The 72,089-nt window shown below is 39.3% G+C and overlaps 1 protein-coding gene and 1 long non-coding RNA gene across 3 annotated transcripts; both read left to right on the top strand.

The window, feature by feature from the left end:
- The first annotated feature begins 18,646 nt into the window (after positions 1 to 18,646).
- On the top strand, positions 18,647 to 19,806 carry LOC110891612. 2 transcript variants are annotated; one of them, XM_022139294.2, is made up of 4 exons: positions 18,647 to 18,779; positions 18,884 to 18,941; positions 19,198 to 19,206; positions 19,298 to 19,806. In XM_022139294.2, exons 1-4 carry the CDS (start codon positions 18,717 to 18,719, stop codon positions 19,711 to 19,713), a joined length of 546 nt encoding a protein of 181 aa, XP_021994986.1. In that variant the 5' UTR covers positions 18,647 to 18,716; the 3' UTR covers positions 19,714 to 19,806. The 2 variants fall into 2 exon arrangements, with proteins under 2 accessions (XP_021994986.1, XP_021994987.1); XM_022139295.2 differs by lacking the exon at positions 19,198 to 19,206.
- Positions 19,807 to 54,600: 34,794 nt separating this feature from the next.
- Positions 54,601 to 56,261, top strand: LOC110889168. The gene is made up of 4 exons (XR_002563441.2): positions 54,601 to 54,727; positions 54,873 to 54,930; positions 55,222 to 55,356; positions 55,783 to 56,261. It is a non-coding gene; the product is annotated as an uncharacterized LOC110889168 (long non-coding RNA).
- The last annotated feature ends 15,828 nt before the right edge of the window (positions 56,262 to 72,089 follow it).

Raw genomic sequence — 72,089 nt, 5'->3', positions numbered from 1 at the left:
TGTGTTGAATCATATTACATATTTTTTAGTAATCATATTCATATTATGTGTTGTATCATATTACATTAGTAATCACATTGTCTCGTATTACATTAGCAATCTCATTGTATCATATTACACTGTAAATTGTATTGTATTATATTATGGTAAACTAAACACATACCTAACATACCCAAATATAAACGTATTTTATATTTTTTTTGTTCTCTACTTGCAATATGTTAGGTAGAAAATAGCGCAAATTATAGTTTTTTGTCCCCTGATTTGGAGCAAATTATAGTTTTTTGTCCCCTTATTTGGAGAAAATTATGGATTTCAGGCCATTACATGAACTTTCAGTTACTTTGCTTTTCATATTAGATGTCTTGTGGGGTTAAAATTGTAATCCTTAGTAGGATAACCGGATTATTCTTTTATAGGCCACACAGCCATCAAACAACCTAAATGGCCACTGAGTTTAATGAAATAAGGCCTCCTGATATCAAAAAATCATGGGTGAGTGGTATTTTATAACTTATTGTTAAAATATCCACAGTAGAGTTTACAGTGGATGTTATTTTTATTACTTATTGTTAAAAGAGTAGGATCAAATAGAAACCACATTTCGTACAAACTGTAAGAACCATTTAAAAAGTGACACGTAGCATCCATAGAGAAATATGGTAAAATGATAACCTAAATAATATCAATTATGTTGGATTCATTTAAAAAGTGAGACATAGCATCCAATCAATTATAGAGAAATGGTAAAATGATAACCTAAATAATATCAATTATCTTGAATTCTTTATAATTATGCTAACAAACAATTAATTTTGTAAGTGCAGTTCCTGCCGGGTAACTGTCGCTTATCAGTTCTGGTCAACCAAAGCAGAAGTCCAAGTTAAAGTCAACCATAACGAAGAATTCAAGACCACATGAAGACCTGCATTGATCAAGGGGGAGTTGTTAAGGCACTTTGGGTGAAAAGTGCATGCCTTCCAATTGTTAGGGTCTTTATTGTACATGTCTTGAAAATTAGTCCCAAGTTTATCCTAGGGACAACTTGTCCAAGTTTTAGGAGAACTTTTGTCTGAGTTTTATGTGTAGAATTGGTTTGTCCGAGGTTTAGTCCCTAGCCTATATATATGTGTGTATTGTGTAGATTAGGGCAACTCTCATAGCTTGGTGCATCTCTCCCACTCGTTCAGCCTCCTGGTGTGAATTCTAGAGAGAGAGACTATGTGTTAGTGAGAGAAAGCTAGGGTTTAGATCTTTGTGATCTAAACCAGCTTGTAGATGATGTATACTCCTTTGGTTTGTGTAATCTGTGATGTGATGACTGATTCATCAATAAAGAGATTCATCTTCTACATATTTCTATCTTGTTCTTCATATTTTGTTCTTCATGTCTTGAATCAAGTGCAATGTTTGATGTTCGTCATCGATCCGGTGCTTTCACAGTGGTATCAGAGCATGGTTACCGATTCGGAATGGTCTAACCGCCTTCCGAATCACCATTGCTCTTGATTTGATGTTTGTTTCCGCCAAACATCTTGAAGACTTGAAGATTTTGCAGAAAAGTTGAAGAAAATGAAGCTGTTCGTAGTTGTTTTGTTCTCCAAGTTGTTGCAGGTATGAGGTTTGATCCAAAAATTGCTCTGTCCGAGTTTTTCTTAGTGTTAAACTTGTCTGAGTTTTTAAAACTCTGTGTTTGTTGTTTCCGGGGTTTTTGGTGAACTAGTGTGAAGTCACACTAGGGAGATTGTCCAGAGACATGTTTCTGATCTTCACCATGTCCGAGTATCACAATTTTTGATTTCAAAAATCAAGTTCCGAGTTTTGTACGAGGTCTGAGTTTTGATCAGTTAAATCAAGTTCCGAGTATTAAGGAGTTATGTATTCCGAGTTTTCTCGTATCTTCATGTTTTTCAAAGTCCGATCTTTAACCTCTGTCCGATTTTTAAGTGCTTTCTAGTTTGTTGTGAAAGTCGGACATAACCCTTGGTGGATGTTATTTTGTAACTTATTGTTAAAATATGAATTGCTATATTATTAACTAGGTTAGAACCCGTGTGTATTACACGGGTTGAATAAATGTAATTTTATATATTAAATAATAAAAAGTTATATCTTTATGAACCTTGTATATTGTACGGGTTAAATAAATGTAATTTTATATATCAAATATTAAAAAGGTTATATCTTTAAAAACCATGTGCATTACACAGATTAAATAAATGTGATTATGTATACTAAATACTAAAAACGTCGTATCTTTAAAAAAACCCGTGTATAATCAGGTTAAATAAATCTACCAAATAATAAAAAATTACGTCCTTAAAAACCCCGTATATTACACGTGTTGAATAGATTTAAAAAAGAGTTATAGCTTTAAAAACCATATGTATTACACAGATTAAATAAATGTAATTTTGTATATTAAATACTAAAAACGTTGTATCTTTAAAAAACCCGTGTATAGTCAGGTTGAAAAATCTACCAAATAATAAAAGAAATTATATCCTAAATAAATATAATTTTGTATATAAAATACTAAAAACGTCGTATCTTCAAAAAACTCGTATATAGTCGGGTTGAAAAATCTACCAAATAATAAAAAAATTATATCCTTAAAAATCTCTCGTTTGACAGAGTTGAATAAATTTAATTTTGTATACCAAATAATAAAAAAAGTTATATTTTTAATAAATTAGGATAACATTTAATATTAATTTATTATTTATATATTTAATATAATAAGTGGATAAGAGAGGTATTTGTTTTAAAAATATATTAAATTAATAATTTAGATTTGAGAATAATATTTTATTAAAGTACGATAAGATTTAATATTAATTATTATTTATTTATTTAGATAAAAATAAATTTGAGGATACCTTCAATGAATGACACGTGTCCAAAAATCTGTTAGTTAGAAGTTAGATTAGATTATGTAAATGTAACCTATTAATAAATTACAGTTTTTTTGTCCCCTGATTTGGAGCAAATTACGGATTTCAGGCCATCACTTTCAGTTACTTTGCTTTTGATATCCCGATTATAAAACCCTAGGGTAATATTCAACATACGGCAGGCATCAGACAACTTAGATGGCCACAGCTTTATCGTCTGAGTTTAATGAAATCAGGCCTCCTGATATCACAAAATCATCGGTTAGTGATAGTTTTATTTTAAACTTTTTGTTGTGATCAAAAACTGGTTCTGGTTTTATTTCAGTCTTTTGATATTTTCATGACATAGAATCGGTATCATCATGCAGGATGTTGAAGAACGATCGTTGGCTGTTCAAAGGATTTCGGAAGACAATCTCAACTTAGGTAACTGTTAAAGCTACCCATTAGATCAGTTGCAAAGTAATTTGATTTTTGAACCGATTTTGTGGAATTAGTATTTAATATATCTACAAAAAGTTGTAAACTCCATATTTCTTAATTCAAATTCAACTTAGTTTGATGGTTTTATTTCACGCTATTCACTTATTGTATAAAATATTTTTTTTTTTGAACAAGAAATTTGTTTAACGTTCTTGAGTTAGAATACGATCGAATCTTAAATTTCGAAGGCATTTTAGTAATTGATTGAGTCAGCAAGATGTCAAAAGAATCATATTGAATCTGGTTTGGAAACCACAAAAAATATCATATAATTTTTTGGTAAAATTGATCATGACTTCTATCTGCTCTTTTACTTTTTTTTTTTTTTTTTTTCATATCTGCCTTGTAGAGTTGCTGGAAGGTGTTGATCATCATCAATTCAATAAACTGTGGTTGCTTCTTATGAGATCTACGGCAGATTGTCTTTAGTGGATAATGAAAACCGAGCGATGCCATTATAGGTAAAAGATGAGATCTTTGGTGCAGAGATCACAAATTCACATGATTGATGAAGACCTATTAAGGATTGACTCTCTAACTCGCTTGACTTGATGATGAAGGTAAAAATATTAGATAACAAACAACCATCCAAAGCATGTCTTTTCAGATTCGGAAATTGGGAAAACAAGTCCATAGAGTTATTCACCATTATTAAGAAGTTGCAATGTGAATGTAATAGGTTGAACATCCAAAGTGGTCAGAGCCGGAAAATCCCATGTCAGAGGTGGACTTATTTTCAACCCAAAGTCAATGCTCAAAAAGAGTTTTCAAGATACCGAAATCTAAACAAACATAAACAAAATTCACCCCATATATCTTGTTTGCTTATCACCAAAGAATTCAATCATTAACTTTCAGGTCCTATGTGACACTACATAGATTATGATCTCATTCAGAAGCCGTAGACCAGTGGAATTTGATCAGAACTCAATGGTGAAAAGTTTTGTAACGGCATCACGCATTGATAGAGTTGTACAAAAAATTGGGAAATTTAGAGTTACTTGGCCAGTGTGGTGGTGCCGGGCTTTCCAAATCCAGTCCCATGATCCGCAAATCATGAATCACAAAAGTTGCGTCGCTTTTTCTAACCTTTAGTTGATTAACAAGCACACAAATGAATCTTGAAGATTGTTTTTAATATATTTATGACAGATTTCTGAATCTTTGTAGTATAATGTGGAAGTCGTATTTATCTAATCGTTTTAGGCTTGTTATGATAGAATTTTTGAATCTTCAGATTGATAAGGAATTTCCAATTTTCTATTCTCTTTAATGATAATTTTTTACCTTTTAGTTTATTTTTGTAAAGACATTTCCAATTTTTGTTCATATTAGGAAAGCAAAAAATTACTTTGAAAGCCTAGAACAAATTAAATCTGCAATCAAATATTAATTACACTTGCACGTCACTGATTGTTAACAAAATTCATATGGAACGGAAATTAAAGGTTAACACTATTCAAGTAAACAAAGTTTGCAGATGCGGCTTCACAACTGATGTTTGATAACAACTGATGAAAAATTCACCATCTACAACGCATTTTTTTTCACTGCAATTTGCTGCTGAAAAAGAAGAATCTGAACAGGTCTTCAAGTAGTAAGGGAATATGTTTGACTATTGAATTGAAACTAATAAATTTGCTGCCAATGGGCTGAAGTGGACAAAGAATTTTCTTAGTCACAGAAGTCATATAGAAAATAAGATTATCATATTCAATGAGATAAAAAAGCCTTAGGTTTTTGAACCAAAATGCCCAGATGAAGCTAGTCCATCATGTAATCCGATATGCAATTAGTTACAAGAACGGATTTGTTAGTTTGGGCCAAACATGCAGATCGGGTTTACCCACAAGCATGTTTCATCCATTTGGAAAAAGAAAGTTTACATATAGTTACAGCACTAATATATTTTAAAAATGACATTATTCTAAAAATAACCTTATCGACCATTGCGTGTACAAGCTTTACTCACTTCAAATTGAGTATCCGTTTCCTTCATTTTCCTGTAAGGATTGGAAAATATCTATTTTACCCATCCATATGAGTTCGGTCCATTTTGCTCATACCACTTTTATTCAAACTGTATTATTTGATCCATTTGAGTCGTTTTAGGTAAAAACAGAGCCGAAATCGACTTGTTTGCAAGTAAAAGGGTCAAAATTACCATCTTTTTTACAGCGTAAAGTAACTCTTTGGGAGCTAGAAGTCGGGTCAAAGACTTCAAAACATTTGCGATTTAATAATTAATTGACCAACAAATAAAAATTAATTATACATACCATGATTATTTGCTGGAGAGTCTACTTTGAGCTCATCGGCAACGACATCAATGAAGATTAAATCTATATGTAGAAACATCCAATTATGAAGACCAAATCTATACGTAAAAACGTCTAAGTATGAAGACCAAATCTATATGTTTCAAATGGTTCAGCCTACTTACCATGTATGAAACAGGTTAATTGAGAAGTGATCGATCTGGATATGTGCTCGATTGAGAAAATTTATATAAAACAGTAGAATTCAAAATATCATCCAGCATTCATCATGGTAGAATAAGATTTTGTTAAATTCTTACCTGCCACGCGTAGCTGCCTCTGCTTCAATTCCTACAACTCCCAAACCAGAACTAACCAAAAGAATTAAAAGACAAGAAGACGCTATTCCTTATTTACCAAACGGTGACATAATATTTGAAAGGAAATCCATGGAAAAATCTTCAAAGGAAGCATGGGATATGACGAGGTATGACCCGCATCGGTCAACCCGACCCGGTTACAACCTTTTATATTTATATAAATACAAACGTTTATTCTAGAACCTTCCATATCTACATGGAAGGTGCACAACTAAATCTCCAACTTTTCGGGAAGATCGTGTAAATCTCTGATTTATCGGAATACATCCTGGGATAAAGGAAACCCTAATGGAAAACCTATATATAGAGACAAACGTATAAGGTATGATTATCTTGTTCTCATACATCTCCTTCTCCAAAACTTCTCTCATAAACAAATACTTATTCTCACGCCGGAGGGTGGTTACAGGAATAACCCCATTCCTGTAACGAGTCCTAACGGTGTTTCTGTTTTGCAGCCAAGCGTTCGAGTCACTCATCGTTGAAGTCGTGGGTGCTGTTTAGGTCAGTGTTTCTTCATTGGCGCCATCCGTGGGACCTATTTAGCGACAAGAACTTCATGGCAAGTGAGGAGAACATGGCTGGTCAGATGTTGACAAGTAACAATTTGGCACTAGGGGCGGGAACTAGCACCGTTCCACAGCCTTCCCCGACCGTCACGAGGTCGTTAGATCCAGAGTTCGAGGCGGAAGGGCCACCTCCGGGTTTTGACAATATAACCACCGTCTCTTCCCAGACCGCGGTTACAAACCCTTTCCTCTATATGCCCTCACAAACACCACCAAGGAGGTTGGAGGGGACGGGCGGCAACACATTCGCTCCGGGAACAACTGTTTTTTCACAAGCTTCACGTCTCTACTCCACTCCTGTTATCACCTCGGCGAGCCCCAGCATCTTAGTGTCAGAAACCAGTGCGCCTCAATACTATCAGCCGTCGGTTTCTAACCTAATGCCACCGCTATACTCAGCCGCGCTTACGGCGGCGTTATCTACACCACCTCATCAGCCGGTCATCATGCCAACAGGGGTAATGAATGCCCCTGTCACACCAGGAAATCAGATGTATTTCCCGGGATATTGCTATGCGCCCCCTTTCGGGTATTTACCCTCATACGGGGGGTCAGCGTATCCGTTTCAGGGAACAGCGCAAGGAAGCTCTCAATCGCCGTACGCGGCTTACATGCCGCCATGGTGGAATTTTCCAACGCCACAACCAATGTATAACCAAGCGCCAACTGAACCTGTGCACGACAGAGAAAATGCAGTCAGACCCCGGATGACCACTTTGGAAAACTCCAATCTGGTGGCAGGACCTGCCCCGGGGGTGAACGTTCCACCCACGCAACCCGTGAATGTGGAAGAAGACGAACTAACCAAAACATACAAGCCGGTAGACGCGACGTTCCGGTCCAAATTCACTCGCAGGATCCCCGAAGCTCCTATCAGGGAAAAACCTAAAATGCCCCAAACGGTCGGTAAGTACGATGGCCTCACTGACCCAGACGACCATCTCAATTTATTTAAGAGCGCGGGTGAAGTGGCTTGCTGGCCCATGCCCCTATGGTGTAAAATGTTCGTACAAACCCTCGTGGGAGCGGCACGAGTATGGTGGGACAGCCTGCCCACGGGCGAGATATACAGCTTTGAAGATTTGGAGTCAAAGTTTATCTTACAGTTCAGTCAGCAGCGCCGACATACGAAAGATAGGAACGAACTCCTTCATATTCGTCGTCGAGACAATGAGACGGTAGAAAACTTTATCATCAGGTTTAACAAAGAAAGCCTAGCGATACCAGGCGTAACCAACGATCTGGCATGCGGAGCATTCCTCCAAGGAGTTAACGATGATGAACTACTGAGAACACTGCATGGAAGGGACGGGGTACCCCCAACCATAGATGAAATACTGCGAATAGCCAAAGTATATGTTATACAGGAAAAAGCAGTAGCGGCCAGCCACGCGGCCAATAGAAAGAAAGAAGCCCTGAAAAATCAGGAGGAAAAAGATCACCGGGGGTCTAAAAGCAAACATAGGGGAGACCGATATCAGAAGAACGACAAGGACTCGCGATACGACAGACACCGAAGCTCCTATTCAAGGAACGAGACGTCAAAACCTCGGTCTGAATATCCCAATTTAAGCAAAACCCCGGCTGAAATTCTTGCCTCAGAAAATCTCAGGCTTAACCCACCAAAACCATTGAAAGACAACCCGAACAAAGATACGAGTAAGTACTGCGAGTATCACAAGGGGAGCGGGCACGACACTAACGACTGCTTTCAACTTAAAAAACAGATTGAATATTTCGTGAAGTCGGGAAAATTAGCACACCTAGTGCGAGATATCAAGCAAGGCCCGCCTGTGGTCAAGGAGGAGAACGACAAAGCGGCAGCCAAAAGGCCACGCGAATTGAACATGGTTCATGCTGACATAGCAAGGGGGGCGAAGCGGAGTTTCTCTACGCTCGAGCCTTGGATGTTGGCAACAATGACTATAGAACCACGAATGGAGGACTTGCATCTTACCACAGACGCCCTGATCATCTCCGCGGCAGTAGGAGATTACCGCATGAGGCGAATCCTGGTCGACACCGGAAGCTCGGAGGATATCATCTATGAACATTGCTTTAACAGAATGCAACCAGAAGATAAGAAGCTACTAGAATCAGTACACGCCCCTATCAAAGGGTTCACAGGAGAGAAAGTTGATCCCATTGGTCAAATCACCTTCCCAGTAACCTTCGGGCAATCACCCAAAGAAAGAACCATACTACTAACTTTCCTTGTAGTCCGCGCTGAGTCATACCACAATGTGATTATCGGAAGATTCACGCTGGGAAAATTAGACGCCATAGTCTCCACGGCAAGAGGTTTTATGAAGTTCCCAACACCACAAGGCATCGCTACTGTATTTCGCGATAGAATCGGAGAAGTGTTGAATACCAAACGATGTCGCCAAGGGCCCACTGGGGTCACGGGACCAGAAAGATGGGTATTGAGCACGCGCCACCCGGACCAAATGGTCACAATTGGGGACACTTTGTCCCCAGAAGTTAAAAGAGATTTGAAGCAATTGTTAAAAAGAAATGCGGACATCTTCGCTTTCGAACACTCCGATATGACGGGAGTTCCCCGTGACAAAGCGGAACACAAGCTCGCCACATTCCCAGGTGTTAAACCGGTCGCTCAGGGTAAGCGCAGCATGGCCCCGGACCGCCGGGCAACAGTTGTCAAAGAAGTACGCAAGTTAGTGGAAGCTGGAATTCTTAGGGAAACACAATACCATACTTGGGTGTCCAACCCGGTCATGGTGAAGAAACCAGATGGCACATGGCGAATGTGCATCGATTTCAAAGACTTAAACAAGGCGTGCCCAAAAGACGCGTACCCATTGCCCGAGATTGATTTAAAGGTCGACTCCCTGGTACCCTATCGATTTAAGTGTTTCCTAGACGCGTATAAAGGGTACCACCAAATTAAAATGTCCAGGGAAGATGAAGAGAAAACAGCGTTCCATACCGACGTCGGCATCTTCTGTTACACCAAGATGCCTTTCGGGCTACGAAACGCAGGAGCTACCTATCAGAGGCTCATGGACAAGGTGTTCGAGACACAGATCGGGCGAAACTTGGAAGTCTATGTAGACGACCTCGTAATCAAGAGCAGCGAAGAAAAACAGATGCTGGCAGATATAGAGGAAACTTTCCAGCGACTCAGAGAATACAACATAAAGTTAAATCCAAAGAAATGTTCGTTTGGGGTAGAAGAGGGGAAGTTCCTGGGGGTAATAGTCACCCGAGACGGTTTTAAAGCTAACCCAGAAAAAGTAGCCGCCATATCGCGAATGCTTTCTCCCCGAACGCTGAAGGAAGCTCAAGCCCTAAACGGACGACTGGTAGCAATCAACAGGTTCTTAGCGAGGCACGCGGAAAAGTCATTGCCATTCATAAAAACACTAAAAGATTGCCTCAACAAGAAGAATTTCAAATGGACCAGCGGGGCGGAACAGGCTCTGCAGGAAATGAAGCGGTTCATAGAAAAGTTACCTACGCTGACCGCGCCCAGACCCGGTGAAGTACTAAAGATGTATTTAGCAGCAGCTCATACGGCGGTGAGCGCCGTACTCATGGTCGAACGAGAGGGAAAACAAACACCAATATACTACATAAGCCGGGTGCTAGCGGGGCCTGAAACGCGCTATCCTACACTGGAAAAGCTAGTTTTAGCATTAGTACACGCCACGAGGCGATTAAGAAGGTACTTTCAGGCACACCGTGTACAAGTCTTAACCAACTACCCGCTACAGCAGGTTCTGCACAAGCCAGAGGTTTCGGGCAGGTTGGCCAAATGGGCCATTGAGCTAGGGGCTCTAGATATTGAATATCAGAAGCGAACGGCGGTTAAGGGGCAAGTGATCGCTGATTTCATAGCGGAAATACCGGAAGGAGAGGTCGTTACGGACCCAGTCGTCCAAGATACACCAGAGTCCAGCACTGCAAGGCAGACTTGGAAGCTATACACAGATGGATCATCTAGTGGGAAGGGGTCCGGTGCAGGCCTAATGCTGATAAGCCCAGACCAAATCAGGCTAATGTACGCTCTACGTTTTGACTTCGAGTGTTCTAATAATGAAGCGGAATACGAGGCATTATTGGCAGGGTTACGAATGGCAAAATCCATGGGGGCAGCCAGGGTAGACGCATATGTCGACTCGTTGTTGGTTAACAATCAGGTCAACGAAACGTATGAAGCTAAAGACGAGTCAATGGCAAAATACCTGGCGAAAACTAAAGAACTCATGGATTCCTTCGACAAAGTCACGTTAAACCACGTACACAGAGGGAAGAATCAAATAGCAGACGCCCTAAGCAAACTCGCCACCTCAGGCATGGAAAAGGAGGTCAAAATCGAAACGCTACAGGCACCCTCAATCGAACCGCGGAGTATCTCCGCTGTCACAATAGAAGAACCTTGCTGGTATACCCCGATCCTACGCTTTCTCAAAACAGGTGAACTACCCCCCGCCAAGGGCGAGGCACAAAAGATACAAACAAAAGCGCTACAATATGAAGTCAATGATGGTGTCCTGCATCGAAAATCTTACTTGGGTCCGCTGCTGCGATGCGTTTCCCCAGTAGAGGCAAAGTACCTCATCAGCGAGATTCATGAGGGTATATGCGGCATACACGCCGGACCTAGAGCAGTGGTGGCCAAAATTCATAGCGCGGGATATTACTGGCCCGGGATGCACGAAGACGCTGTAACAGAACTGCGAAAATGCCTTAGCTGTCAGAAGTTTGCTCCTCAAACAATTCGGCCCAAAAACAGTCTGGTACCGGTGACATCAGTGTGGCCTTTTCAGAAATGGGCCGTAGATATCGTGGGACCTTTCCCGCCGGCTCCCGGGAAGTTAAAGTACCTAATTGTGGCGGTTGATTACTTCACCAAATGGGTGGAAGCAAAACCTTTGGCTAAGATAACGGCGGAAAACGCCAAAAAGTTTCTCTGGGAACACATCGTATGCAGGTTCGGCTTACCGCTCTACCTGGTAAGTGACAATGGGACACAGTTCACGGATAGAATTTTCCAAGAATGGTGCACCGATCTCCACATCCAGCAGATTTTCACGTCGGTAGCACACCCACAGGGTAACGGACAGGTGGAGCGGACGAACAGGAGTTTGCTAGAGGGCATCAAAAAGCGACTGGGGCACGAGGGAAGCTCGTGGGTGGAAGAATTACCACATGTCCTTTGGGCACATCGAACAATGCCCAAAACTAGCAACAACGAAACCCCATTCAGCCTTACCTACGGAATGGAGGCGATGATACCCGCTGAAGCAGGGTTACCATCATTACGCCGTCTCAACATAAGCATTAACAACGATCAATCGCTGAGAGAAGGCCTAGATTTGTTGGAAGAAAGGCGCGAGGCGGCCGCCATCAGCGAGGCACGATACAAGAAAGCGCTGGAAAAATATTACAACAAACGGGTGGCTAAACTAAGTTTCAAGGCAGGCGATTACGTCATGCGTGACAACGAAGCAAGTCGAATGGAACCTTCAGGAAAACTGGGCCCAAACTGGGAAGGCCCTTATGTCATCCAAGAAGATCTGGGTAAAGGGGCCTATCGCCTATCCCGACTAGATGGCACGCCAGTCCCGCGCAGTTGGAACATCGCCCAGTTGAAGAAATGCTACCTGTAAAACCTTGCTCCTAACAGCAAGAGTTAACTATCTTCTCCAATTCACATTTGTAACCCGTGTCGGGATTTCTTCTGCTTTTCTTTTATTGCTTCATGCAAGTTTAATAAAGATTTAAGTTTATTTGTTACAAAAGTTACCATCGCACGATGAATGCATCAAACGGTAAAAACACAAACAAAACCCTTAAACACGAAATATTTTTCATTTATATAAGTCATAGGGCTAACGATAACAAGCGCTTACGGCGGGTATCTTGGTAATAGATACATACACCGCCTCAAAACAGATAGGCATCATCACATGTACATGACCTATCTCAAAAAACAAAAAACCAAGTACTTGTCCCTGTTTCTAAAAACCAAACATAAGGGAACCAAAATACAGAACATGTTCACAACACCTACTGAGGAAGGCTGGGTGCCATCACCACTGCAGGGGTATGCACCACCACCTCATCACCATCATCATCATCATCCACAACCACAACGGGATGGACGGCCAAATGGTCAGTTGAGCCATCAACCATTGGGGCCACCATACCTGAGCCATCCATCTGCTGCCTCCTCGTCCGACCACCAGAATGGCGCTGGTACGTTAGACGGTATCGCCGTTCAGGGTCCACCGGAATTAGACCAGACAACACATCAGCTGATAGCTGCACTCCGGGATCCACTGGTAGAGGATCCTCAATAACAATGCTCTGACATGCTCGGTTGGCACGAACCGGAGCAGCATTGGGAATGGGTCTTCTCCCCCTAAGCATCGATTTTGTTACCGGGTGTTGCAGCATTAGCAGGCCATCGGCAGCATCAAGAACCCGGAAGATCTCGGAGAGTCTTTGTCTATATCGTTTTCTTTACATCATAAACACACAACCAAAAAAGGAAACGAAAGGTGAATTTATAGCAATAGTTAAAACGTTTTGACAGTGGTGACGTCGGATGTATTAATGAAAAACAATCATCACAAGTCACAGAGCCATATTTTACAAGTCGGCGGTGTCAGAATCATGACATCTGCATTAATTTAGCTGTCAAATCAAAACAGAAATGGGCACTAAACCCAATTCAAACAGTGTCATTAACAAGGCAATAAGAGTACATAACAAGCAACAGAAAGAAAAACGGAGTAGTCATTCTTCTTCAGATTCATCCACGGGGTCCAGCGTCAGACGTAGCGATTCTATTCCATCCTCATTGACTTTATCCATTAAATCGCCATAGCAAGGCAGCGGCTCGGTATACGCCGCCTCAAGGGCGCTCGCCATATCAGTCTGCAACTTACCCTTGACAGCTTGAAAATCCGGCGGCACTCTCTCCAACTGCTGACAATCCATGTAGCCCTTATACACACCGTCATGATGCCCGGATTGGTAAGCAGCGGCGGAGAGACGGTCAATCAGGCTAGTAAAGTGGGACGATTCACGCAGATACTCAAACGCCCCCACAAGCCCATTAGTTATCAACCAATTCCTGTCTCCCCGCATAGCCGCTAGCTGGCTGGTCAAATCATCGATTTCTGCATTGGATTGTGCCAGAGCGTTTTCCACCTCTTTTAACTTAGAGGACGACGATACAGCAAGTTTGTTGTGTTGAGTGACAAGTGAGTCACAATGGTCCTGCAACTCCTTGACTTTTCCTTCACGCTCCTCCAGCTCTCCTTGCATCAGCCGGAGCTTGGTATGGGAAGCTTCTACTTCAGTTGTCAAACTTTGGTACCGCTCCTGAACCTGAGACACAAAATCAGTGTCAACACGAAATTTTTCCAATTGGGCTGATAACTCGAGTCTCACCTTCTGAGCCTCCGCTATAGCCTTACGTTCCAACTCCTCCTGTACATTCTTAGCCTGAGCCAAAACCCGATCTTTTTCCGCCATATCGCGGGCCCATAAGATCCGTTCCTCAGCAAGATGGTTAGTCACCCTCCGCAAATCTTCCTCAGCCTTGTTTTTCTCCGACAAGAATCTTGCCTCTCTTAACCCCACAGTTTGAAGTTGACTTTCTAGGCGATGCTTGTCGTCCCTCAATTCTTGAATAGTCGCTCGGGCCTGATGAAGTTGGGTATTATCATGCATCCACCTGCGACGGATCTCTACCAACCTTCGTGGTAGGTTCACAGAGTCAGATATTGAGGAATTCATCAAATCTTCATTTTTTAAACCCTCAACGTACGCCGCTTCGGCAGGAGGATACGCCCGCTCGACCCAGTGTTGAACCACAGGGGGGAAGATCAGTCTTGATGATTCAACGATTTTCCATTGAGGATGGTAGCGTCTATCTTAAGCATGGGGATCCCAACGAACAGTTGGTATAAATAGGTCGTCAATCAGACGGACACCGTCGTCAGCAATACCGCTGCTTGATCCCCGAGTTTCGCCACCACCCACGCTGGTCACCTCCTGCGCTGCCGACACGGTAGCGGCATCTTTATCCACATCAGCAAAAATGCCCCTGGGCGAGTCAATTACAGGTGTATCAAGACCGCCTGTCCGTAGTGAAGATAGCGGATCAACAGTTACAACTACTGATAATGTAGGAATAGGGAGGGGCATGACACAGCTCACAGCGGCAGTAGCAGAGGCCAAGGACTTCGGGCCCGTAGACATACTAACCTTGGTACCAGGGCACGACAACGCCACGGTCGGCACAAGGGTTGGTATCACAACTCCAGATGACACTCCCACAGAGGTACCTGCACCATAAATGTAGTAGGATGTTAGTAACGTGAACGCTAGTACGCTATAATGGTAGTTAGCAATAGATACCTGGTGAGAAAGCACAAGCAGCCTGTACCGCTTCAAAGGCGCTTAGAGTAGGCGCGACAAAGGTTTTTCTTTTCTTCGAGGCACGACTTGGACTGGTCAGGTCGGCGACCAAGGGAACATCACGCCCAACACTGGACGTTTCCTCCATTACGGGCACACTCCCATGGATTGCTGCGTGTTTCTTCCCGGTAAGCTTTATTCGGGCAGGTTTTTTCTCCACCATCGACACGGCGGTAATCGCCGCACTTGACAACGGAGTAATGTACGCCGTGGGGTCCGCCGGTATAGCGGGCAGAAGAAACTGCTCAAGATGCACCTTTAGCACGTCCGGTTCCCCTTCGTCCAACACGCGGTCGGCAGGCTTCAACGCGAGGTGCCGCGGTGGATCAATAAAGTCGAACATGCCCCACTCCCCTGCGTGACATATGAGGATGATAAAAAAAAACAACAACAAAATCATAAACACTGCAAAACTAGCGAGGTATGATGATGTAAACATACCTGCATCGTCTCTTTGAAATGAGGGATAACGCTTAATATCAGGCCACAATAAACTCATGCCGGCCATCACCAACGCACCTTCTGGGATAATTGTGCACTCAAAGGGGCGGCCACATAGCTTCATGTACAGGGCATTTGATGTGTACGAATCCTCAGGAGGAGCATCGTCTCTCACTTTATCCTTTGGCCCTTTCTCTCTCCAGTGCATCTCCCCAGGGATAACAGTGGCATCAAGATAGAAGAATTTTTTCTTCCAATCTTTGTCCCTTGAGCTGGTGGGAATATCCCTTAAGCACGACGCGTCCGTATCCCTCCGATCGAAAGTAAAGAAAGGGGATTTCCACACAAGCACAAAGAAAGCCCTAAAGACAACCAGTTCTGGGATATGGCCCAGCGCTATACAAGCATACTCAAATTGCCGAAGTTTCACTAAGCCAAGGGGATGTATTTGAGAGATGTGGATACGGTAAAAATCGAGAACTGATTTCAAGAATTTGGTGATGGGTAGCCGGAAATTGCAGAATTTGAAAAAATCACTGAACAAAGTGATTTTACCTCCCTTCAAGGGAAAGGCAGTGTCGGCTTTCGACGGCAAAACAGGGTTCCATTCGGCCCTAATGCCGTAATCATGAACAAGGTTATTGAAGGATGTTACGCCCCACTTACAAAACAGTATGTCGGTAGGGGCGGTAGCGGTGGAAGACGATTCATTCGTTTTCAAAGCCATTGAGTAGAAAGAATAACGAAGGAGTAATTTGGGGGAAGGGATTTGAGCTACTACATAAGGAGTCGTTATTTATACGCAAAGGCAACTTTTCAAATTCAAAAAGATGTACGAACGGACACACGTGTCCACGCGGGGTACAAAACAGCTGTCACCAATATGATGACCCAACTGTCACATCCTGTATTCTCGCCGTCATTTCCCAAAGCCGTTGTAACAATCATCATATGCCAACTTTTTCTTTTTTCTCTTAGTCCGACCTAATGGATTTTTTTTTCCATGAGCTCGGACTGGGGGGACATGACGAGGTATGACCCGCATCGGTCAACCCGACCCGGTTACAACCTTTTATATTTATATAAATACAAACGTTTATTCTAGAACCTTCCATATCTACATGGAAGGTGCACAACTAAATCTCCAACTTTTCGGGAAGATCGTGTAAATCTCTGATTTATCGGAATACATCCTGGGATAAAGGAAACCCTAATGGAAAACCTATATACAGAGACAAACGTATAAGGTATGATTATCTTGTTCTCATACATCTCCTTCTCCAAAACTTCTCTCATAAACAAATACTTATTCTCACGCCGGAGGGTGGTTACAGGAATAACCCCATTCCTGTAACGAGTCCTAATGGTGTTTCTGTTTTGCAGCCAAGCGTTCGAGTCACTCATCGTTGAAGTCGTGGGTGCTGTTTAGGTCAGTGTTTCTTCAGGATACATTGCTAAAAACTTATAAAGGAGATGACAAAGTCAAGAGCGTAAGGTTACAAACTTTAAGATGTGAGTTCGACAACCTACCATTGAAATAAACAGAATCAACTGAAGATTATTATAAATATCCAAAATACGGTCATCTTAGAAAGACATGTGACGTGAAGCTAGAAGATTATTTGCAAAAGGAAGCTAACAAGAAGAAGATATGAAGTCTAGACTAGGGGGAAATGATAAAATATATCTGGTATAATCGACACTTAATATTACTTACGATTATTATTTAGGTTAGGGATTATTGTTAGATACTTATTATAGGTAGTATATGGTAGTTATAAACGGTTAAAGCATCAACTAGTTCTCAAAAGGTTCTCAAAAAGACGCAATGGTTGGGGGCACCATTTCAAGCATGTTATATATCAGTTTTGTAATTCAAATGTGTGTGTGGGTTATAAGTAATCATACACCACCATCAATAAGATTTGTTTTTTCATGTCCATTAGTGTGTTGCTATTTATTCATCCAATCATACCAAGTTACTTCTGTACAAATCTCTCAAATAAGATTATACAATTCCTTTGATTTCCAACAACTACTAACCACACGTCTTGAAATATCGAACTTCACTCCCTCTTTTGATTTAATACAAATGAGATCGTTGTTTAATATGCCTTGCACAATTTGTGTATCTACAATAACTTACATATTTTCCCACATGGCTTTCCAATTCTAAAAAATGAATCCATTGTGGAAGCTTCTATTCTAAACTAATTTCTGATCTTTCTTCTTGCTAAAACTTTCATAAGTTAGAGGCTCATTCGTGCACTACACCTCAAAGGATAATTCCTTGCAATTGAATTATCATGAATAAAAGGTAATCTTCTCTAAACTCCATAATCATATGAGATTGGATTATTGACATCTACAAGGTTTATCTCATTTATTTTTATAAACCTAGCATTGTAGGTTTTACATATCACTTGGTAAATAGCTATTTCATGTTCAATATTATATGGTGATGGCATGCTAGCTTACAATAACATCCGTCTGGGTTTTTTTTGTCTTTCTGTTTTTATGGTGATGGCATCCTGGCTTACAACATAGAGTCATCATTCATTCTTCACTGCTAGCTATTCAAAGAACGCTCATAGAAAATGTATTGCATAATTTTATATAATTTTAGTTAACATTATATTGCTATCGTTGCTGAAATAGTTATCCCTTAGGAATGGACAACTTATTTGTGAAATAATTAAAACCTTAATTTCACAAAAGTATTGAAACTCTTGTTTTGTTTTTATTGAGTCGTGTCTAAATTCATGTGGTGCTTATATACCCACCAACAACCAAAAAAAGCCTGGCTACCGGTACCCAATGACAAAAGATGACTCATACACCCGCAATGGTAGACAACGCTGCCAAGCCCACCATCTGCGGTTCCAAGGAAAACCAGATGCCCAAAGGGCCCACTTAATGGGATTCGAACTTCATACCTGTGATCTTCAACCCCGAATCGTCATACATATAAAAAACATATATATTTGTGGGATGTTTTATTCACCTACATGGTTACATAAACGCAATTACGTGAAGAAAAAAAATAGGACATGGACCATTAGATTTGTAAAAATAAACAAATGGGGATAAAGGGAGGGACAAGAATTAAAACTAATTAAATGGGCTGGAATTGTAAATATCTAGGTGAAAATATTATAAAACCCTACCCCTTGTTCTTCGTTTGTCAAATCTATAATTCCACAGATCGCCGCAGCCGTCAGACTATACCAGATGGCCACTGCTTTAGCGTCTGAGATTGATGAAATTTGGCCTCCCGATATGGGAAAATCATCGGTGAGTGGTATTTATATTTTAAATTCTTGTTATGATCAGAAACCGGTTCTTGTTTTATATCAGCCTTTTTTTTTCCATGACGTAGAATCTGTATTATTATGCAGCCTGTTGAAGAACGATCGTTGACTGCTCATCGGATTTCAGAAGACAATCTCGTTTCAGGTAACAAAACCTTCTAGATCTATCGCAATTTAAGGACGTTTTTGTTTAAATTTTGAGCCGATTTGTGGATCTATACTTTACATTATATTTTTCGGGGATTGTTGCTGTTTTTTCATATCACTCACTATGTAGGATGAATTTTAAAGAAGATAAAAATTTTGATTTTGATTTAATGAATTAGCTTGAAAATGATATAATTTGGTATTTTATGAGGTTGAATATATATATTGGGCTTATTGTTTTATGATATCTGAAGGTACTCCAAGTGTGATATGCCATACAACCCTGATGCTTATATGGTGAAGTGTGTTTTGGTGTCAATTCTGGGATGCGTCACGGGTTTTTTTGTTCATCAGAATCAGATGCGAGAGATATTAGCAACAAAACAAGCCACGGGGGAAACATATCATGGTTGGAAATCTGGAATTCAGCATTAATCGAAGCCCATGCACCAATTAAGAAAAACAGGGTCCTCGGTCTTCCTCGGATCCCAGCAAATTCAGTTATCCGGACCTTCAAAGATAGGAAGCAACGCCAGAGCCAGAGGAACCGTAGGTCTCAGCCCAGCAGCAGCAGAAGTTGGTGGTGGCCTGAGTTGGGGTGGTCGGCGGTTGGTATGGTTATTTCACAGAAGGTCCGTTCTATGGCGAAGAAGTGGTTTTTTAGCAACCATTTTGATTTGCAAAGCACAGAGATTGTCCAAGGAAAGTGTGGTTCAAACTTTACACCAATGAATCATAATGGTTACAACGACGTATTTTCTAAGCTTTAGTTGAATAACAAGTAAATAATTTATTGAAGTTTATTAATGAGTTGTGGTTATCTTTACTTTTTTAATGATAAATTTCTAAATCTTTTGGTTTAATGATGAAAAATGTGTTGATAATGAAAAGTGTTTATTATTTGTTTTCTTTTATGATAGTTTTTACCTTTTGGTTTACTTTTGTTATGGCATTTTTAGTTTTGTTCATTTTAGGGAATATGCCACAGAATAGTAATGAAGTTTTAGAAGTGTTCCAATTAGGTCACTGATAAAATTTATTGTTCCAATTAGATCATTCTACTTTATTTTGGTGTTCTAATGCTAGATATTTTACCTGAATAGCAGGTCATAGTCCCTACATGGCATTTATTTAACTTTTTTAAAAAAAAAACAAGATGACTTTGAATAAAAAAAAGAAATATAATAAATCAAAACAAAATCAAAACCCAAAAGATCAAATATTACAAATCGTTAAAATTTATCCTTAGTTGTTTATCTTCATTTATAACTTTTTAGATATTTTGAAAAAAAAAATCACATTTTTTAAATTTTTTCGCATTTTTTTTAACTTTTCTACAATTTAAAAAAAAAATTAAACCTATTTCGCATTTTTTTCTAATCCATTTGTTATTTATGTGCAATGTCAACAAATTTTTTTAAATAAAAAACCTAAATAAATACCATGTATGATGGATAACCTTCTATTTAGGTAAAATATCTAGGATTGAAACATCAAATGAAACTTGAATGACCTAATTGGAACAAAAAAAATTATGAGTGACCTAATTAGAACACTCTTGAAACTTGGTTACTTTTCTACAAAATTAACCCTTCATTTTACTTTAAAACAAAATATATTTGCAATCTAATATTAATTATAGAGATTATTACATACTAATTGGAAAGCCCACGCATTGCTGCGGATGCGCCTGAACTAAACAGATTTCCACTCACCGAAGTAAAAAAAAAGTGACAAACAAAAAGTGAACCAAATTTCGATGTTAAATATTCAATTTGATTATCAAACAACAGCCAAGTTACACAATTAATATGTCTAGTGAGACCATTAGAAACTATCTATATGGAAAATAGAGAGAGAGTAAACACATTACATAGGCTTTGTAGAAATGACTGATCACCCCAACCTATTGTACATGTATTTGTTAACCTATATAAGAAAAACTGGATAAAAAATGATGATATTAAATATACTATTGTAGACATGAACAATTAGATTTATTAGAGGAAAGAGAATTATATCATATTGCACTATGAATTGAAACATATTACATTACTAATCACCTTGTATCATATTACACTATATTACATTGTATATTGTACCACTATATAAATTAGAAAAAATTAATTACATATCCTTATCTAATAAAGGATTTCAACTAATATCACGTGTCAGCATCAAATCTCTTCTTCCGTTTTTAATTTTATAAGTAAACTAGGTAAGAATCTCTACAGGTTGATAAAAAATATTTTTATAATTAATTATAAAAGTAATTATCTATAATTAAGTAGGAGAGAAGCATCAGAAAACTAAAAAATAGATGTCTCCGATAATGACACCTGTCTCTTATTAAATAGCTAACACAACTGTGGTGACGAAATCTTATTGTGAAAAATGAATTTTGATCTAGTATTTATATATAAAATAACATTTTACTTTGTTTTTTATTTACTTATTGGAAGGTTAGAAACATGTGTATACACGTGGTCGGATCAATAAAATATTAAATAGTTATTATAAATAAGCGAAAAAAATAAAAGAAATAATTAAGAAAAATATTTAAAAAATAAGAGATAAGAATAAGACAAAATAAAGGATAAAGTTTGTGTACTTTAGAAGATAAATTTAAGTATATAGATATAGATAAATAATTTATGAAGATTTTTGATTTATTAATTAAAAAATAATTATCTGTATTAAGTAGGTTAGAAAGGCGAGAAAACTAAAAAATAGATGACAGGTTGTGTAATACTGAACTGGCTAAGATATATAAATTAAAAGTAATACGTCTCGACATAAATCACTAAAAACATCAAGCAATAGACATTTAAGAGAACTTGGCTTAAAGTTTTCTTTTTATCTTCTTAGCATAGTAGCATTTATACTTCGGTTTTGGTGTCTACTTGAATGTTTATGGAAGAAAATTGCACGTAAAAAAATAGGTCAGAACAAATAAATGTGACGTAACTAGTTTTAAATGAATTACTCTAGTGAATAGTAAACAACAAATAAATATGCTTAACAATCATAGGGTTGGTATCTAAAATTCTGGGATGACCCAACCCTTAACTTAGTTCAATAAATATGAAACGATTACCTCCTCATGTCAATATTGCACCATATATATACAAAAATATATGATTTAAGAAAACCTCAATAAACTTTGAGATCGACTACGTCACACCGTGTTCATTTTTGTTTTGCATGTTTCTTCTTCAACATGTTTCAACACCCCATGGTTTATATCATAACTCCAACATCTCAATGTAACCTTCAAACACCACCCATTACATATAGGTGTACCAAAGTGAAATGTTTCTTTATGCATTTACCACTACCAACACGTATTGAGTTATAATTCGCACGCAATATCAAACATCACTCCGTCTTTACATATAATACAACGGACATCGTTGTATAACATGCCAAGCACAATTTGTGTATCTACAATAACTAAGATATTTTCCCATTTGTCTTTCTGTTGGTGCACTTGTGTCTGTACTTTGTCTGTATTCGGTCTGATATAAACGATGTCCTGATTTGTGTTGTAAGTTGACCAAGTCAACCATCCTCCGGTTTGACTTGGACAACAGTTTAAAGATGTTCTGATTCAAAGGATAGCCTCGAAGGATACACCTGATCCTTCCAGGTGATCGAAAGATATGGTTCGACCATGGTTCGACCATTAGACCTCGAAGGATGATCCTTCGAGGTCCATGCTGATCTTTCGTGTGAACTATGATCGATAGATGATCCTTCGGACCATCTATCAGATCCTTCGATCAGACATCAGATGTTTCGGGTATATATATACCCATGCATGTGTTGAGTTTTAGAAGACAGACACACAGACAGAAAGAAACCGAGAGATAGGTTGAGAGCATTCTGTCCAAAACTCACACACACACTTGAGAGTTTATAGAACATTTCTGTAAACATTGAGCTTGTAACCGAACCCTCATTGCATTAATACAAGTTGTGTTAATCGGTGAACTTGTGTGTTTGTTTCTCTACTTGCTACTAACTCGGTTTGCTTGCTAGCTTAGATTCCGCACTCGCTAGTAGGTTTGTATAACAAGGTTTAGGTTCGTAATCCTCCGCGAAAAGGGACCTACAAGTGGTATCAGAGCCTCGCTCTTTACCTTGTTTAAAACCGGGTTTTTACAAGTTTTGGTGTGTTGAAACACTTGGTTTTGCACCTGTTTTTACTTGTTTTCTTGCATTTTCTTTGAGTAAAAACGTGTCTAAACTGACCGGGAGTGTTTAAAGTGGGGTTGGGTAACTTGAAAACTTGTTTTTGAGTAACTTTGTGTTTTCCGGCGAAAGCTCCGGTTAAACTTCCGGTGACTGGTTTGAAGATAAGATTATCCATTTTTGGCATAGTTTATTTCAAATCTTGGTTGGTAAGATTGTTGTCAGCCTGCCATACCCCTTTGCCGAAAGTTGACCTTACCTACCAATCACCTTTTCACCAACCCGTCACATCGGTGTCAGTGTGTCAGTGCACATTCGAAAGATATCCTTCGACATCGAAAGATATCCTTCGTCATCGAAAGACCATCCTTCGATCAGTGACAGCTCGATAGATAAACATCTTTCGAGTAGTCCTACGAAGTTCGAAACATATCTTTCGATCAGGGAATCTTTTCGAAAGATAGTTGTTTTATCTCGAAAGATAAGGATCTTTCAAGTGTGAATCTTTCGAGATTTTGAGTCTTTCGAAGCCAGTGCTCGAAAGTCAACAGTGATCCTTCGAACACTGTTGATCATTCGAACAAGTGTGATCCTTCGGAAGTTAGCTATTCGAAAGATAAGTGTCCGAAAGATAGGGATTTGACTCGAAAGATAAGGATCTTTCAAAAGGGAATCCTTCGAGTTCTTGAATCTTTCGAAATTATTGTTTAAGACTCAACAGTAATCTTTCGAGTACTGTTGATCCTTCGAACAGTAGTTGATCTTTCGATTGTGGTCTGTTTATTGTTAACAAGTTTCTGTGATTTCAGATCTTTCGAACAGGATCGTTCGGCTGTGTGATCTCTCGGATTATTCACTTAGCATTTATTTTGCTTATCTATCATGAATCCAAATTGGTGGAATCCGGCCCCCGACAGCGGTAAATATACAAGTTCAGGAGTTACTCCTTCATGGTGGGGTACACCGGCTCCTGATAGTGGAAAATACACGTGTACAAGTCTATCACCATCATGGGCCGAATCTCCAGTATCTACATCTTCACAAGCAAATGCTTTATCATCAAATCAATGGGCATTAGTAACGGGTCAAACTCCAAGTGTACAAAGTATCTTATTAAGCGAAAGCGAAACAGGAAGCTTGAATCGACCCCCAAAACTGATGAGTTTGAATGAATATCCAGGATGGGCTGAGAGGTTTAAAACATATGTTCTTGGTCAAAATACGGAACTGTGGATACGTTTCACCACAGATTTCGATCAAGCCATAGAGGTTGCTGCTTCAGAGACTGCGTCATTTGCTGATCTTCCCGAAGATAAAAAGAAAACGTATGATCTGGAAAAGAAAGCATACGCCATTCTCACCCAAGCCTTGAGCAAGGATATTTATCACCAGTTTGTCAGCTTCAAGACAACTAAGAAGTTGTGGGACGGTTTGAAAACAAGAGGAGTAGGGAATGAAGCAACACGTCAGTTGCGTCATGATCTGCTCAAGAAAGAATTTGACTGCTTCGCTTGCATGGATAAGGAGTCTCTGGGAGACATGACAAGTCGTTTCTATCACCTGCTTACTGAGTTGAACAATTTTGGAGTTACAACAACTCAAGCAGAGGTGGTAAAGAAGTTTGCTGATGCCTTACCTCCTCAATGGAATAGTTTCTTGGAAATCCTTAAGTATAACGGAGCGTTGACAACTACAAATATTAACGACTTCGTGCAGCTTTTGGAAAACAAGGATCAGGAGGAAACATTGAAGGCGAAGAGAGTTCCATTGCCACAGAATCCAGAAATGTATTATGGAACTTCCAGCTCTTCGTCTGCAAGAACTGGTTCACATGCTCCAATTCAAACGGCGTTTGTCACAAGCACAGATTGTTTTGGCAATCCAATACAAGTTCCTGTTAAGCCACCTCCCACCACAGACATGTATGGAAATCCAATCCAACCACCTCCACCTCCTCCTGCTCAACAACAACGTGCATGTTATGGAGGAACATCATCTGCTGGTCAACAATCAAAGCCAAATACAGTACAGCTCGACACTTCAAGCTTCTCCAAAGTCAGTGTAGAAGTAGCCAAGGAACACATGGAGCTACTTAACACTATAGTGAGCGCGTACTGTGGGTTGATAGAAGGTCAGATTGGTAACATTAATCTGACACAGGAAGACTATCGGCAGATAGATAAAGAAGAGATGGACTTGATGGACATCAAGTGGGCCTTTGCTAGTGCTGTGAGAAGAGCAAAGGATTGGATGGAAAGTACTGGAAGAACCAGCTTGGAAAGTAAGAGAGACACCAAGTATGGGTTCGATAAACAAGCAGTAAGGTGCTTCAACTGTGGTGAACGGGGTCACTTTAAACGTGAATGTGCAAAGCCAGCACAGCATGGAAACCAGAACCCCTTCAGAAACCAGGGCAACCAGCAGAACCAGAACAGGAATAATGAACGTACATTAGTGCCTGTCAACAATCAAGCCAACCGGGCACTTGTAGTTCAGATGGATGAAGGTTGCGACTGGTCAATCCAGTTTGGTGGTGATGCTCCTAATGGTACAGCTTGCTTTGCTCAAGTTGTGAAGAATGTAGTTAACATCAGTGGTGGAGAATCTTCCGCCAGTGGTGGTGAATCTTCTGAGGATGAAGACTCTTCTGGGTACAGCAGGAGTGTTGATGAAGATTCATCTAGGTCAGGCGATGAGAATATGGGTGAGACATCTGGTGTCTCAGTTGATGCTGATATTGATGAACTTTTGGAGGAAGCTGCAGCAGAAACTCAAAGAAGATCTGTTCTGATGGATCAAGCTGCTTGTACTTCGTCTTCTCTCCATTCAGCCTTTATGGCTAATGTCGACAGTTCTTCAAGTCAGGTATGTGTCGATGAACCCATTGCTGTAAACTGTGATAACTGTGATAGCTTGCAGGCTAAATGTGCTGAGTTTGAGGCAAGCATGTCTGAGTTGCAAGCCAAACATGATGCTTTACAAGCTAGTTTGTTTGACTTGCAAGACAAACATGGTTCCTTGAATGATGAGTGGTGTGCATTGCAAAGCAAACACGAGGCTTTGCAAGAAAAATATGATGTGACATTCATCCACAATCAGAAGTTGACTGTGGATCTTTCAAAATGCACAGAAGCCAATATGTTTTATGAAAACCATGAAAAGGAATTTAAGTCAATGATTGAGACATTAAAGAAAGATAAAACTGAATTGACTAAAATGGTTTCCAGAAAACAAACGGACATTAATTTGTACATCTCACGTCTTGAGGCAATGCAAAAAGAAATGGTCTGTGTAAAAACGGAAAGTGAGGCAATCCAACTCAAGCTAGACAGCTATTTGAGCTCTAGCTACGTGTTGGATCACATCATTGACGTTCAGAAAGAAAAGAAGGATGTCACATGCATAGGATACAAAAAATGTCCACCACCAGTCAGACACAATTATGATGCCATGCCTGATGAGGAGGATAGAGTGTTCTTCGAACCATCTGTTCCTCTTGATGTGAAGGAGTTTGCAGCAGGACTCGGATACCAGAAAGAAGTATCCTCAGATTCGGATGTGTCAGCAGATACATCTGTAACTGCTGAACAGAAACAGGATCCTCCAGTTGAGGTTGAGGATGCTGATTCTTCAGATGATGAATCTGATGATGCTGCTCCAGCAAAGTCTGATGCGGTAGTCAAAAGTGAGGACATACCTCTTGAGAATCACATTCTATGTGATCCCCCTGCCACACCCGCTAAGACTGTTGCAACTGAGTCCTCGTCTGAGAAGAAGTCGGAGAGTGTGACCTTGCTGTACACTTTGGTTGGTGATGATAAAATTTACTCAGACAAAGATTTTCCGATTAAGAACGTTAATCAATCCTTAATCGATAAAGTCTTTGAAAATTCGACAAGTAAGTTTTTGGGGAAGAAAGGACCACATGTTACAGTTACACAGTGTCCTCCAATCCCAAAGGCTGAAGTTCGAAAACAATTTGGCAACAAGAAATTACCAGCAATGCCAAAACAGCAAAATCACACCAAGCCCAAAGGAAAGGCACCGGCTCAAGTCCAGAAGAAGCCGAATCAAAAGAAGAAGAAAAATGTTAACTTTGTGAAATCGACGGGAACGGACAAAATTGAAACGTTTGAAAATAAATCTAACTTAGATTTTGTCAAGAGAGCTACTGTTTTGAAAAGAAATGAACAAAACAGTTCACAGCCTAGTACCTCGGGTTCACAAAGTTCAACATCATCGGCTAAGAGAACACATGATTCTTCGAGGTATGTTGAACGAAGATCATGTTTTGAGTGTGGAACCATTGGGCATATAATTCGAAATTGCCCTTATCTTCATAAGCAAAAAGGAAAGATTGATGATCCCCGTGGCAAGACTGACCGTAAGCCATCTGTTTCCACAAAACAAGATCCCCGACTTGTAAAAGAAAGGGAGAAGAAGCAGAAACGCCAACAGGTCAAAAGGATTGAAAAAGCAATTAAAACCGATGTGGTTCAAAAACAATCTGTTTCTGTAAAATCAACAAATTCAAAAACTTCAAACTGTAATGAAGTTAAAATTTTAAAGAATGACACTGATAAAACAAAACAGACATGGAAACCTAAATCGGTTACTGAATCAGGGGGACCATCACAATTTACAAACCATCAAAGACAAGAAGTTATTGTCATTGATGAAAATGGAAGACCCAAGACCACAATGGCTTGGGTCCCACTCTCCAACTAATCTCTGAGTGAGTGTGCAGGAAGTTCCAGGAGGAACTATTGATAGTCTTAGGATTGTTGATAGTGGAATGTCCTTGCACAAGATAGGCGACAGAAGAAATTGTTGCCTTTGATGGAGAGAAAGGAAAGAAAAAGAAAATTTGGATGAATGAAGTTGCAAAATTCGACCAAATGAAGAACGTGTCAAAATTTGGTCATTATGGGTTTTGATCGGGTCCACAGGAACGTATGAAGTGAAATGTGTGTCGATGCCTTGGCGTGGATTGAACATCCGCACACCATTTCTGAAAGAGAAAGTCAAAGACCTTCGCTGGTGAAATGTGGAAGACCAGCCGGACCCGGAGGTTTATGAGCTTGTTGCTGTCAAGAGATTTTTCAGTAGTTGCAAATTCGACCTTGAAGTCCACACCGGGTGGATATCCAGTTGGGAGAGTGCTTAGATTCCTTGCAATGCACGGAACAGTTGCAGGATACGCCTCTAAATTCTTAATCTCTCCTATACTTGTCGATATTTGAGCTACTTTGTGAATTATTATTATCTCGAACAGCACTCTTTGTCCTGACATGTTGATCTCGGATATCACCTCACACGTGATTGTTTCAATATGAAACTCATCAATGTTGTCATGGTCCGCACCGCTTACCGACATGCCAACTCATTTTTCCAAAATTTGTTAAATCTTTTCTGATAAAACTTAATTTTGGTAAACGGCATTAAGGTCAAGCACAAGAGTAAACCAACATTGGAAAGTCATTTTTGTAAATATCTTTGTGTGTTTTAAATTTATCTTAGTTTATTGATTTTAGGGGGAGTAAATCCAAAAATCAGAAAATCCAAAAACATCGAAAAATTTCAAAAACACAAAAACAATAGAAAAACAAAAATGAGTTTCCTGGCGAGCAAAAGAGAAAATGATAGTACATCAGTGGTCTATCCAAACCTCTTTAAACCTTAAATGCAAAACGATAAGCAGCTCTATATAAGATGTATCGGTAGGCTCACAATCATTTTAAAGTGTGCAGGGTGATATAAATCTTAATCGACTGAAGACCAGGTGGGAACCATTCATTGGCATATGGTCTTAGTACCGAAATTTCGTTTGATAGATTGCCGAGGTTCTGAGATATTCGGTCTTTATGCTGCTTATCATCTAGGTATCATGGTTGTATCTTTTACCGAAAAATAACGGGGACGCAAGTCTAGATCTTCCATGATACTATACATACGTGTACATATTGCATACTGCATTCGACCTCAATAAGTGATAAACAATCACATGTCCAAATCAAATAAGTGATAAAAATATCACATTTATCCGGGTGTCAAGTTCGTCTCTCTGCTGTACGAAAGTACTGACCTGTTCACGGACTTGCACCTGTGCCCTCATGCATACGAAAATCAAGTTCCTCATCAATAAGTGATTATATCACATAGGGCTTGTTTTCAATTCAAAATAAGTGAGTATCTCACAATTTATACGGTCAAACAGATGATAATCGGTATACTCACCGGTAAGATGAACTCTCGTGCATACCTTGATACGGGAATGTGTCGTGATGTGGATGAACACCGGTCGGTAAGTATAAATCATAAATTAACGTATCCTCTAAACATGATTACATCTGATAAGTTGAGCTTAAGTGGACAACAATACCGATAATTGTTATAGGATGCTTATCTTAATATTAACTAACTGAACAACAAGAGTGTTTTGGCATGACCGTACACTGATATGATTCTCTTACCCTCGAAACTCGCAAAAAGAATGTTTGTATATATTTATTTATTTACTGCTTAACTTTTATTGTTTTCTTTTAAACAGTTTCGTCGTTTGGTGCATATCAGCACGACATTAGCGGTGATGTCGTTTGATAACACTCAAAGGATTTTAAATTGTTGTCTTTTACTTTCAAAAATACCAAAAAGATTTTAGGAGTGTTTTAATATAAACTTTATAAAAGCCAAAAAGATTTTCTTTTTACTTTATTTTCGATCGTACGATGTTGGAGCTCAAGTCTTCGTTACCTGAAACCTGACTGAAAACCGAACTGACTAAATCTTCATAAACGGTCAAAAATTTGCAGATTTTGAAAGTTAGAATTTAAAATTGATAAATTTATTAAACTTTCAAACTGTCGGACGGTGTTTGATTATGACATGGTCATTCGTGTGTCATTTGTTTATACTATATTCCAAGCAGTTGTTCTCATTATGCGTTTAGATTTCTTGCATGTGCAGATTCTAAAGGCTAGGAGAACATGGTCGATGACAAGCATTGGAATGAAAACACGACGAGAAGGCGCTCAAAAGATGAAGATGTTCGAGTTGCCGCTGGCCATCATCAACACCACAAGGATCTTACTTCATAAAGTTAAAGTATTTCACGAGCATAACTCAAGGGGGAGCTTATGTTAAGGGGGAGTTTGTCAACACACTTCCTACATGATACGGGTAGTTTGTTGATACACTTTCTACTTTCGAGACGTGATGACTTTGAAGATCCTCCGACATTGAAGACTTGTAAGGACGTCAGAGTTTTGGGAACTCGAAGACCAAAGACCGTCGAAGTCCAAGACGAGTCTACATTTATTGGAAGACAAAGACAAAGCTACAGCCAAGGGGGAGTTTGTTGGTGCACTTGTGTCTGTACTTTGTCTGTATTCGGTCTGATATAAACGATGTCCTGATTTGTGTTGTAAGTTGACCAAGTCAACCATCCTCCGGTTTGACTTGGACAACAGTTTAAAGATGTTCTGATTCAAAGGATAGCCTCGAAGGATACACCTGATCCTTCCAGGTGATCGAAAGATATGGTTCGACCATGGTTCGACCATTAGACCTCGAAGGATGATCCTTCGAGGTCCATGCTGATCTTTCGTGTGAACTATGATCGATAGATGATCCTTCGGACCATCTATCAGATCCTTCGATCAGACATCAGATGTTTCGGGTATATATATACCCATGCATGTGTTGAGTTTTAGAAGACAGACACACAGACAGAAAGAAACCGAGAGATAGGTTGAGAGCATTCTGTCCAAAACTCACACACACACTTGAGAGTTTATAGAACATTTCTGTAAACATTGAGCTTGTAACCGAACCCTCATTGCATTAATACAAGTTGTGTTAATCGGTGAACTTGTGTGTTTGTTTCTCTACTTGCTACTAACTCGGTTTGCTTGCTAGCTTGGATTCCGCACTCGCTAGTAGGTTTGTATAACAAGGTTTAGGTTCGTAATCCTCCGCGAAAAGGGACCTACACTTTCCAATTCTAAAACAAATGAATTCATTGTCGAAACTTTCATTCAAGACTAATTACTTGTCTTTTCTTCTTGCAGAAACATTCATAGGTTAGAGGCTCATTTGTGCACTTTCACCTCAATGGATAATTTCTTGCAATTAAATTATCATTGATAAAAGGTATTCCTTTCTAAACTTCGTAATCATATGAGATTGGATTATAGATATGGCTTATAAGGAAGTCAAAATTGCTTGTTCTATGAAGATCTACAAGGTTTATCTCATTTATCTATACATACCAGGCATAGTAGGTTTTAAATATCACTTGGTAAATAGCTATTTTCCTGTTCGATCTTTCATGGCGATGGCATGCTAGCTAGCTTACAATAATATTTAGAGTTTTTTGTCTTTTTGTTTTTATGGCGATGATGTTGGTGCACTTGTGTCTGTACTTTGTCTGTATTCGGTCTGATATAAACGATGTCCTGATTTGTGTTGTAAGTTGACCAAGTCAACCATCCTCCGGTTTGACCTGGACAACAGTTTAAAGATGTTCTGATCGAAGGATAGCCTCGAAGGATACACCTGATCCTTCGAGGTGATCGAAAGATATGGTTCGACCATGGTTCGACCATTAGACCTCGAAGGATGATCCTTCGAGGTCCATGCTGATCTTTCGTGTGAACTATGATCGATAGATGATCCTTCGGACCATCTATCAGATCCTTCGATCAGACATCAGATGTTTCGGGTATATATATACCCATGCATGTGTTGAGTTTGAGGAGATAGACACACAGACAGAAAGAAACCGAGAGATAGGTTGAGAGCATTCTGTCCAAAACTCACACACACACTTGAGAGTTTATAGAACATTTCTGTAAACATTGAGCTTGTAACCGAACCCTCATTGCATTAATACAAGTTGTGTTAATCGGTGAACTTGTGTGTTTGTTTCTCTACTTGCTACTAACTCGGTTTGCTTGCTAGCTTGGATTCCGCACTCGCTAGTAGGTTTGTATAACAAGGTTTAGGTTCGTAATCCTCCGCGAAAAGGGACCTACAAGTGGTATCAGAGCTAAGGCTCTTAACCTTGTTTAAAACCGGGTTTTTACAAGTTTTGGTGTGTTGAAACACTTGGTTTTGCACCTGTTTTTACTTGTTTTCTTGCATTTTCTTTGAGTAAAAACGTGTCTAAACTAACCGGGAGTGTTTAAAGTGGGGTTGGGTAACTTGAAAAATTGTTTTAAGTGATTTTGAATTTTCCGGCTATATTCCGGTTCAAAATTCCGGTGACTGGTGTTGAAGATAAGGTTGTCATTTTTGGCAAACTTTTTTTGGCAAACTTTCAAAGTTGGTGGTGATAGGACAGCCTGCACATACCATCTTGCCGAAAGTTGACCTACCAACCTGTCACCTTTTCACCAACCTTTCACATCAGATCAGTTTGTGTCAGAAGTCTCGAAGGATATCTTTCGATACCGAAAGATCATCTTTCGATCAAGAAAGGGTCGAAAGATTACTATCCTTCGATTCATCTTTCAAAGTTTGAATTATATCCTTCGAGAAAGGAATCTTTTCGAAAGACTAGTGTCCGAAAGATTAGGATCCTTCGTATTGGTGAATCTTTCGAGATCTGTTGTTCGAAAGATAGGGATTTAGCTCGAAAGATAAGGATCTTTCAAAGGAGAATCCTTCGAGCTCTTGAATCTTTCGAAATCATTGTTCGAGAGTCAACAGTAATCTTTCGAGTACTGTTGATCCTTCGAACAAGGTTATATCTTTCGATTGTGGTCTGTTTATAGTTAACAAGTTTCTGTGATTTCAGATCTTTCGACCAGGATCTTTCGGTTGTGTTATCTTTCGGATCATTCTTACTTAGCATTTATTTTGCTTATCTATCATGAATCCGAGTTGGTGGGGAAGTCCGGCTCCAGACAGTGGAAAATACATGAATACTAGTCAATCTCCATCATGGGCCGAATCGCCAGTATCTACATCCTCACAAACAAATGCCACTCCAGCTGGTCAATGGGCGTTTGTTTCAAATCAAACTCCGAGTATTCAAAGTCTTCTTCTAAGCGAAAGTGAAACCGGAAGTTTGAACAGGCCTCCAAAGTTGATGCATCTTAATGAATATCCGGGATGGGTTGATCGTTTCCATACATATATTCTTGGTCAAAATACAGAGTTGTGGTTGCGGTTCACTACGGAATTCGATCAAACTATCGAGGTTGCTGCTTCTTCGACAGCTACATTTGCCGATCTTCCTGAGGATCAAAAGAAGACGTATGACTTAGAAAAGAAAGCATACGCTATTCTCACTCAAGCACTGAGCAAGGATATTTATCATCAGTTCGTCAGTTTCAAGACTACGAAGAAGCTGTGGGATGCATTGAAGACAAGAGGAGTAGGTAATGAAGCCACACGTCAACTACGACGAGATCTACTGAAGAAAGAATTCGATGGCTTCACATGTATGGATAAGGAGTCCTTGGGAGATATGACAAGCCGCTTCTATCATCTACTTACTGAGCTGACCAACTTTGAAGTCACAACGACTCCAACAGAGGTGGTAAAGAAGTTTGCCGATGCATTGCCTCCTCAATGGAATAACTTCCTGGAAATCTTGAAGTACAACGGAACTTTGAAAACTACAAATATCAACGATTTCGTGCAGCTTCTGGAGAACAAGGATCAGGAAGAAACGTTGAAGGCAAAGAGAGTTGCAGTGCCACAGAATCCAGAGATGTATTATGGCACCTCCAATTCTTCATCTGCAAAAGCCGGTTCACATGCTCCACTTCAAACGACGTTTGTCACAAGCACGGATATGTATGGCAATCCAGTGCAAGTTCCTGTAAAGCCGCCTCCAACCACAGATCTGTATGGAAATCCAATACAACCACCTCCTCCTCCTCCTGCTCAACAACCTCAATATGCGTGTTATGGAGGAACATCATCTGCTGCAGGTCAACAATCAAAGTCAAATACAGTACAGCTTGACACTTCAAGTTTTTCTAAAATCAGTGTAGAAGTAGCTAAGGAACACATGGAGCTGCTTAACACTGTAGTGAGCGCGTACTGTGGGTTGATAGAAGGTCAGATTGGAAACATTAATCTGACACAAGAAGATTATAGGCAGATTGATAAGGAAGAGATGGACTTGATGGATATCAAGTGGGCCTTTGCGAGTGCTGTAAGAAGAGCAAAGGATTGGATGGAAAGTACTGGCAGAACCAGCTTGGAAAGCAAGCGAGACACCAAGTATGGGTTCGATAAGCAGGCTGTTAAGTGCTTCAACTGTGGTGAACGGGGCCATTTTAAAAGGGAATGTACAAAGCCAGCACAGCACGGGAATCAAAATCCCTTCAGAAACCGAGGCAACCAGCAGAATCAGAACAGAAACACTGAGCGTTCATTGGTGCCTGCAAATAACCAAACCAACCGAGCACTTGCAGTTCAGGTGGATGAAGGTTGTGACTGGTCAATCCAGTTGGGTGGTGATGCTCCTGATGAAACAGCATGTTTTGCTCAGATTGTGAAGGAGCTAGTTCACACCAGTGGTAGAGAATCTTCTGCCAGTGGTGGTGAATCGTCTGAAGATGAAGACTCTTCTGGTTATAGCAGGAGTACTGATGAAGAATCATCCAATTCTGGTGATGATTATGTGGGTGAGACATCGAATGCAGCAATCGATGCAGATATTGATGGACTCTTGGAGGAAGCTGCAGCAGAAACTCAAAGAAGATCTATTCTGGTGGATCAAGCTGCTTATACTTCGTCTTCTCTCCATTCAGCCTTTATGGCTAATGTCGACGGTTCATCAAGTCAGGTATGTGTCGATGAACCCACTGCTGTTAATTGTGATGAATGTGCTAGGTTGCATGCTAGATGTGCTGATCTGGAGAAAAGTATGTCTGAGTTGCAAGGCAAACATGATGCTTTACAAGCTAATTTGTTTGACTTGCAAGACAAACATACTACTGTGAATGAGAATTTGAGCGACTTGCAAAGTAAGCATGACGCTTTGCAAGAAAAATATGATGTGACCTTTCTCCACAATCAGAAATTGACTGTGGATCTCTCAAAATGCACAGAAGCCAACATGTTTCATGAAAACCATGAAAAAGAATTTAAGTCAATGATTGAAACATTAAAGAAAGATAAAACTGAATTGACAAAAATGGTTTCAAGAAAACAGACGGACATTAATTTGTATATCTCTCGTCTTGAAACAATGCAAAAAGAGATGGCTTGTGTGAAAACCGAAAGTGATGCGATCCAACTCAAGCTAGACAGTTATTTGAGCTCTAGCTATGTGTTAGATCACGTCATTGATGTTCAGAAGGAAAAGAGAGATGTCACATGCATAGGTTACAAGAAGTGTCCACCACCAGTGAGACATAATTATGATGCCATGCCTGATGAAGAGGACAGAGTTTTCTTTGAACCTTCTGTGCCTCTAGATGTTAAGGAGTTTGCTGCAGGACTCGGATACCAAAAGGAAGTATCCTCAGATTCAGATGTGTCAGCAGATACATTTGTGAGTGCTGAACAGAATCAAGATCCTCCAGTTGTGATTGAGGATGCTGATTCGTCTGATGATGAATCTGATGATACTGTCCCAGCAAAGTCTGATGCGGTAGTCAAAAATGAGGACATACCTCTTGAGAATCACATTCTATGTGATCCCCCTGTCAAACCCGCTAAGACTGTTGCAACTGAGTCCTCATCTGCAGGAGAGCCGGAGAGTGTGAATTTGCTGTACACTCTAGTTGGTGATGATAAAATTTACTCAGACAAAGATTTTCCTATTAAGAATGTTAATCAATCCTTAATCTGCAAAGTCTTTGAGAATTCGACGAGTAAGTTCTTGGGAAAGGCAGGACCTAAAGTTACAGTCACACAGTGTCCTCCAATCCCAAAGGCTGAAGTTCGAAAGCAATTTGGCAACAAGAAATTGCCAACAGTGCCAACACAGCAAAATCACACCAAACCCAAAGGTAAAGCACCGGCTCCAGTGCAAAAGAAGCCGAATCAAAAGAAGAAGAAAACTGTTAACTTTGTGAAATCGACGGGAACAGACAAAATTGAAAAGTTTGAAAATCAATCTAACTTAGATTTTGTCAAGAAAGCTATTGTCGAGAAAAGAAATGAACCAAGCAGTTCAAAACCTAGTACCTCGGGTTCACAAAGTTCAACATCATCGGCTAGACGATCACATGATTCTTCGGGGTTTGTAGAACGAAGATCATGTTTTGAGTGTGGAACCATTGGGCATATTATTAGAAACTGCCCATATCTTCATAAACAAAAAGGAAAGGTTGATGATCCCCGTGGCAAAAATGACCGTAAGCCAACTGTTTCCACAAAACAAGATTCCCGACTTGTAAAAGAAAGGGAAAAGAAACAGAAACGCCAACAGGTCAAAAAGATAGAAAAAGCGATTAAAACCGATGCGGTTCAAAAACAATCTGTTGTTGTAAAACCAGACAACTCTAAAACTTCAAATCATCAAGAAGTTAAAATTTTAAAGAAAAACACTGGTGAAACCAAACAGACTTGGAAACCAAAAACGGTTGTTGAATCAGGGGGACCATCACAATTCACCAACCATCAAAGACAAGAAGTTATTGTCATTGATGAAAATGGAAGACCCAAGACCACAATGGCTTGGGTCCCCATCTCCAACTAATTCATTTGAGTTCATGTGCAGGGTGCTTCAGGAGGAACTATCAGTAGTCATTGGATTGTTGATAGTGGGGCATCCAGGCACATGACGGGCGACATGAAGCTTCTCTACGACGTTAAATCTATTAGAGGAGGTTATGTTGCTTTTGCTGGAGATAAAGGTGGATACATAACGGGTGAAGGAATGATATCTAACGGGATTGTCAGCTTTGACAAGATCAATTTTGTGCAACAACTTGATCACAATCTTCTTAGTGTTTCTCAAATCTGTGACAAGAAATTTTCAGTACACTTTGATGCTAATGGATGTTATGTGCTGAAACCCGGCTTCAAAATTCCAAAAGAATGGATTCTCTTGTCGGCTCCAAGGATAAATGATTTGTACGTCCTTGACATGAGCCAGGCTATTACTACGTCTGCACAAGCAACTTGTTTCGTTTCAAAAGCCACAGAAAAGGACACTATCTCTTGGCACAGACGAATGGGTCACATTCACTTACGAAAAATGAATCATTTAGTTTCAAATGAATTGGTGAATGGTGTTCCTCTCAAAAATTTCCATCTTCAAGACATCTGTGTTTCGTGCCAGAAAGGAAAGCAAACAAAGAAGAAGCACCCTACAAAGAAGATCAACACAGTGGCAGTTCCTCTTGAACGTTTGCACATGGATTTGTTCGGTCCTGTCAAGCACAAGAGTATTCGGGGTGAGCAATACTGCCTCGTGGTTACTGATGATTATTCAAGATTTTCTTGGGTTGCGTTCATGGCACACAAGAGTGAAACCTTTGGCATTATCAAAAACTTGATCATTCAGATTGAGAATTTGTATAAGTTGAAGGTTAGGCGGATACGTAGCGACAATGGTACTGAATTTAAGAATCATTCCATGGCGGAGTTCTGCACTTCAAAGGGTATTCTTCATGAGTTTAGTGCAGCTTATACTCCTCAACAGAATGGTGTCGCTGAACGTAAGAACCGCACATTGATCGAGACTGCTAGGACAATGTTAGTGGAGTCACAGCTACCCATTCCATTCTGGACTGAAGCTGTGGCCTCTGCATGTTACACATTGAACAGAGTCCTTACAGTCAAAAGACACAACAAGACCTGCTTTGAGCTTCTTCAAAAACGGAAACCAGATTTGTCTTATCTAGAATCGTTTGGAGCTCCATGCACAATCATCGATCCTAATGGAAAGTTTGGGGCAAGAGCAATTGATGGATACTTTCTTGGGTATGCCACCCCTAACTTACGAGTCTGGAATCTAGAGACTAAAAGGATCGAGGAATGGTCTGAGGTCAGAGTACAAAGGCACACCTTGCCAGTCAAAAATCCGGGTCAACCTTGGATGTTTGAGTACGATGACTTTTTCAATTCGATCAATGTTGAAGCCGCCGAAGAAAATGCTGCGGCTAGGATGTTTTTCGAGAGTGACAATGCAACAGTTTCACCGGTGGTTCGTCCAATTCTTGTTAATCAAGAACCATCTTCTTCGGTGAACAACAATACTCTCAACAATGAGGATTTTCATGATGCAAACGAATTGAACGAATCTTCAGAGGATGATGAATTTCTAGATGCAGATCAAGAAGCTCCTACAACAGCAGTTCATGGTACTTCAGAGGGTACTCCTCCAGTGGATACACATAGAACAGCTGAGACTACTGCATCATCCTCTTCGTCAATTCCGGGTCTTGAATTGGTTGTTGATCTTAATCTTAACAACTTGGGTATAAATGTTCCAGTTCCAGATAATCCAGAAACAAGGATTCATAATACCCATCCTCAACAAAACATCATTGGAAATGTGCAAAGTGGCGTACAAACAAGAAACATGTTGCGAAACAACAACAATGCAGGCTTGTATGCAGCTATTCGAGAATCCGGGCAACAAAACGACTGGTCCTTCGCGTGTTATGTCTCACAAGAAGAACCAAGAACGTGGAAAGAAGCCTTGAAGGATAATGCCTGGGTTGAGGCAATGCAGGAAGAACTGCAACAATTCCAGAAGCTGGGTGTCTGGAAGCTAGTAGAGAAACCTGCTGGATACAAGAAGATTGGTACCCGTTGGGTTTTCAAATGCAAAAAGGATGACCGCGGAGTTGTTATCCGAAACAAAGCTCGTTTAGTCGTTCAAGGTTTTCGTCAGATTGAAGGGATCGACTACAACGAAGTATATGCACCAGTGGCACGTCTCGAAGCAATTCGAATCTTTCTAGCCTATGCGTCTTTCAAAGGATTCAAGGTTTATCAGATGGACGTGAAAAGTGCATTCTTACATGGTGTGGTTGAAGAAGAGGTGTACGTCGAACAGCCTCCAGGTTTTGAAGATCCTATCCATCCCGATCGGGTTTGGTTGCTCAACAAAGCTCTTTATGGTCTTCATCAAGCACCGCGAGCTTGGTATGCAACCTTATCTCACTATCTGCTGGAGAACGGTTTTCGTAGAGGTCTTATCGACTGTACTCTTTTCATCAAGGAACAAGATGGAGATCTTCTTCTGGTACAGGTATACGTTGATGATATTATTTTTGGTTCTACTAATGACGTCTTGTGTAGGGAATTCGAGCGCATCATGCAGGATAAATTCGAGATGAGTGCTATGGGGGAAATGACTTTCTTCTTGGGCCTACAAGTACAACAAACGGAGTCTGGGATATTCATCCATCAGACTAAATATGTTGGTGACATCTTGAGCCGGTTCCAGATGTCTGATGCAACGCCCATTGGTACCCCATTGCCAACTAATCACGGAATTACTCCAGACTTGAAGGGAGAAGCTGTTAGCCCTTCAATCTATCGCGCTATGATCGGATCTCTTATGTACCTCACAGCATCAAGGCCAGACATAATGTACCCAACGTGCCTGCTTGCTAGATATCAAGTTAATCCGAAGGCCTCACATCTTGCTGCTGTTAAAAGGATTTTTCGTTATTTGAAGGCGTACCCTGACACCGGTCTGTGGTACCCTAGGGATAATAACTTTGAATTGGTAGCTTTCAGTGATTCTGATTTTGGCGGATGCAAAATCGACGGTAAATCCACAACGGCTGGATGTCAGTTTTTAGGAAATCGCCTAGTCACATGGCAGTGCAAGAAGCAGACGTGTGTAGCTACATCAACATGCGAAGCTGAATACATTGCTGCCTCAAGTTGTTGCTCCCAAGTTCTTTGGATCCAACAACAAATGCGGGACTACGGTTTTGAATTCCTAACTACTCCTATTTACGTTGATAATTCTGCTGCTTTAGATATCACTAGAAATCCTGTGCAGCATTCAAAGACCAAACACATCGAAATCAAATATCACTTCATACGTGATTGCTTTGAGAAAAGGCTAATCGATGTTGTTAAGGTCCACACCGATGACCAACGTGCCGACTTATTTACCAAAGCTTTTGACAAATCAAGATTTGACTTTTTATTATTGGTAAACGGCATTAAGGTCAAGCAAGAGTAAAACCAACATCGGAAAATCATTTTTGTAAATATCTTTGTGTTTTTAAATTTATCTTAGTTTATTGATTTTAGGGGGAGTAAATCCAAAAATCTGAAAATCCAAAAACATCGAAAAATTTCAAAAACACAAAAACAATAGAAAAACCAAAAATGAGTTTCCTGGAGAGCAAAAGAGAAAATGATAGTACATCAGTGGTCTATCCAAACCTCTTTAAACCTTAAATGAAAAACGATAAGCAGCTCTATATAAGATGTATCGGTAGGCTCACAATCATTTTAAAGTGTGCAGGGTGATATAAATCTTAATCGACTGAAGACCAGGTGGGAACCACTCATTGGCATATGGTCTTAGTACCGAAATTTCGTTTGATAGATTGCCGAGGTTCTGAGATATTCGGTCTTTATGCTGCTTATCATCTGGGTATCATGGTTGTATCTTTTACCGATAAATAACGGGGACGCAAGTCTAGATCTTCCATGATACTATACATACGTGTACATATTGCATACTGCATTCGACCTCAATAAGTGATAAACAATCACATGTCCAAAACAAATAAGTGATAAAATATCACATTTATCCGGGTGTCAAGTTCGTCTCTCTGCTGTACGGAAGTACTGACCTGTTCACGGACTTGCACCTGTGCCCTCATGCATACGAAAATCAAGTTCCTCATCAATAAGTGATTACATCACATAGGACTTGTTTTCAAATCAAAATAAGTGAGTAACTCACAATTTATACGGTCAAACAGATGATAATCGGTATACTCACCGGTAAGATGAACTCTCGTGCATACCTTGATACGGGAATGTGTCGTGATGTGGATGAACACCGGTCGGTAAGTATAAATCATACCTTAACGTATCCTCTAAACATGATTACATCTGATAAGTTGAGCTTAAGTGGACAACAATACCGATAATTGTTATAGGATGCTTATCTTAATATTAACTAACTGAACAACAAGAGTGTTTTGGCATGACCGTACACTGATATGATTCTCTTACCCTCGAAACTCGCAAAAAGAATGTTTGTATATATTTATTTATTTACTGCTTAACTTTTATTGTTTTTCTTTTAAACAGTTTCATCGTTTGGTGCATATCAGCACGACATTAGCGGTGATGTCGTTTGATAACACTCAAAGGATTTTAACTTGTTGTCTTTTAATTTCAAAACACACCTAAAATCTGTGTTTTAATATAAACTTTATAAAAGCCAAAAAGATTTTATTTCTGCTTTATTTTCGATCGTACGATGTTGGAGCTCAAGTTTTCGTTACCTGAAACCTGAATGAAAACCGAACTGACTAAATCTTCATAAACGGTCAAAAATTTGCAGATTTTGAAAGTTAGAATTTAAAATTGATAAATTTATTAAACTTTCAAACTGTCGGACGGTGTTTGATTGTGACATGGTCATTCGTGTGTCATTTGTTTATACTATATTCCAAGCAGTTGTTCTCATTATGCGTTTAGATTTCTTGCATGTGCAGATTCTAAAGGCTAGGAGAACATGGTCGATGACAAGCATTGGAATGAAAACACGACGAGAAGGCGCTCAAAAGATGAAGATGTTCGAGTTGCCGCTGGCTATCATAATCACCTCAAGGATCTTACTTCATAAAGTTAAAGTATTTCACGAGCATAACTCAAGGGGGAGCTTATGTTAAGGGGGAGTTTGTCAACACACTTCCTACATGATACGGGTAGTTTGTTGATACACTTTCTAATTTCGAGACGTGAAGACTTTGAAGATCCTCCGACATTGAAGACTTGTAAGGACGTCAGAGTTTTGGGAACTCGAAGACCAAAGACCGTCGAAGTCCAAGACGAGTCTACCTTTATTGGAAGACAAAGACAAAGCTACAGCCAAGGGGGAGTTTGTTGGTGCACTTGTGTCTGTACTTTGTCTGTATTCGGTCTGATATAAACGATGTCCTGATTTGTGTTGTAAGTTGACCAAGTCAACCATCCTCCGGTTTGACCTGGACAACAGTTTAAAGATGTTCTGATCGAAGGATAGCCTCGAAGGATACACCTGATCCTTCGAGGTGATCGAAAGATATGGTTCGACCATGGTTCGACCATTAGACCTCGAAGGATGATCCTTCGAGGTCCATGCTGATCTTTCGTGTGAACTATGATCGATAGATGATCCTTCGGACCATCTATCAGATCCTTCGATCAGACATCAGATGTTTCGGGTATATATATACCCATGCATGTGTTGAGTTTGAGGAGATAGACACACAGACAGAAAGAAACCGAGAGATAGGTTGAGAGCATTCTGTCCAAAACTCACACACACACTTGAGAGTTTATAGAACATTTCTGTAAACATTGAGCTTGTAACCGAACCCTCATTGCATTAATACAAGTTGTGTTAATCGGTGAACTTGTGTGTTTGTTTCTCTACTTGCTACTAACTCGGTTTGCTTGCTAGCTTGGATTCCGCACTCGCTAGTAGGTTTGTATAACAAGGTTTAGGTTCGTAATCCTCCGCGAAAAGGGACCTACAGATGACAACCTGGCTTACAATATAGTATCATCAATCATTATTCACAGCTAGCTATTCGAAAAATGGTAATAGAAAATGTATTGCATAATGTAGCATTAGATTCGTGCTAATCAAGCTAAATGTGATCTTGTGCAATACCTTTAGCACCTTTTGCACGCAATACTGTGGTTTAGTATATATTTTTATCATTCATACTGTAGGTCCCTCGGAGGATGAGGTCAAACCTTAACCTTGTTATGTGAAACACACTAGCAAGTGCGGAATCCAAGCTAGAGTGCAAACCGAGATGAGACAAGCATAAACACAAGACACACAATATTCACCGATTAACACCACTTGTATTAATACGTATGAAAGGTTCAGTTACAAGCTCAATGTTTACAAATCTATTTTGCAAACTCTCTAAGTGTGTGTGTTCTTGACAGAAGTGTCTCTCAAGTGTTGCTGGTGTCTGAGCTGAAATGAACACACTGCATGGGTTTATATACCCAGCACAAATCATCTGGTCGAAGGATCAGGATTACTGATCGAAACATCATCTTTCGATCATACAGCCATCGAAGGATCCACATATACCTTGAAGGATGGTATATCCTTCGAGGTCCATCTGCATCCATCGAAGGACATCTTTCGAGCTCATCGAAGGATAGAAACGATCCTTCGATGACCCAACCTTCGACACAGACATATTACACTCATATTCTAACTGTTTGTCAGGAGGATGGTTGACTTGGTCAAACTTACAAGACTAACAAAGACATCGTTTTACATCGTGACCGAATACAGACAAAGTACAGACACAAGTGCACCAACAAACTCCCCCTTGGCTGTAGCTTTGTCTCGATCTTGATCATCTTTGATCTTCGTGTCTTTCTTCAAGACTCTGATGTCCTTTTAAGTCTTCAATGTCGGAGGATCTTCAAAGTCTTCACGTCTTGAAAGCAGAAAGTGTATCAACAAACTACCCGTATCATGTAGGAAGTGTGTTGACAAACTCCCCCTTAACATAAGCTCCCCCTTGAGTTATGTTCGCGAAAGACTTGATCTTTATAGCTTGAGATCCTTGTGGTGTTGATGATGGTCAGCGGCAACTCGATCATCTTCATCATTTGAGTGCCTTCACGTCGTGTCTTCATTCCGAAGCTTGTCATCGACCATGTTCTCCTTGCCTTTAGAATCTGCACATGCAAGAAATCTAAACGCGTAATGAGAACAACTGCTTGGAATATAGTTAGTATAAACAAATGACACACGAATGACCATGTCACAATCAAACACCGTCCGACAGTTTGAAAGTTTAATAAATTTGTCAGTTTTAGTGTCTAACTTTCAAAACTTGCAAATTTCGACCGTTTATGAAGATTTAGTCAATTCGGTTTTCGTTCAGGTTTCAGGTAACGAAGACTCGAGATCCAACATCGTACGATCGAAAATAAAATAGAAATAAAATCTTTTTGGTTTTTATAAAGTTTATATTAAAACATACCTAAAATCTTTTTGGTATTTTTAATATTTCGAAATGTAAAGACTGAAAGCAGTAAATAAATATATACAGACATTCTTTTTGCGAGTTTCGAGGGTAAGAGAATCATATCAGTGTACGGTCATGCCAAAACGCTCTTGTTGTTCAGTTAGTTAACATTAAGATAAGCATCCTATAACAATTATCGGTATTGTTGTCCACTTAAGCTCAACTTATCAGATGTAATCATGGCGAGGGGATACGTTAAGGTATGATTTATACTTACCGACCGGTGTTCATCCACATCACGACACATTCCCGTATCAAGGTATGCACGAGGGTTCATCTTACCGGTGAGTATACCGATTATCATCTGTTTGACCGTATATGATGTGAGATTCTCACTTATTTTGATTTGAAAACAAGCCCTATGTGATAGAATCACTTATTGATGAGGAACTTGATTTTCATATGCATGAGGGCACAGGAGCAAGTCCGTGAACAGGTCAGTACTTCCGTACAGCAGAGAGACGAACTTGACTCCCGGATAAATGTGATATTTTATCACTTATTTGATTTGGACATGTGATTGTTGATCACTTATTGAGGTCGTATGCAATATGTACACGTATGTATAGTATCATGGAAGATCTAGACTTGCGTCCCCGTTATTTTTCGGTAAAAGAAACAACCATGGTACCCAGATGATAAGCAGCATAAAGACCGAATATCTCAGAACCTCGGCAATCTATCAAACGAAATTTCGGTACTAAGACCATATGCCAATGAATGGTTCCCACCTGGTCTTCAGTCGATTTAAGATTTATATCACCCTGCACACTTTAAAATGATTGTGAACCTACCGATACATCTTATATAAAGTTGCTTATCGTTTTTCATTTAAGGTTTAAAGAGGTTTGGATAGACCACTGATGTACTATCATTTTCTCTTTTGCTCGCCAGGAAACTCATTTTTGTTTTTCTATTGTTTTTGTGTTTTTGAAATTTTTCGATGTTTTTGGATTTTCAGATTTTGGATTTACTCCCCCTAAAATCAATAAACTAAGATAAGATTTAAAAACACAAAGGTATTTACAAAAATGATTTTCCGATGTTGGTTTTACTCTTGCTTGACCTTAATGCCGTTTACCAATAATAAAAAGTCAAATCTTGATTTGTCAAAAGCTTTGGTAAAAAGGTCGGCACGTTGGTCATCGGTGTGAACCTTAACAACATCGATTAGCCTTTTCTCAAAGCAATCACGTATGAAGTGATATTTGATTTCGATGTGTTTGGTCTTTGAGTGCTGCACAGGATTTCTAGTGATCTGTAATGCAGCAGAATTATCAACGTAAATAGGAGTAGTTAGGAATTTAAAACCGTAGTCGCGTTATTGTTGTTGGATCCAAAGAACTTGGGAGCAACAACTTGAGGCAGCAATGTATTCAGCTTCGCATGTTGATGTAGCAACGCATGTCTGCTTCTTGCACTGCCATGTGACTAGGCGATTTCCTAAAAACTGACATCCAGCCGTTGTGGATTTGCCGTCGATTTTGCACCCGCCAAAATCAGAATCACTGAAAGCGACCAATTCAAAGTTATTATCCCTAGGGTACCATAGACCGGTGTCAGGGTAACCCTTCAAATAACGAAAAATCCTTTTTACAGCTGCAAGATGTGAGGCCTTCGGGTTGACTTGATATCTGGCAAGCAGGCACGTTGGGTACATTATATCTGGCCTTGATGCTGTGAGGTACATAAGAGATCCGATCATTGCGCGGTAGTATGAGGGGCTAACAGCTTCACCCTTCAAGTCTGGAGTAATTCCGTGATTTTGTGGTAGTGGGGTACCAATGGGCATCTGGAACCGGCTCAAGATGTCACCAACATATTTAGTCTGATGGATGAATATCCCAGACTCAGTTTGTTGCACTTGTAGGCCCAAGAAGAAGGTCATTTCCCCCATAGCACTCATCTCGAATTTATCCTGCATAATGCGCTCGAAATTCCTACACAAGACATCATTTGTAGAACCAAAAATAATATCATCAACGTATACCTGTACCAGAAGAAGATCTCCATCTTGTTCTTTGATGAAAAGAGTACAGTCGATAAGACCTCTTCGAAAACCGTTCTCCAGCAGATAGTTAGATAAGGTTGCATACCAAGCTCGCAGTGCTTGATGAAGACCATAGAGAGCTTTGTTGAGCAACCAAACCCGATCGGGATGGATAGGATCTTCAAAACCTGGAGGCTGTTCGACGTACACCTCTTCTTCAACCACACCATGTAAGAATGCACTTTTGACGTCCATCTGGTAAACTTTGAATCCTTTGAATGAGGCATAAGCCAGAAAGATCCGAATAGCTTCCAGACGTGCAACAGGTGCATAGACTTCGTTGTAGTCGATCCCTTCTATCTGACGAAAACCTTGAACGACTAAACGTGCTTTGTTCCAGATAACAACTCCGCGGTCATCCTTTTTGCATTTGAAAACCCAACGGGTACCAATCTTCTTGTATCCAGCTGGTTTCTCTACGAGTTTCCAAACACCCAGCTTCTGGAACTGTTGCAGTTCTTCCTGCATTGCTTCAACCCAAGAGTTATCTTTCATGGCTTCTTTCCAAGTTCTTGGCTCTTCCTATGAAACATAACACGCGAAAGACCAATCGTTTTGTTGTCCGGATTCTCGAATAGCTGCATACAGGCCTGCATTGTTGTTGTTTCGCAACATGTTTCTTGTTTGAATGCCACTTTGCACATTTCCGATGATGTTTTGTTGAGGATGGGTATTATGAATCCTTGTTTCTGGATTATCTGGAACTGGAATATTTATACCCAGATTGTTGAGATTGAGATCAACAAATAAATAAATGCCCGGAATTGACGAAGAGGATGATGCAGTAGCTTCAGCTGTTCTAGGGGCATCCACTGGAGGAGTACCCTCTGAAGTACCATGAACTGCTGTTGTTGGAGCTTCTTGATCTGCATCTAGAAATTCATCATCCTCTGAAGATTCGTTCAATTCGGTTGCATCATGAAAATCCTCATTGTCGAGAGTATTATTGTTCACCGAAGATGGTTCTTGATTGACAAGAATTGGACGAACCACCGGTGAAACTGTTGCATTGTCACTCTCGAAAAATATCCTTGCCGCAGCACTTTCTTCAACGGCTTCAACATTGATCGAATTGAAAAAGTCATCGTATTCAAACATCCAAGGCTGACCAGGACATTTGACTGGCAAAGTGTGCCTTTGTACTCTGACCTCAGACCATTCCTCGACCCTTTTAGTCTCTAGATTCCAGACTCGTAAGTTAGGGGTGGCATACCCAAGAAAGTATCCGTCAATTGCTTTTGCCCCAAACTTTCCATTAGGATCGATGATTGTACATGGAGCTCCAAACGGTTCAAGATAAGACAAATCTGGTTTCCGTTTTTGAAGAAGCTCAAAGCAGGTCTTGTTGTGCCTTTTGACTGTAAGGAATCGGTTCAATGTATAACATGCAGAGGCCACAGCTTCAGTCCAGAATGGAATGGGCAACTGCGACTCTACCAACATTGTCCTAGCAGTCTCGATCAATGTGCGGTTCTTACGTTCAGCGACACCATTCTGTTGAGGAGTATAAGCTGCACTAAACTCATGAAGAATACCCTTTGAAGTGCAAAACTCCGCCATGGCATGATTTTTAAATTCAGTACCATTGTCGCTACGTATCCGCCTAACCTTCAACTTATACAAATTCTCAATCTGAATGATCAAGTTTTTGATAATACCAAAGGTTTCACTCTTGTGTGCCATGAACGCCACCCAAGAAAATCTTGAATAATCATTAGTAATCACGAGGCAGTATTGATCATTCCGAATACTCTTGTGCTTGACAGGACCGAATAAATCCATGTGCAAACGTTCAAGAGGAACTGCCACCGTGTTGATCTTCTTAGTAGGGTGCTTCTTCTTTGTTTGCTTTCCTTTTTGGCACGAAACACAGACGTCTTGGAGATGAAAGTTTTTGAGAGGTACACCATTCACCAATTCATTTGAAACCAAATGATTCATTTTGCGTAAGTGAATGTGACCCATTCGTCTGTGCCAAGAGATAGAGTCTTTTTATGTGGCTTTGGAAACGAAACAAGTTGCTTGTGCAGACGTAGTAATAGCTTGGCTCATATCAAGGACGTACAAATCATTTATCCTTGGAGGACAAGAGAATCCATTCTTTTGGAATTTTGAAGCCGGGTTTCAGCACATAACATCCATTAGCATCAAAGTGTACTGAGAATTGCTTGTCACAAATTTGAGAAACACTAAGAAGATTGTGATCAAGTTGTTGCACAAAGTTGATCTTGTCAAAGCTGACAATCCCGTTGGATATCATTCCTTCACCCGTAATATAACCACCCTTATCTCCAGCAAAAGCAACATAACCTCCTCTAATAGATTTGACGTCGTAGAGAAGCTTCATGTCGCCTGTCATGTGCCTGGATGCCCCACTATCAACAATCCAATGACTACTGATAGTTCCTCCTGGAACACCCTGCACATGAACTCAAATGATTAGTTGGAGATGGGGACCCAAGCCATTGTGGTCTTGGGTCTTCCATTTTCATCAATAATAATAACTTCTTGTCTTTGATGATTGGTAAATTATGATGTTCCCCCTGATTCATTAACCGTTTTTGGTTTCCAAGTCTGTTTTGTTTTACCAGTGTTGTTCTTTAAAATTTTAACTTCATGATTGTCTGAAGTTTTTGAATTGTCTGGTTTTACAGAAACAGATGTTTTGTTAACCACATCGGTTTTAATTGCCTTTTCAATTTTCTTGACCTGTTGGCGTTTCTGTTTCTTTTCCCTTTCTTTAACAAGTCGGGGATCTTGTTTTGCAGAAACAGATCGCTTACGGTCAGCTTGGTCATGGGGAACATCAACTTTTCCTTTTTGTTTATGAAGATATGGACAATTTCGAATTATATGTCCAATTGTTCCACACTCAAAACATGATCTTCGTTCAACAAACCCCGAAGTATCATGTGATTGTCTAGCCGATGATGATGAACTTTGTGAACCCGAGGTACTAGGCTTTGAACTGGTTTGTTCATTTCTTTTCAGAACAGTAGCTTTCTTGACAAAATCTAAGTTAGATTTATTTTCAAACGTTTCAATTTTGTCCGTTCCCGTCGATTTCACAAAGTTTACATTCTTGTTTTTCTTCCGATTCGGCTTCTTTTGAGTTTGAGCCGGTGATTTTCATTTTGGCTTGGTGTGATTTTGCTGTTTCTGCACTGCACTGTTGGTAATTTCTTGTTGCCATATTGTTTTCGAATTTCGTCCTTTGGAATAGGAGGACACTGTGTAACTGTAACACGTGGTCCTGTCTTTCCTAAAAACTTACTTGTCGAATTTTCAAAGACTTTACTTATTAAAGATTGATTAACATTCTTAATAGGAAAATCTTTGTCAGAGTAGATTTTATCATCACCAACAAGAGTGTACAGCAAGTTCACACTCTCCGACTCTTTTGCAGACGAGGACTCAATTGCAACAGTCTTAGCGGGTTTTGCAGGAGGATCACATAGAATGTGATTCTCGAGAGGTATGTCCTCATTTTTGACTACCGCATCAGACTTTGCTGGGACAGCATCATCAGATTCATCATCAGAAGAATCAGCATCCTCAGTAATGACTGGAGGATCCTGATTCAGTTCAGCAGAAGACACACATCTATCTGCTGATACATCCGAATCTGATGATACTTCCTTTGTATATCCGAGCCCTGCTGCAAACTCTTTCACATCTAGAGGCACAGATGGTTCAAAGAACACTCTGTCCTCCTCATCCGGCATGGCATCATAATTATGTCTCACTGGTGGTGGAAAATTCTTATAGCCTATGCACGTGACGTCCCTTTTCTCCTTTTGGACATCAATGATGTGATCCAACACATAGCTAGAACTCAAATAACTATCTAACTTGAGTTGGATTGCCTCACTTTCCGTTTTTACACAAGTCATCTCTTTTTGCATTGTCTCAAGGCGAGATATATACAAATTAATGTCAGTTTGTTTTCTGGAAACCATTTTAGTTAACTCGGTTTTATCTTTCTTTAACCTTTCGATTACCGATTTAAACTCCTTTTCATGATTTTCATAAAACATATTGGCTTATGTACATTTGGAAAGGTCCACAGTCAATTTCTGATTGTGAATAAAAGTCACATCATACTTTTCTTGCAAAGCTTCATGCTTACTTTGCAAGTCACACAAATTCTCATTCACTGTAGTATGTTTGTCTTGCAAGTCAAACAAACTAGCTTGTAAAGCATCATGTTTGCCTTGCAACTCAGACATACTTTTCTCTACATCAGCACATCTAGCACGCAACCTATCACATTCATCACAATTTACAACAGTGGGTTCATCGACACATACCTGACTTGATGAACCGTCGACATTAGCCATAAAGGCTGAATGGAGAGAAGACGAAGAATAAGCAGCTTGATCCACCAGAATAGATCTTCTATCACTTAGTGCTGCAGCTTCCTCCAAAAGCTCATCAATGTCAGCATCAACCGAAACATTTGCTGTCTCACCCACATGATCATCACCTGAACTGGATGATTCTTCATCAACACTCGGAAGATTCTCCACCACTGGTGTGAACTGCCTCCTTCACAATTCTAGCAAAACAAGCTGTACCATCCTGAGCATCACCACTCAACTGGATTGACCAGTCACAACCTTCATCCACTTGAACCACAAGTGCCCTGTTGGCATTTGATGTTCCAGCTTGGCTCTGGTTGTTGACAGGTATCAATGTACGTTCATTGTTCCTGTTCTGGTTCTGCTGGTTGCCTTGGTTTCTGAAGGGGTTCTGGTTCCCGTGCTGTGCTGGTTTTGTACATTCCCTTTTAAAGTGACCCCGTTCACCACAATTGAAGCACTTTACTGCCTGTTTATCGAACCCATACTTGGTGTCTTTCTTGCTTTCCAAGCTGGTTCTGCCAGTACTTTCCATGAAATCCTTTGCCCTTCTTACAGCACTAGCAAAGGCCCACTTGATATCCATCAGGTCCATCTCTTCCTTATCAATCTGCTGATAGTCTTCTTGTGTCAGATTAATGTTGCCAATCTGACCTTCCACTAACCCACAGTACGCGCTCACTATAGTGTTAAGCAGCTCCATGTGTTCCCTTGCTACTTCTACACTGACCTTAGAAAGGCTTGAAGTGTCGAGCTGTACTGTATTTGGCTTAGATTGCTGACCAGCAGATGATGTTCCTCCATAACATGCATGTTGTTGTTGAGCAGGAGGAGGAGGAGGTGGTTGTATTGGATTTCCATACATGTCTGTGGTGGGAGCTGGCTTAACAGGAACTTGCACTGGATTGCCATACATATCCGTGCTTGTGACAAACGCCGTTTGAAGTGGAGCATGTGGACCGGTTCTTGCAGACGAAGAACTGGAAGTTCCATAATACATTTCTGGATTTTGTGGCAATGGAACTCTTTTTGCCTTTAATGTTTCCTCCTGATCCTTGTTTTCTAAAAGCTGCACAAAGTCGTTGATATTTGTAGTCCTCAACACTCCGTTATACTTCAAGATTTCCAAGAAACTACTCCATTGGGGAGGCAAAGCATCAGCAAACTTCTTCACCACTTCTGTTGTAGTTGTCGCTACTCCGAAATTGTTCAACTCTGTAAGCAAGTGATAAAACCGGCTTGTCATGTCTCCCAAAGACTCCTTATCCATGCACGTGAAACAGTCAAATTCTCTCTTGAGAAGATCATGTCGCAATTGGCGTGTTGCTTCATTCCCTACTCCTCTGGTTTTCAACCCGTCCCACAACTTCTTTGTTGTCTTGAAACTGACAAACTGGTGGTAGATATCTTTGCTTAACGCCTGAGTGAGAATGGCGTATGCTTTCTTTTCTAGATCATACGTTTTCTTTTGATCTTCAGGAAGATCGGCAAACGTAGCAGTATCTGAAGCAGCAACCTCTATAGCTTGATCGAAATCTGTAGTGAAACGTATCCACAGTTCGGTATTTTGACCAAGTACGTATGTACGAAATCTATCAACCCAGCCCGGATATTCGTTTAAGTGCATCAACTTTGGAGGTCGATTCAAACTTCCTGTTTCGCTTTCGCTCAATAAAATACTTTGAATGCTCGGAGTTTGATTCGATACTAATGCCCATTGACTTGACGATATGGCATTTGCCTGCGAAGATGTCGACACCGGAGACTCGGCCCATGAAGGAGATAAACTTGTACTCGTGTACTTTCCACTGTCTGGAGCCGGTGTACCCCACCATGAGGGAGTGGAACCTGTACTTGTATATTTTCCACTATCTGGAGCCGGAGTTCCCCACCAACTTGGATTCATCTTTGATAAGAAAAATAAATTCTATATCAATATCTCGAAAGATGACAGCCAGCCGAATGATCCAAGCTCGAAAGATCTGAGAAATACAAACTTGTTAAATCTAAACAGACTAAAATCGAAGGATCAACACCTTGTTCGAAGGATCAACACTTGTTCGAAGGATCAACAGTGTTCGAAAGATCACTGTTGAATTTCGAACAATTGATTTCGAAAGATTCACAATTTAAAGATCCTTATCTTTCGAATATATATCCCTCAAAAAGATTCCCTGAATCGAAGGATAAGCCTCAGACTTCGAAGGACTGTTCGAAAGATGAATATCTGTCGAACCTCCTCTAATCGAAAGATGATCTTTCGACTTCGAAGGATATCCTTCGATCTCTTCTGACATAGTTGACAGAAAAATGACAAGTTGGTGAAAAAGGTGATGGGTTGGTAGTCAACTTTCGGCAGAAGGGTATGATCAGACCATGCTTTCTACCAACTCAGACTTTTCAAATAAAATCTTACCCAAAATGGAAAGTCTTATCCAGAGAATCCGGTCACCGGAGTAAGCCGGAAATATGGCCGGAAATCACCAAGTTTCTTAAAAACAAGTTTTAAGTTACCCAACCCGTTCTTTAACACACCCGGTTAGTTTAGAACATGTTTTTACGTCAAGAAATGCGAGAAAAACAGTAAAAACGGGTGCTAAACCATGTGTCCAAACACTCCAAATTCTTGTAAAAACTCGGTTTTAACAAGGAAAAGAGCCAAAGCTCTGATACCACTTGTAGGTCCCTCGGAGGATGAGGTCAAACCTTAACCTTGTTATGTGAAACACACTAGCAAGTGCGGAATCCAAGCTAGAGTGCAAACCGAGATGAGACAAGCATAAACACAAGACACACAATATTCACCGATTAACACCACTTGTATTAATACGTATGAAAGGTTCGGTTACAAGCTCAATGTTTACAAATCTGTTTTGCAAACTCTCTAAGTGTGTGTGTTCTTGACAGAAATGTCTCTCAAGTGTTGCTGGTGTCTGAGCTGAAATGAACACACTGCATGGGTTTATATACCCAGCACAGATCATCTGGTCGAAGGATCAGGATTACTGATCGAAACATCATCTTTCGATCATACAGCCATCGAAGGATCCACATATACCTCGAAGGATGGTATATCCTTCGAGGTCCATCTGCATCCATCGAAGGACATCTTTCGAGCTCATCGAAGGATAGAAACGATCCTTCGATGACCCAACCTTCGACACAGACATATTACACTCATATTCTAACTGTTTGTCCAAGTCAAACCAGGAGGATGGTTGACTTGGTCAAACTTACAAGACTAACAAAGACATCGTTTTACATCGTGACCGAATACAGACAAAGTACAGACACAAGTGCACCAACACATACTATATCACAAAATTTGTTTTTATGTAATTTGAGTTAACATTATATTGCTATCATCGCTGAAATAGTTATCCCTTCCGAATGGGTAACTTATTTGTGAAATGGTTAAAACTCTAAGTTCCCTAAGGTATTGAAACTCTTGTTTTGTGTTTATTGACTCCTATCTAAATTCATTTGGTGCCTACATACTCATAATACATATGCTTGAAGGATGTTTTATTCACCTTTTTTTAACCTAGCTACCTGTGACAACACAATGGCAAAATATAACTCATACGCCTGCGATCACAAACAACACTTGTCTGGGTAGCCCAAGTTCACCATCTCCGGTTTTGAGGAAAACCCGTCGCCCAAAGGGCCACTGAATCGGATTCGAACTTGAGACATGTGGTCTTCAACTCCTGAATCGTCGTGCATAAAAAATATATTTGTGGGATGTTTTATTCACCTACATAAAGACAATTAGGTGAAAAAAAATAGGACATGAAGGATTAGATTTGTAAAATTAAACAAATTGGGTTAGAATTGTAAATCTTTCTAGGTTAAAAAGATTATAAAACCACACTCCTTGTTCTTCGTTTGTCAGTTCCACATATCGACTACCGCCGCAGCCGTCAAACTATACTAGATGGCCACTGCTCTAGCGTCTGCGATTGATGAATTCTGGCCTCCCGATATGTCAAAATCATCGGTGAGTGGTATTTGATTTTTAAATTCTTTTCATCTATATTCTTCTTAACTTGTTCGGAGCAAGCCTTGTTGTGATCAGAAACTGTTTCTGGTTTTTATTTCAGTCTTTTTTTTTTTCATGACGTAGAATCGGTATTATCATGCAGGCTGTTGAAGAACGATCGTTGACTGTTCAAAGGATTTCGGAAGACAATCTCGTTTCAGGTAACTGTTAATCAATTAAATGCTGTATTCTTTTAACAAAACCTTCTAGATCTATCGCAATTTAAGGAAGTTTTTATATAAATTTTGAGCCGATTTGTGGATCTACAATTTACTATATATTTTTTCGGGGCTTGATTTGCTGTTTTTTCATATCGCTCACTGTGTAAGATGGATTTTAATGAAGATAAAAGTTTTGATTTTGATCTAATTAAATAGGTAGTATATGATATAATTTGGTATTTTATGAGGTTCAACGTTCATATTGGGCTTATTGTTTTATGATATATGAAGGTACTCCAAGTGCCCTACAACCCTGATGATGCTTATACGGTGGTGTTGTGGTGGCTAGCTACAGTGGGTCTTCTACAATTGTGCAGTTCTGGGATGAGTCACGGTGTGCTCATAATTCGTATTTTTTGAAAATCTGTAAGTATATTCATTTTGGTAATATTTTCAAACACGATTTGAGATCCGCTTTCTTGCATCTTTGTATGCAATTTTTTTTAACAATGTAATTTTGACAAAGTTCTTAAGTTCATATATTGCTAAATTAATTTGTGGATCTGTATGAATAAGAATATTTGTTGCTGCATTTGGATTGTCGTGTTGTCTGTTATACTCTCTAGGCTCTAGATTCTGATATCTGATGAGCACACGGATGAAATCCTTTCTTCAATTGCATTCGAGTCGAGATTTTTATTCCTGTTTTCGTTGTTTAATTAAATTTAGATCTACGTGTGTTTACCATTACTTTCATGCCTAACTTTTATACAGAGTTAGTTCCATCTTATAATTCATACGTAGTGTTAATTTTATTAATATCTCAACTCTTGTGTATTTTTCTTGATAAAGCAATCAACTTCATCAAACCCGAAACCGGACAAAGCATCAAGACAGATGGATAAGAAATTTGTGAAGAATCAGGATTCCAAGAAAGTACCTGTAGGTCCTAAAGGCCAGCCATCAAAAAGGAACAACAGAAAAGGGGAAAAGCCTATGCGAATCCCACAAATCACAGAGCCATGTTCTGGTTCTAGACTCCCAATTATATCGATCTGCAGGAACGCTGCATGTAAAGGTGTCAAGAGTCTCCTACCTTGCTGTACAGTTCTTGGAGGAGTCTCCTAAGCAGAAACGCACAACTGATCACAACTGTTGTTACGGCGATTTTTCTAAGCTTTAGTTTATTAACAAGCACATAAATGAATCTGCAAGATTATAAATAAATGTTGTAGTTATCTTAAATCCTTTTATGATAGATTTCTAAATGTTTGTGGTAAATGATGAAAAATTGTATTTATCTAATCCTTTCAAACTTGTTATTAGTGATTCATGAATCTTTATATTGATAAAGAAAGTGTTGATATTCTATTTATTTTTATGATAATTTTTTCCTTTTGGTTTAGTTTGTAATGGCATTTTCAGTTTTTGTTCACATTAAATTTTAAAAATTTCAAATTTAATCTACTTTAACAAAACTATATTTTAGTTAAACCTGAAAAGAAAAAATTGAATAGTTTCCTAAACCAATAACAAATAAAAATTTAATCTGAAAATAATTATAAAAGACTGAAAATAAAATAAATATAACATCAAGATGCAAAAAAGTATCCTTAAAACAACATATATTTGCAAACTTAAATTAATATAATTGCTATATCTATCACAGTTAATTGCCTTAAGTAACTGTCGGTAGTTCAATTTTTAATAAAGCTTCAGAAAATATTTAAGATTTAACCTGTTTTCGGTGGGCCCTATTTGCGGTACACGTGACAGATTGTTAACAGAATTTATATGCAACGGAAATTAAAGGTAAGTAAACAAAGTTTGCTGATGCAGTTTCAAGTAGTAAGTGGAGTATATTTCTTTTTTGAGTTAAATGCCAGGATAGTCCCTGTGGTTTGCATTTTTTCACCTTTAGTCCCTAACTTTCTAAAATTACAGTTATAGTCCTCAACTTTTCAATTTTCGTTCCCGGATAGTCCCTGTGCCTAACATCAGTTAGTTTTCTCAGTTAAAAGGGTGTGAAATGACAAAAATACTCTTTCATTAAAAAGGACAAACCACATGGACTATCCGAGCATTTAATAAATGATAAATAAAAATCTAAAAAACTTCTATACTTTTAGCAAGAAATCGAGTTTCTGGGTCATCTTTATTCCTCTTGAATTCGTCTTGGTCATCTTTATTTTCCCCCAAGATTTCACCCAAGATTTGGGTCATCCTCTCAAATCCGAAAAAACTTTCAATTTTATCGCAACCAAATCCGTATATACTCCAAAATATAAGGAAGAGTAAAAAGATTGTGATTTTTATTAAGATTTGAAGAATACCCTGTTTCAACTTTCATGGTATGACTCTCTTCTTACCTCTTATATTGTTCCATAATACACTGTAAATATCATGTTATTTGTTGATTAATTAAGTTTTTTTGTTTTTTGGGATTCGTTGTTTAATCTTGTTTTAGGCGACTGAAGCTTCAAATATCAAATATGAAGAGTTATTATTCACAAACTTTTAGATTACAAAATTTCTCTGTGTTTTATATTATTTTTAGCATGAACACTTGGGGCTTACAGTCATGGTGATGTGAATAATTTTCAGGAATTTATTGTGAACTCGAAAGGATTACAGCTTTTTACGTGTCGATGGCTGCCCGTTGATACCGAGCCAAAGGCTTTGATCTTTCATCAAAATCATCATTTTAATGGTGGTGATGGTTGGGAATGGTGGTGATGGTTGGGAATGTTGATGATTTTCAGGTGAGTGATGGATGTCGAGAAGATGAAGATGAAGATGAGGATGAGGATGAGGATGAGGATGAGGATGAGGATGAGGATGAGGATGAGGATGAGGATGAGGGTGAGGGTGAGGGTGAAAGTGGGTAGGTTGTGGGCCCACATGAAATTTGACTTATTAATTAGATTTTTATTATTTTTATTTATTCAATGCTCGGATAGTCCCTGCGGTTTGCCCTTTTTAAGGAAAGGGTATTTTTGTCATTTCACACCTTCTTAACTGAGAAAAATAACTGATGTTAGGTACAGGGACTATCCGGGAACGAATATTGAAAAGTTGGGGACTATAGCTGTAATTTTAAAAAGTTAGGGACTAAAGGTGAAAAAAAGGCAAACCACAGGGACTATCCGGGCATTTCACTCTTCTTTTTTTTTTAACCACCAACAATACTTTTTCTTCTTAAATACCAATCAGTTAGGCGCTAGCTTATAAAATTACAGCCTAGGTTAACGCAACTTAAACAGAAAAACAGAGTAAGTGGATTATATTTGACTATTGACTTTAGCAAACATAAACTCATAAGAACACCCATACAGGAAGGGGTTTTGGGCGTTTTCCCCCAAAAATGCCCCATCACGCCTGCGTCACTGCCCCCGGGCGTTTTTGATGGTTTTTTTTGTTGGGCGTTTTCTTAAACACGCCGGATGGAAGAGAGAACGACCAATGGAACATTTTTGATGGGTTTTTATTTTTATTTTTGTTAATTCATTTTCAATATTTAATCATTGCAAGGGGTATTATACCATTACATCCCTTTTTAACTTTAAGCCCCTTTGTTGACTAGGAGCCTCATGTCGGATAATGCCCAAGGGAGGGCTTGAAGTTCAAGTCTCACTACACATGGTCTAAGGAATTCTAAGTGTAGGTCCCTAGAGGAGGATCTAGAACACCTATCCTTGTTGTCGATTACACCCGCAAGTGTGGAATCCAAGTGGGTGTACAAACCAAGCAAGAGAACACGAACACAACACAAGATACAACGTTTAAAAGCTTCAATATATATCAACCAGAAAAGTATCAGTACAAGATTACACAATAATCTCTCAACTCTCTGGTGTGTACTCTCTGTGTTGTGTTCTGTCTATTCTATGTTGTCTACTCTGTTTGTTCTCTGCAAGCTGCCTTTTATAACCATCCTTATCCACATGTCCAACGAAGAATGGAACTGGACTCACGAACATTCAACAGGCCCATGAAGAATGGATTCTACGTGGACCATTCCAACGAACCATCAAACATGGACGAACCCTTCAATCTTCATGTGTAAGTAGTCCACGACGAACATTTAATCTTCATTGATATGGAGTTTTCGTCACAATAAGTCTTCATCCACATTGATTATTTGGACGAACCTTAAGTCTTCGTCGCATGTAGTCTTCGTCACATTGAGTCTTCGCCATGTGGAGTCTTCGTCACAAGTAGTATTGTTCGTGTGAACATAATCCCACGAAGACTACTCATTCTTCGTGAGAAGGAGACTCCCACGAAGACTCTTCAATCTTCGTGGATATCACAACTTGCAGATGTAGAACATGTGTTAACATTTCTTGTACCGGGTCAAGAAAGGAGGATATCTTGACCCCGGCCATCACGTGTAACTCGTGCGAACCGAACCGAACCGAAATGAGTCGTATCCACATAAAGTGCATCAACAAACTCCCCCTTGGATGCTGCTCGTGAGGTTCGTCTTCACAATATCGTCGGATCTTTAAAGTCTTCACAAGTCACGAACAGGGAGTGTATCAGCAAACTCCCCCTTGAATGTTGCTCGTGAAACATTGATCTTCGAATTTTAGATCCTTGCGGTGTTGAGAAGTGGCAGCAGCAACTCGATCATCTAGATCCTTTGATTGCATCCATGTCGTGTCTTTATTCCAAGGCTCGTCATTTAACACGTTCTCTTTGCCTTTAGCTGGTTCGGATGCCGCATCTGCACATACAAGAAAGCTAAACACGTAATGAGAACAACCGCTTGGAATATAATCAACATAAATAAACGACACACATATGACTAACTCTCAATCAAACAACGACCGACAACAGTTTGAAAGTTGTAAAATTTGAACAATTTTAGATTTAAACTTTCAAAACTTGTTAACTACGACCGTTTATGAAGATGCAATTGTTTTGGTTTCGATTAGGCTTTAGGTGGTAAAGACTCGAGATCCAACATCGGGCAATCAAAAATAAGATAGAAATAAAATCTTTTTTGTAACGTTTCGTATTTTTGTACTTTCTATTTTTAGCAAGTCGTATTGAACCTTCTAATTTCAGTCAGTTGTACTCTCATTTTATCCTATTCCAAATCGAGACTTGAATCATAATGAAAAATGCATTGTTTTGATCATATGCTGGTTTTAATACTATGTTATGTTATTACACTTGGAAACACGTTAAACTATGTCAAACACGTAAAAACCGTTGAAAGATATTCTAATCTCAGCTCTCGAAACAAGTGTTACCAAGAGACTACCCTAATCCGTTCAAAAATCGGGAATTCGTACGTTAATTCAGAAAAATACCCAAAATTTGGGTTAAGTCAAATATATATTATTAATTAATAAATAAATTAATACTTTAATTAATTAAATAAATTAATATCGTAATTAATTAATAAATAAACATTTTAAATAAAAGGGTTAGTTTAGTAAAATTAAACTAACTAGGTTAGTTAAATCATAATAAGGACTTAACTAGGTTAAATTATCTAACAAAGGGGACCACTAAGTGAGTTAAGGAAACTCAGTTAGTCACTTTCTAAAGGAACCAGCTAACTGAGTTAAGGATCTCAGTTAGTCTGGTTAGTCAACTGGGAAACTACGGGGACCATAAGTGAAAATTTACATTAAAACCGGGTAAAAAGGGGGGGTTTCTTGTATGACGCGCCCCTTGCACGTCTCGAACCCGCGACCTCCGCTTCAAAAAATGAACACTTAACCACTCGGCCGGGCATGCCACATCCGAACATATAAGGAAACTCGTTAATTTTATATGCGATTTCTGTCTCCTTTCTTTTGAATCTTACCGCCAACAGGATCGACCACAAAAGTTGTTGACTTTCCTTTTACAACCGAATTGTTTACCAAGTTTACTCATCCCAATCACTTCCATATTTGTTGTTGATTACCAATCATGCAATAAAACATGATTCGGTTTCCGGAATTTCGACATCCTTCGACTCCTATAAATACCAGGCACCTCTCCACCCGACACTCACACAAACCGGAACCCACACCCACTCTTTCTCACCTCGTTGTCGTCGGAATCCCACTGCCTCTTCTTCTCACGCAGACATCGCCGGAAGACCGCCGGAGAACACTCCAGTCGCCAGAAACATCACTGCATCGCCGGAACTTCGCCGGAGTCGCCGGAGAAGACGACCCGATTCGGTACCGACTCGTTTTCTGATTCCGCTTCTTTGTTATTTTTTTTATTTCTGTTTTATAAATTTTAAATATTCTGTTTATTATATTATTATTATTAATCAGGATTATTATTAATATCAGAAATATTATTAATATCAGAATTTTTATTATTATTAATATATATTAATTAATCAGAAATATTATATATTAATCAGATTTATTATTATTATTATTAATCAGATTATTATTATTATTAATCTACAATAATCAGAATTATCATTATTGTTATATTATCCTTATTATTATTACTAATAAAGATAGTAGATAAAATGTTATTAATCAAATTTATTTATAATACATATTATTATTCAGAATTTTCATTGTTGTTTTGAATCAAAGATATTTTTACGAAATATCATTATTATTATAACTATAAAATAAGAATTTATATCTTATTGTTTTTAAATTAAAATTTTTATGATTATTACTATTCTTATTTTTAATTCTATTATTATTATTACCATTGTTACACCAAGTATTATTATTTAACAAAATAATATTCTAAACATTGTTATTAATTCCCATTATCACTTTACCAACCTAAATTAACGAATTCCCAATCACAATAGGGTAAAACTCTTGCGCTTGTTACAACTCTCTTGGATCCAAATCACTCCCTAATCTCTTTTCCAAGAAACGCAACTCAATCTAAGGTGAGTATACATGACCCATTTTCTATTTTCCACTTTTGGGTGCAATATGTATTCAATATCAAACATCACAATCACATCAAACATTTTACACACACTCTATCCTTACCCTATGTGATACATTTTAATCATGTTAGACATGTTATGCTAATGTAAACATTCATGACTATGTGTTCATTAACTTCGTACAAGCCTCCCTTAACAATGGTAGCGCTATAGGTTGAGAAACGCCCCTCTCGTTATATTAACGGGTATTGTTAGGTTAATCTATGTTAAAACCACCCATACTCTTTTGGGTAGGCACTTTAATTGCGTTAAACTTTGGTTTGGACACGTAGAGTAACATCGTTTCGAGTATATACTGTCAATATGATATTGTATTTCACATTTGGATATGAGCAACATTTTAAACATGTATTATGCTATGTATGAAAACTTGTATACTCGCCAACATGCTTTTGTTGATTTTATTTTAATACATATTGCAGGTTGAATGATCAAGAAAACAAGAATCAAGCTAGGATGGACATTAGAAACCCACTTAGCATTTGATTTATTGTTGAATGTTATGTTTATTTATTTGGAACTATGTACCCCACTTTACAATTTATGAAATGATGTTGGTGCACTTGTGTCTGTACTTTGTCTGTATTCGGTCTGTATGTAAACGATGTCCTAAGTGAGTCTGTAAGTTGACCAAGTCAACTATCCTCCTAGTTTGACTTGGCCAATAAGTTGTATGTTTGTCTGTATCGAAGGATAGCCTCGAAGGATACTGTTGATCCTTCGAGGTGCTCGAAAGATATGCTTCGAATGTTAGACCTCGAAGGATCATCCTTCGAGGTCCATGCTCATCTTTCGAATGAAGTATACTCGATAGATGATCCTTCGGACCATCTATCGGATCCTTCGGACCAGAGATCTTGGGCTGGGTATATATATACCCATGCAGTGTAGTGTGAAAAAGAGATGCACACAGACAAGAGATAGAGAGCAGAGAGCATTCTGTCCGAAACACACACACACATAGTGAGAGTTTGCAAGTTAGGTTTGTAAACATTGTGCTTGTAACCGGAACCTTCATACGTATTAATACAGTGGTGTTAATCGGTGAATCTTGTGTGTTTGTGTTTGTTCTTGCTTCATCCCGGTTTGCTTGCTAGCTTGGATTCCGCACTCGCTAGTGGGTTAGTATAACAAGGTTTAGGTTTGTTCTCGATCCTCCGAGAAAAGGGACCTACAAGTGGTATCAGAGCTTGGCTCTTTACCTTGTTTAAAACCGGGTTGTTCAAGTTCTTTGGTGTGTTTGGACACTTGGTTTAGCACCCGTTTTTGGTAGTTTTCAGCATAAAAACGCGTTCTAAACCTTCGGGAGTGTTCAAGGTTGGGTCGGGTAACTTGAAAACTTGTTTTTAAGTGACTTTGATTTTTCCGGCCATATCTCCGATGTGTTTCCGGTGACCAGATCTTGTTGATAAGGTTGCCATTTTGGGAAAACTTTTTGAAAGTCAAAAAAGTTGGTGAAAAGTCGTGTCTGCACATACCTTTCTGCCGAAAGTTGGTACACCAACCTGTCACTTTTCTCACCAACCCATCAGTACTTTTGTACTTGTGTCAGACCGTCGAAAGATAACTTTCGAGCTCGAAGGATCATCCTTCGATCAAGGAGATTCGAAAGATAACCATCCTTCGAACATCTTTCGAAGTCAGTGTGTTATCCTTCGAGTCAAGGAATCTTTTCGATAGATACATCCTTCGAGTTACTGTTCATTACGAAAGATAAGGATCCTTCGTGTTAGGTGAATCTTTCAAGGTTATCTTTCGAGGTTATTGTTCGAGCCATCAACAGTGATCCTTCGAACACTGTTGATTCTTCGAACAAGTGTCATCTTTCGAGACCTTTGTTCGAAAAATAAGGATCTTTCAATCTTCGAAAGATAAGGAGAATCTTTCGAAATCATCTTTCGAAAGATAAGGATCCTTCGTATAGTCAATCTTTCGAAGTCAATCCTTCGAAGTCTTTGTTCGAAACTCAACAAGGATCTTTCGAACCTTGTTGATCATTCGAACAAGTATTGATCTTTCGAACAGGTTGCATCTTTCGGTTCTTAACTGTTTGCACTTAACAGTTTGTGCTTGTGTAGATTCTTAATTAATATTTGATCAAAATGAGCTGTACAAGTCCATGGGATTGGAGTTTGGACTCACGAACCAATCAAAAGTTAGTCACTGCTGCAGATTGGGCAAAGAGTATGATTCCACAGCCATCAATCAGTGCAAGTCAATGGGCTTTGGTGTCAAAGCAAAATCAAGACATGCAGAATTTTGTGGCGGAAAGAGGAGAAGGATATGCAGCTACTACTAAGATACGCCAGGATCTGTTGAAGAAGAAATTCGAATCATTTCGTTTCTTAGAGAATGAAACACTGAATGATATAACGAATCGTTATTATCATTTAATGTGTGAAATGCGTGCTTTTGGTGTTCCTACATCTCAACAGGAAATGGTGGCACGGTTTGCTGATGCTCTACCACCAAAGTGGGGTTCATTCATTGAGCAGCTGAAGCATACGGGTACTCTGAATACAGTCAACATCTATGAATTCATTGAGAAGCTGGAACACAAGAATGACCAAGAAATCCGGAAAGCTCAGCGAGCTCTTGTTCCTCAAAACACAGAAATGTATTTGCCTGGTTTTGGTCCTTCAGCTAGTTCTAGTTCTCTTCAGCAACCGAAGCTTCAAACTGCTTTTGTGTCCAATACGAGTTCCTTTCCATTTCCTCAGTCAACAGCTGTTTCACAACCTCAATTCGATCCGAGGTCGTGCATTCCTGTCCCAACACAGCCACAACCTCAACCTCAAGTTTCCACAACAAAACCTCAATTTGACCAAAGTGTCGATTGTGGTACGGATATACAGTTGGGAAACGGTGACCAAACAAGAACTGCATTTTACGTTGAGATTGTCAAGAATGTCAATGATGGTCAATCTTCGGAAGATGATAACAGTTCAGGATACAGTGGCAGTTCAGATGAAGAATCCAATCTGAATGAAAGAATTGATTCTGAAGCTAATGATTTGTCGAATGAGGATGACAAGAAATCTGGCTTGATCGAGAAAGCTGATGCTACATCGAAAGAAATGGAGAAGATTCTCACTGAAGATGGATCTTTCTCTTCACAAACTGTCTCTATGACTAATGTCACAGCTTCTTCAAGTCAGGTAAAGGTTGAAACTCCTAGCATATGTAGTGAATGTGCTAAAATGAAGCATGAATGTGTTGAATTGAGACGTGAATCTGAAACGGTTCATAGTCACAATCAAAGTTTGGTAATTGAACTGGCCAAATGCAAAGAGGCAAACATGGCGTTAACTCAAAACGAAAAGGAGTTTAAAACTGTGATTGAAACTCTAAAGAAAAGTGTTTCCGAATTGAACAAAGTTGTGTATCATAAACAAGTTAGTATTAACGACTATATCAACCTTGTTGAGGAAACCAAAAAGCAATTAGCCATTGCCCAATGCGAGCATGATGCGATCAAACAAAAATTGGATAGTTATTCTAACTCCCAATTTGTGCTTGATCACATCATCGAGGTTCAACAACCGAAAGGAAATCAGAAGGGGATAGGATATAAGAAATGTCCGCCCCCTTTGATGAACAACTATACCAAGATGCCCGATGAAGAGGAAATGCCCCGGTATGAACCCAGTGTGCCTCTTGATGTTGAGGAATTTGCTACTGGCCTAGGGTTCAAACCGGACAATTCATCGGAGGGCTCATCTGATAACAAAGAAAAGTCATCATGTGCTTCAAATCAAAGTCCTCCAACTATTGAGGAATGTGATTCTTCAGATGATGAATCAGATGTGAATGAACAGGATGAATCACTTGATGAGGCGAAAGGAGTAGAAATTCCAATTGAGAATCATATTCTTTGTGATCCTCCTACTCCTGTCGTGCAATCTGTTGCCAAGAAAGTGATAAATCCTGTCAAAGATGTCAAGAATGACAAAGAAAGTGTGTTTGCTGTTAAAAGCAATAATTTGTTGTACACTTTGGTCGGAGATGTTAAAATCTATTCAAACAATGATTTTCCAATTAAAAATGTCAATCCATCCTTGATTGATAAAGTTTTTGAAGATAACACGAGCAAGTTTTTGGGAAAGACGATCCCTGGAGTTACTGTAACTCAATGTGATCCAATTCCAAAGGCTGAAATCAGAAAACAATTTGGAAATCAGAAATCACCGACAAAGCAACAACCAATTGCTTTTAAGGGTAAACAACAACAACGAGCTCCAAAGCCAAAGGCTAAGGTTGAAACAAAAGGAGCTCGTTATCAAAAGAAGAGCAAAGATGTTAAATTTGTAGCATCAAAGGGTACGGATAAAATTGAGACTTTTGAAAACAAATCAAACACCGATTTTGTACAAAAAGTCAAGTTTTTGAAGCGTAACAGCGATAACAATTACACCCAACACACAAACGGGTGTGATGAAAGAGCAAGTACCTCAGGTTCTACAGGTTCGACATCTGCTAGTCGAACAAATTCTCCTAAGTTTGTTGAAAGGAGAACTTGTTTCAAATGTGGGAAGTCTGGGCACATCATTAAAGATTGCACAAACTTGCCCAAACCAAATTTTGTTGAAAGAACCCCCTCTGAGCAAGGTCACTCACAACGTCGTCTTGTTTCTCCAAAATGTGATAAACGCACAATTAAAGAACAAGAAACAAAACAACGACGTAAAAATGTAAAGGTGATCGAAAAGGCTTTAAAACCGGAAACGGCGGTTAAACGGAAACCGAGTTTGTCACAACCATTAAAACCAGAAATTGTACATAATACACAATCTGGTAAACAAAAACAAAAATCTGGTAAACAAAAACAAACTTGGAAACCTAAAACAGGTAAAAGTTCAGGAGGAGGTGTTGTGCTTGAAAATTATCAAGAGGTTGAAATTACGTTTCTTGATTCTCAGGGGCAACCCAAGTCTATGAAGGCTTGGGTCCCCCTCTCCAACTAATCTCTGAGTGAGTGTGCAGGAAGTTCCAGGAGGAACTATCGATAGTCATAGGATTATTGATAGTGGAATGTCCTTGCACAAGATAGGCGACAGAAGAAATTGTTGCCTTTGATGGAGAGAAAGAAAAGAAAAAGAAAATGTGGTTGAATGATGGTGCAAAATTCGACCAAATGAAGAACGTGCCAAAATTTGGTCATTATGGTTTTTGATCGGGTCCTCAGGAACGAATGAAGTGAAATGTGTGTCGACGGCTTGGCATGGATTGAACATCCGCACACCATTTCTGAAAGAGAAAGTCAAAGACCTTCGCTGGTGCAATATGGAAGACCAGCCGGACCCGGAGGTTTATGATCTTGTTGCTGTCAAGAGATTATTCAGTAGCTGCAGATTCGACCTTGAAGTCCACACCGGGTGGATATCAAGTTTGGGAGAACACTTAGATTCCTTGCAATGCATGAAACAGTTGCAGGATACGGTTTTTGAATTTCTAAATCTCTCCTATGCTTGTCGATATTTAAGCTACTTTGTGAATTATTATTATCTCGAACAGCACTCTTTGACCTGACACGTTGATCTCGGATATCACCTCACACGTGATTGTTTCAATATGAAACTCATCAATGTTGTCATGGTCCTCACCGCTTACCGATATGCCAACTCACTTTTCCAAAATTTGTTAAGTCTTTTCTGATAAAACTTAATCTTGGTAAACGGCATTAAGGTCAAGCAAGAGTAAACCAACATCGGAAAATCATTTTTGTAAATATCTTTGTGTGTTTTTAAATTTCTCTTAGTTTATTGATTTTAGGGGGAGTAAATTCAAAAATCTGAAAATCCAAAAACATCGAAAAATTTCAAAAACACAAAAACAATAGAAAAACAAAAATGAGTTTCCTGGAGAGCAAAAGAGAAAATGATAGTACATCAGTGGTCTATCCAAACCTCTTTAAACCTTAAGTGTAAAACGATAAGCAGCTCTATATAAGATGTATCGGTAGGCTCACAATCATTTTAAAGTGTGCAGGGTGATATAAATCTTAATCGACTGAAGACCAGGTGGGAACCATTCATTGGCATATGGTCTTAGTACCGAAATTTCATTTGATAGATTGCCGAGGTTCTGAGATATTCGGTCTTTATGCTGCTTATCATCTGGGTATCATGGTTGTATCTTTTACCGAAAAATAACGGGGACGCAAGTCTAGATCTTCCATGATACTATACATACGTGTACATATTACATACTGCATTCGACCTCAATAAGTGATAAACAATCACATGTCCAAATCAAATAAGTGATAAAATATCACATTTATCCGGGTGTCAAGTTCGTCTCTCTGCTGTACGGAAGTACTGACCTGTTCACAGACTTGCACCTGTGCCCTCATGCATACGAAAATCAAGTTCCTCATCAATAAGTGATTATATCACATAGGGCTTGTTTTCAAATCAAAATAAGTGAGTATCTCACATTTTATACGGTCAAACAGATGATAATCGGTATACTCACCGGTAAGATGAACTCTCGTGCATACCTTGATACGGGAATGTGTCGTGATGTGGATGAACACCGGTCGGTAAGTATAAATCATACCTTAAAGTATCCCCTCGCCATGATTACATCTGATAAGTTGAGTTTAAGTGGACAACAATACCGATAATTGTTATAGGATGCTTATCTTAATGTTAATTAACTGAACAACAAGAGTGTTTTGGCATGACCGTACACTGATATGATTCTCTTACCCTCGAAACTCGCAAAAAGAATGTCTGTATATATTTATTTACTGCTTAACTTTTTTTTTTCTTTTAAACAGTTTCGTCGTTTGGTGCATATCAGCACGACATTAGCGGTGATGTCGTTTGATAACACTCAAAGGATTTTAAATTGTTGTCTTTTAATTTCAAAAATACCAAAAAGATTTTAGGCTTGTTTTAATATAAACTTTATAAAAGCCAAAAAGATTTTCTTTCTACTTTATTTTCGATCGTACGATGTTGGAGCTCGAGTCTTCGTTACCTGAAACCTGAACGAAAACTGAATTGACTAAATCTTCATAAACGGTCGAAATTTGCAAGTTTTGAAAGTTAAATCTAAAATTGACAAATTTATTAAACTTTCAAACTGTCGGACGGTGTTTGATTGTGACATGGTCATTCGTGTGTCACTTGTTTATGATTAACTATATTCCAAGCAGTTGTTCTCATTATGCGTTTAGACTTCTTGCATGTGCAGATTCTAAAGGCTAGGAGAACATGGTCGATGACAAGCTTCGGGATGAAGACACAACGTGAAGGCACTCAACTGATGAAGATGATCGAGTTGCCGCTGGCCATCATCGACACCACAAGGATCTCACTTCATAAAGATCAAGTCATTCACGAGCATAACTCAAGGGGGAGCTTATGTTAAGGGGGAGTTTGTCAACACACTTCCTACATGATACGGGTAGTTTGTTGATACACTCTCTGCTTTCAAGACGTGAAGACTTTGAAGATCCTCCGACATTGAAGACTTGAAAGGACATCAGAGTTTTGGGAACTCGAAGACCAAAGACCGTCGAAGTTCGAGACGAGTCTACAACTATAGAAGATAAAGACAAAGCTACAGCCAAGGGGGAGTTTGTTGGTGCACTTGTGTCTGTACTTTGTCTGTATTCGGTCTGTATGTAAACGATGTCCTAAGTGAGTCTGTAAGTTGACCAAGTCAACTATCCTCCTAGTTTGACTTGGCCAATAAGTTGTATGTTTGTCTGTATCGAAGGATAGCCTCGAAGGATACTGTTGATCCTTCGAGGTGCTCGAAAGATATGCTTCGAATGTTAGACCTCGAAGGATCATCCTTCGAGGTCCATGCTCATCTTTCGAATGAAGTATACTCGATAGATGATCCTTCGGACCATCTATCGGATCCTTCGGACCAGACATCTTGGGCTGGGTATATATATACCCATGCAGTGTAGTGTGAAAAAGAGATGCACACAGACAAGAGATAGAGAGCAGAGAGCATTCTGTCCGAAACACACACACACATAGTGAGAGTTTGCAAGTTAGGTTTGTAAACATTGTGCTTGTAACCGGAACCTTCATACGTATTAATACAGTGGTGTTAATCGGTGAATCTTGTGTGTTTGTGTTTGTTCTTGCTTCATCCCGGTTTGCTTGCTAGCTTGGATTCCGCACTCGCTAGTGGGTTAGTATAACAAGGTTTAGGTTTGTTCTCGATCCTCCGAGAAAAGGGACCTACAAATGAATTTAATATTTATTGTCACAATAGTGTTATGTTGTTTTGAGCAATTTGTTCGTCTCATCCCGATGTTTCCGCCATCGGTTAGGGTGTGACATTTTTGGTTTTTATAAAGTTTATATTAAAACACCCCTAAAATCTTTTTGGTATTTTTGAATATTTGAAATGTAAAGACGGAAAGCAGTAAATAAATATATACAAAGATTCTTTTTGCGAGTTTCGAGGGTAAGGGAATCATATCAGTGTACGGTCACGTCAAAACGCTCTTGTTGTTCAATTAGTTAATATTTACATAAGCATCCTATAACGATTATCGGTATTGTTGTCCCCTTAAGCTCAGCTTATCAGATGTACTCGCGGTTAGGGGATACGTTAAGGTATGATTTATACTTACCGACCGGTGTTCATCCACACATGACACATTCCCGTATCAAGGTATGCACTGTTGGAAAGTAAAGAATATGTCATAGTATAGGGGCTAAATGTATAAAATGGTGTTCTATGTAAACACCTTCTTCTGTAACCCTAGTGTGATTCAATACAATTTTCAAAGCAATTCAAACCCCAATCACAGTGTTTATTCTCTATACCAAACAACATGGTATCAGAGCAGAGTTTATGATCCTTGGAAACTCTGTTCATCACCTACAATTTATCCCCTATTATTGTTTTCGAAAAGCAAGACAGAAGGTAGAAGAGAACATTGGCGGCAGACGCAAAGAAGGGGATTGGCTATTTTAAAATTCGATAACATCAATTGGAGTGTCCCTATTATTTTCGAGAAGCATCAGAAAAGGATTTCTATCATTTGGTGGAAATTGTTGGCGCAAGAAGGAGAAACAGTGGATGAAGACAAAGAAAACAAAGAAAGAAAGTGGATTCCTTTTGATAAATACGCTATTGGAGCGGATTTATTGCTTCTGGGTGTTTTTAAAAATCTTGAACGCGAGTTCATGTTGCCCGGCGTATTTGATAAATACGCCGGTAAGATAACATTTTTTCTCTGGCGTTGTTATTCTTGCGGATTTAAGTTGCCCAGCATATTTGTTCCCGACATAATTGATAAATCTTGAACGCGAGTTTAAATACCCAGCGTATTTATTAAATACGCGGGTCAGCTTTTTGTTCGTAGAAGAAGCGTATTTACCAAAAAAAAAAAAACAAACCCGCATATTTGTCACACTCCGTGTCCGAAGAGTTAATATGGCACTCAGTCATGAAAATAATAGTTCTTGGATATTTGATTCTGGTACCACTGACACCATGACATTTGAACCGTTGGACATACGGTCAATGACCAATCCTCAAAAAAACTCAAATCCATACCGCAAACAACGGAACAATGCAAGTGAAAGGAGGAGGAACAATTGAAATTCCACAAACTATGAAATTATAAAATTGTCTTTATGTTCCGTCATTATCACACAAACTGCTCTCAATTAGCCATATTACCAAAGAACTAAATTGCAAGGTACTAATGCATCCTACTTTTTGCCTCCTACAGGATATCAGGACGGGTGTGATTATTGAACGTGGTACTGAGCGCCAAGGATTATACTACGTGGATGAAGTGGCTCAACAGGGTACTGTGATGTTGGCACATAGAACCGAAAACCGGGAAGCCTGGTTATGGCATAGACGTTTGGGACACCCATCCCACTGGTTATTCGCATCTTTTGTTTCCAAAACTCTTCCCTTCAAATGGTAAAATAGATTGTGAAACCTGTCTTCCTACTAAAAGCCATCGACAACCATTTAAACCTAGCAATACGAAAGTTGCTACACCTTTTTCACTGATCCACTCTGATGTGTGGGGTCATGCTCCTGTTATAGGGGGCAGGGTCTTCGGTAGTTTCTACTATTCGTGGATGATTGCACTCGCATGACATTGGTATATTTTTTAAGAAACAAAGCCGAAGTTTACGAGAAATTTATCACGTTTTATGCTATGATCCACACTCAATTCCAAACCCAAATCCAAATCCTTCGATCCGACAATGGGGGGAAT

Source organism: Helianthus annuus, chromosome 11 (assembly GCF_002127325.2).
Source record: "Helianthus annuus cultivar XRQ/B chromosome 11, HanXRQr2.0-SUNRISE, whole genome shotgun sequence".
NCBI lineage: Eukaryota > Viridiplantae > Streptophyta > Magnoliopsida > Asterales > Asteraceae > Helianthus > Helianthus annuus.
Note: the sequence above shows the minus strand (reverse complement) of the source record. Positions and strands in the feature narration are given on the sequence as shown.

Bases quoted from the DNA above. Each gene is read 5' to 3' on its own strand.
- LOC110891612 (XM_022139294.2), top strand. From the start codon at position 18,717: ATGGCCACTGCTTTAGCGTCTGAGATTGATGAAATTTGGCCTCCCGAT. The intron at 18,780-18,883 runs GTGAGTGGTATT...ATTATTATGCAG, and splicing joins CCGATATGGGAAAATCATCG to CCTGTTGAAGAACGATCGTT.